This window comes from Drosophila persimilis, unplaced genomic scaffold, assembly GCF_003286085.1.
Source record: "Drosophila persimilis strain 14011-0111.01,24,50 unplaced genomic scaffold, DperRS2 tig00000191-arrow-pilon, whole genome shotgun sequence".
Lineage (NCBI taxonomy): Eukaryota > Metazoa > Arthropoda > Insecta > Diptera > Drosophilidae > Drosophila > Drosophila persimilis.
Window position 1 is genome coordinate 3,032,220 of NW_020825298.1, and position 52,531 is coordinate 3,084,750.

Consider the following 52,531-nt stretch of genomic DNA (forward strand, 5'->3'; position numbering starts at 1 on the left):
ACAAGGACGACGACACGTTGGTCTGCTGCCGCGTTGGCAATTTTTATTTAGCTTTTGTAAGTTAATTTGTGCACTATTGTCCTGGGTCCCGGGACCCTGCAGGACCCAGGCTGGACACGACTCCCCGGGCTCGTTGAATGAAACGTTTGCTTTTTGCACTTTTTCTCTCTCTCTCTCTCTCTCTTTCTTTGTATACCCTTTCAAAGGGGGACACCGATTCTCTATAGAGAACTCCATAGAGAGTAGAAATCTATAGAGCAACGAGTCCTTCGTTACGGCTGGACCTAGGCATCCCTTCTTGTTTTTAATGTAATTCAATTTCAATGAAATTTAATCGTCCGTACGAGGCAGTGGCTTCTCCCCTCTACCCTCCCCCCCCCCCATTCGCCGCCATTCGCCTTTTAACATTATTTGCGTCATTTTGTGGTGGTTAATTTCAGTGCAACGCCACGCTTTTACTATTCAATTATGTTGCCGCTTGTCGCCTCATTCAGGGCACTTTTTTATGCACTCTTGTTTATGATTACAGCAGTTCCGATCCCCCCCGCCCCCCTCCTCAGAGCCCCTCTCTATTGTCCTGCTAATGCCGGCCTGTGTCTTGTTTGTCATCCCGTGTGTCCTGCGTCCTGCGTCCTGTGGCCGTTGCCTTTGTTATGAAAAATTAAATGGGCATAAATCATGCTAATGGCGCATTGCAAAATTTATGATGCTTTAAAGCCTGGACAATCCACCATCAATTTATTTATGTATTTGCAATTATTCCGTGGATCTGCCCGTCTGAGGGTGGAAACTACGGGCTTTCAATGGGTTTCTAGCTGATTTTCCTTTGGCATGGGTTCCATTTGGTTTCGATTTCAATTAGATGATTGTTTAAATGGGTATTTTCTAGCTGATGATGTCAGAGATCCAAGGAAAGAGCCTTGTAAATCAATTGGGGAGAGCATTGAGTGAGGCAGGAGTGGGTGGAAAAGTAGTTACAGAGGCATGGACTCTTTTCCGAGTTCTTTTGCCTCCATTCCAGGACATCCCGCTGACCCCCCTTAACCCACCAGGAGACCCCAATAGATCCCCCGCTTAAACACCATTATTATCTCGGAAACCTAACATTTCATTCGCCACGCATTCGCCCAGAAACTAATCCCAGAACTCGGGTAGGGATAATGCCGCGGAGGCACCACCCACATAATGCAAATTGCTCTTATAATTTGCACAGCAGCGACGTCATTCATCAGCCTTAGAGGGAGGGATTCGGTGGCTTCGGGGGGGGCGCCCAGGCTAGACAAATTTCCCAGGGATTATCAGGCAAGGAAGGATGCCCTGGTTGCACTCTGTTGCTGTTGCAACATTCTCTTGCAGCTCAACGCTTTGGCGCTTCATTCCATTTATTATAACAACTTTTTGTATCCTTTTTTTGCGGGGGGGGGGGGGGAGGGTGGGAGGTTATTTTCATTGCCAAAAATATATTTCAAGCGGGTTCAACTGCGGAGCGCATTTTATTTGGTTTTAGGATCTCACGGAGAGCCAGTTTGTTGCAAACTGTTCTCCACACACACACACACACACACACACACGCACGCCGACACATGGCCACTGCAGATACACTTTTGGGCCAATGCAGTTTTGCAGCTCGCAGATACAGATACAGATACAAGCACTGGCCGACCTCCCGCAGAGAAATTTTCATTTGGTTTTTGGCTCAGTGAGGGGGAAAAACTCGCCAGTTACAGGGTATATAAGACTGAATGAAGAGGGCTCCGAGGAACTGAAGAATATAGTCCCAAAATATTTGAAAATCTGTGGGATAAGGCGGCCTTGTGATAGACCTGGGTTTGAAGGGGAATTAGACAGGGTTCTTCATTCAAGTTTGGGGGATTACAGGTCTTAAAATATGGATAAATGTAGTAGTGTTATATTCTTTCATTCCTCCTATCCAATATTCGACCTCCAAATACTTCCATTAACCCTTTCCAGGTCATCCTTTCGGCCACTCTATCCCTGTTTCAACCACAATCATTCTTAGTCGATTTTTCTTTGCATTTGGGAGTTTTCCTTTTGTTTTTCCTGTCTGTCTGTCCCCCCCCCCCCCCGCCCCCTTTGCCGGCTCCACCTATCCACTGTGTTGTTTACATGTTCATTCGCGGGATTTTTCACTTGAAATTGGAAAGTCGACGTAGCGTCGCGTCGGCACAAAGAGTTAAGTCCTCGCATCCACAGAAATGGCTAGAACACGGTGGAGCGGTAGGAGTATACTGGGCTGAATCGCTTATTGTTCTGACCCACACATTGTTGCATTAAATGAAGTTTGGCTCCTGGCTGGCCCCCCCTTCTGCGGTTAAGCTTGTTAGGGCTTTAATTCGGAGGCATCCTTGGCCGAATCGCATCAACGCAGCTGGAGATCGTTAAATAATTCATGTCAGGCCGCAACGAAATCGAAAAAAGATACGAGAACCAAAGGAAAGAACAAAAAAAAAAAAAGCGAAAGAACAGCAGCAATGAAAGCCAAATTAAGCAGTTGGAAACGTTTAGACGGGATGGGGGATGGGTGATGGGGGATGGGGGAAAAGCCAGGAGAGCCGCCTCTGGGTTGCTGGGTGGATGGGGGCGTCCCAGCTGGGCGCCTGATTTACGTTGCAATAATTTTCATCTCATTTTCATTAGGTTTTCGGGGGCTTATCCAGGGCAGCCTTTGCCTGCGAGTTTTATCCAAAAGGTGAGAAGCTTTTTGCCCTGCAACGGTGGGCCACTTGAGCTCTTGGCTATTTATCATTCCCCAAGAGCTTACACCCTGCCCCTTTGGTGTCCATAGGCCTGCGTCCTCTGTGTCTGGAGCAGCCCTTGGCTACAATCTTCTCCTTCTCGCCAGCTGTGGAGGTGTTTTCCCCTGCCCCCTGCACCATACACTCCGTGCAAGGACCCTCGGAAGTTGTGAACAAGTTGCAGGTTGAAACAACAACACGGCTACCGGAATAAAAAGGATCAACAAGGCACTCAGCACCAGAGAAAACAGGAAAAGGAACTGGAAACAGCAACGACAACGAGTGTGACACTTCACAGTGCCGACAGATTTACATCAATTATTGAGCAGCAGCAGGTGCGTGGTAACAGGTGGATCCATAAAGGGGTGGCCCACTCCCCCGCCCCCCCCTAAGGGGCCACAACAGACAACTATTTCGCAACGGAAAAAACTCGGCTAGTATTTGATGTCGATTGGGTATTGACAGGCTTCGAGGCTCAGGCGAATGGGTTCGAGTGGGTTGATGCGAAAGTTTGCCAAAAGGGAATAAATATTCCGACTAGAATTTGCCAAATGTACAACCACTTTCTATATTCCTAGATCCCAGATTCTTAGAGCTTTCGAATCCTCCATTGGACCTTTTCGGCTCGCTGTTGATACAGGCCTTGATGTCCTCTTCTTCCAGGCCAAAGTCTGTGAGTCTGCTACCAGGAATCACATCTTTGCTTGGTGTAGAGCCCAAGTAGAGATCAAAAAGCCTCCTCGCCGTCGGAAGAATCCACCGCCCTTTAGGTGGCTTAATCGCCCAAGTCTGTAAAGAGCTCCCTTGAATCCCTGAAAAATGAATCCCTCCCTGAAAATGAAATCAGGGACTGGAACAAGAATACAGCTACTATCTTTCCTGTATGTTCGGTTCTGCTACGCGCCACGCGTCATGCGGCAGCGTCCCTCGTTCGGTTGGGCGGGAGCAGGGCTGCATTTTGCCTAGGATCCGCGCGTGACAGCCTTCTGTTGGTGCAGAACGTCAAAAAATATATAATATCTCCCCGATGATCCATTTCATGATTTTTCAACATTTTTTCGGTCTACGCGCACCTTCCAAAATAGAGAATTCTTTGCAAGTTTTCAGCTCCACGTAACAGCGGCCATTTTTCTTCCAGTACAGGGTTGCATTGGCCAAGAGTAGGGCTGCCAACTCATGCAATCGATATGTGGATTTGCTGGAGTGTTTATCAAAGATAAATCTCACCAGCAAAGCGTATTTTCTTTGCCTTATCAGTATTATCAGTATATATCGTAGAGAGACTATAACTATCGATAAGTTCCAATCGTGACATCAGTTATCGAAAGTTTCTGAGCAGCCCTGCAGCTGTCAAACGCTTTTTGCTTGTGAAAAAAATAATACTTTGGATTTTACAATGGGCGACTTCAACCCCGTTCTTCGAGGCCTAAGTGCCTACTTCCGGCTGACCAACTACGGCGACCGGATGGTAGCCGGCTGCAAGGTGCCCGAATCAGTGGTTTCGGAAATGCTCGACAGCCCTGCCGACAACGCCTACACGTGGGGCGGCGAGCGGTGGCCGGAAACGCGGCTGGAGGAGATGCTGCGCGAAATGAACATCACCACGAGCGGTCTGCTGGCCGGAGTGCAGCACCACCTGACCGTCGAGTGCCACTACCCGGTCATCGACGATCCCTACGAGGTGGGGAAGATCATCTGCGCGGACGCGATCGCCGACCTCTACGCCATGGGCATCACCGAGTGCGACAAAATGCTGATGCTGGCCTGCAGGCCTCGCCGGATGAGCATGAGCGAGTTCAACGTGGTGTACTCCATGATGGAGGAGGGCTTCAAGCAGTGCTTCCAGGCCACCGGCGGGAGGGAGACCTGGGCCCAGTGCATGCACAGCGACTGGTTCATCGCCGGCGGCCTGGCCTCCTCCCACTGGGAGAAGAGCCAGCTGCTGGCACGCGACAACGCCGTGGACGGCGATGTCCTGGTGCTGACCAAGCCCCTGGGCACCCAGATGGCCATCGATGCCTACGGGTGCATCGGTCAGCCGCAGGCCTGGGAGTGCTACAATCCGTTCGTCACCGAAGAGGACCTCCGTGTGGCCTATCGGCTGGCTGTCAACTCGATGACTCGCCTCAACCGCAAGGCCGCCAGTCTCATGCACTTGCACAACGCCCACGGGGCCTTGGCCGTGTCCGGGCGGGGCATCCTGGCCCATGCCAGGACCCTGGCTCTCCTCCAAAAGCAGCCGCTGTCCTTTAACATCAACATCCTGCCGGTGATCGGCAAGCTGGCGACTGTACCTTGCTGCCAGAGCCGCCTGCGTCGCGGTGTTAGCCACGAGATCTCCGGTGGCCTGCTCATCTGCATGCCCCGCGAGGATGCCGCTTCCTTTTGCCGCCTCCTCGAGGCCCAGGATGGCCACCCGGCCTGGATCATCGGCACTGTCCAGAGCGGCCAGCGGGATGCCATCGTCTGCAAGAATGCTCGAATCATCGAGGTCTCCGAGTGAAGAATCGACTTACATTTGCTCTTACTTGTAGTGCCTCCAATAAATTGCATTCGTAATTGAGCTTCAACAAAATCGTCTGCTTCCCAAAGGGGCTGGGGACTAGGGGCAGGGCCAGCCAAAAGAAGGCTGGAAAACTGTACACCTTTCAACCATCTAGTTTTCTCCGAGTTATCCACACAGTTCCTGCTGTCCCCCACAAATCCAAAACACTTTCAACATCTATTGCTTTTACGGAGTAAAGCTAAAATTCCAAATTATGTTTTTACCTTTCAGTGGAAATCCGTGCCTTCGGCGTTTCCTGAAGCACTGCCTGATCCTGATGGCCTTCTGCCTGGCCTGTTTTCTCTCTGGAGATCGTGCAGCTCGTGAGTGGAACTGCAGCTTCGTTTATCCCCGTACTTATTCTCTCCCTTCCCCCAGCTTTCATGGGCCGCCCTGATGTGCCACCCAATCAGAACCTGACCGAGGAGCTGGTCCAGCAGGCATCCAACGTAAGTACTCCACAGCAAACCATCTGAGCGTACTCTAACCGCATCATTCCAGTGCACCATTGAGCGACAGAGCGGCGATCTGCGGTACCTGAATATCTGCTGCCGCATGAGGCAGCAAGGCCTTGTGCCCCCTGCCCACAAATTCAATATGATCTTCATGCTGCCGACCCTCCCGAAGCATTTGCGCCGCCAATGGAACCTCCAAGTGCCCATGGACTCGATAGTGGGGCTCGAGGAGCTAACAGCAAAAGAAGAAAAATAGCCCAAGAATTGACATTTTATAGCAAATAAATAGCAGAGAATCGGTAGTACAGTCTACCCTCAGACCTCAGACAGTTTCCAACTTCCACGGAGACCCCATAGGCATCGATGGGAGGCACAGAAACCGAACCTCACCTTATCGTTTGAGTTCTCTGTGGAAGCATGTTCCCTGCTCTTGCGGAAGCCTCCCAAGGATTGGCACCTCAGGGATCTGGAAGGTACGACTACGTTCAGCCCTTTGTGGGCGTCCTCCACCGAATATTCGACACCCTCTCTGAATAGCAAGGGAAAAAACAATGTATCTCAGTGGCTGAAGCCTCATAGAGTCAGCGAAAGGTCTCCAACCAAGAGGAACCAATCTCTCAGACGAAGCTCGAGAGACCAAGGAGTCGGGCACGTGATAGATGTAGGCCTTAAGCTCGCGAAACAACCCGAAAACCAAAGGCGATCTCCATCTTTTAGATCTCTTTTCGTTCCTTTCAATCAATCCGACTATTCCTCGGCCGACCCTCGCTGAAAAGTTTTCTGTTTGCAGGCTTAACTTTTGGATTTGCGTGAAATTTGTTTGTTTCTGCCACAAAATCCTCTCGCATTCCCTTCATTAAGTACTGAGCCTGGTCGAAAGGGGCTCCGAACAAAAACCATTTATCCTTTAAAAAAGGATTTGCAAATTCAAGAAGCACCACGAAATCCCTTTGCAACCAGCAACTCAATTAGTTGCACGCATCCATTAGATATTCCGGGCACAGACCGAGCGACGGGAACGATTGCAAAGCCATCAAATAGCCAGGGGCCGCCTTCCAATCGGGCAGACGGAGATGGGGATGCAGGAGGGTCCTAAGAAGGGTAGGGGATTATTTTTTGGGTACAGCAGGTCCGACCACAAACAAAGATGTCACGCAGTGCGTTGCCCAAAGGGATTTGGACATCGGAACACCCAAAAATATTATATATGACATTTTGTTATGAATACTAATGCGGCCAGAGGACGGGGGCGGGGGCTGGGGCTGGGGGGGGGGGGGGCGTCTTAAACTTTCTCGCAAAGACCACTTTGCATAGTCCAGGAATAAGTACATTGTTATGTATATTTATTGAGAGTTTAAGGAACATTTCTGTGAGTGAACCGATTAACGTCGATCCAGTGGTGGCTCCTCCTCAAGTTATTCACGTTTGAAATGTTTCGATTTTGGTGTTCCACACTCAGGGCATTCCCGCGAGTCACCCTCTAGAGCCGCGGTCTTCGGCTTGGCGGCGGGGCCATCCTCGACATCCGGCGACGGGTCGGGTCCATCGGGCTGCACCATCTTCCAGTACACACGTGGAGTGAACTTTGAGGGAAGTGGCTCAAACAGGAATAAATTGACGAGCTTCTCCAAATCGGGGGCATCGTTGAAGACCTCGTTGAAGGACTCATTGGAGGCATTTTGCTGCGAAGAGTCTTGATCCATTCTGGATTGATCTGGCAAAAAGAATACTTTATTTAGGCGTGCGCTTCACAGTTTTTTACCTCGAACCTACCACAAGCGGAGAAGAGAACGAAAAGTCAACAATTACTTGCCAATTGGTAGGAAAAATTCGGAAGAAGAAGCCACGCGTTTGGGGAAAATTAGCGCCATGGAGGGGGGAAAATGGTCACATCGAAAAATAGTATTTATCGGGTACTACTTGAGGGTACGCTGGATCATCCCCCCAATGAATATTCCCGCTTCAAATAAACCCCAAAGACACCATAGACATTAAACTATCCCAAAACATTCTTATTTTCATTTCATTAATAGATATCTACTCGAGTATCGAGAGCTATCGATACCACAAAGCTTGGAAACTGCGAATAATTTTGTGATCTCCGAGAAATGATCTGTGGCACTGCTCAAAAAAGCGTTCCCGCCATGATTGCCCTTTGACATTGGACTCTGGCAACATTCCTGCGAAGAGAGAGAGAGAGAGAGAGAGATGCATGAGAGACAAAGACACAGAATTAGTGTTGGACAGTGTTGGGAAGCGAGCCAGGAAGCTGTCTCTTTCACTTCGGGGAAAATATAATTAGGAAAACCACAAAAGTGCTTCAAGTGTTTCATTACCTTTGGAAAAAACCACAATGGATTCCGGGGATTCCGAGGATTACGAGCATGCCTCTCCGCTGTGCTCTCCGGCAGTGACACCAACAAACTCCTATGAAAGGAGTGCTAGAATTCAGTGGATTCAAAATGTATTCTAGAGCTTCTCAGTACAGGCATCGTCTGCCGATCAGCCCGTTGCCAGTCGCCGCCGCGAGCCCCAAACTCACTGCCAGCCAACATCCAGGATGTCTCCCTCGGCTTTGGTGGGGGCTGGACGTGGACCATCGAAGAGGCCCCTGGAGGGCCACTCACCGCTTTCCTCTTGTGTCCGTTGACTGTATTTTCTAGGAACTTTCATCCCTACTTCCGCTACACATTTTGAATGGCCAGAAGCATAACCCCACTCCCTTTTCTTTCTTCTTTGAGAGATCTGAAGGAAGCATCGTCTGCTGTGGTGGATTCTCCTGCAGGAGGCACTCTGCAGGTCTCTTCAGAAGGGGGGCAGTCCAAAGTACTGCGGCCTGAAGGCCTCCAGCGAGCGGAGCCTCAGTGTGGCCGGAGCACTGAGTCGAATGGAGAGCAGGGGATCCGGCACGAGCACAACCTGCATGCCGGCGGCCAAGGCAGCCTCCATGCCCAGTAGCGAGGACTCCAGCACCAGGCAGTTCTCCGGCTCCGGGGGATCCTTGAAGCGAGCGGCGGCTGTGAGGAATATATCCGGAGAGGGCTTGCACCGCTTCACCTCCGAGTCGGAGCCGCCGACGACCGCGTGCTGGAAGACCTCGAAGAGCTGGGCGTGGGGACGCACCTTGAGGTCGTACGACTCTCGACTGCCGCTCGTCTCGAGGGCCAGGGGCACGTGGGAGGCGTGCAGGTGGCGCAGGAGGCGCTCCGCGCCGGGCATCAGGCCCACGGACCCCAAGTGGTCCCGACTGTGGAGCCTGTGGAGGCGCTGGAACTGCGTGCGGCTGAGGGGCAGGCCGTAGCTGTCGATGATCATGTCCGCCGACTCCGGGGAGGGCTTGCCCATGCACCGCAGCTTCAGGTCGAAGCCGTAGATGTGGCCGAAGGGGTCGAGGATCTGCTGCACCGCCCGCGTGTTCAGGCGCTCGCTGTCGAGCAGGAGGCCGTCCAGCTCGAAGATGCAGTGGGTCACGGGTCGGAAGCAGCAGTGCCGCGACGAGGAAACCAATTCCGACATTTTCCTGCGATTCTAAGAGATTCTGAGATTCTATTTTTTTGTTTTTTCTTCTAGCAAACTTGGAATTTTGATGGATGGAATCGGATCGGATAGATTGTGCTCTCTACCCGAACTCGAACTTTGAACAGGTGTCGTAGTGGGGCAGGCCGAAAAGCTGCGGCTCGAAGTCCGCCATCGAGTCGAGCACCTGCGTGGCGCCTGTCCTCTGCTCCGCCGGCACCCGGGGATCGGGGATCATCACCACCTGCATGCCGGCGGCGATGCCCGCCTGCAGGCCGTTGGGGGAGTCCTCGAAGACCAGACACTGGCCGGGGTCCGGCGCCGGGTGGAAGCGGGAGGCGGCCAGCAGGAAGATGTCCGGGTGGGGCTTGCCCCGGCCCGGCCTTAGCTCCGGGTCATCGCCACAGACCACGTGGTGCAGGGCGGGGAACAGGTCCCTGTGCGGCTGCGACTTGGTGTGGAAGGCGGCCTGCACCGAGCTCGTGGCTATGGCCATGGGAATGCGGTGATCGTGGAGGTGCAGCATCAGGTCCTTGACCCCCGGCAGCAGCCGGACATTGTTGATGCGTCCGAAGACCACGGAGTCGAATATCTTCAGGTACTCGACCGGCGTCAGCGGCAGCTGCAGCTCCTCGACCAGCTGCCGGGCGGACTGGAGGGCCGGCATGCCCATGTACCGCAGCTTCATCTCGTACGTGTAGCTCTTGCCGAACGGCGCCACGATCTCGTTGATCACATCCGAGTACATGTTTTCGGTGTCTGAGGAGTGATGGAATCGATGGAGATTGATGGAGTAATCGAATGGGAATGGGAATGGGAATGTGCAGGGGCCTACCCAAGACGGTCCCATCGCTGTCGAAGATGATGTGCGTGACGGGCTTGTAGCAGGCCCTGGAAGCCATGATTACCCCTTCTACGACTCTGCCACTACGACATGCCGCCAAAGCTGGGATTTAATTTGATTTAATATAAAACTGACATAAAGGCCTAAGCTGTAGGTTTGGGGCATACGTAGGACCTTAGCCTTTCCTCGAGGGGGAGATAGTGTTTGGTGCCATGTCCAGACACTTTTCCCGGCCATCAGTCCAAGAACTGAGGCACTATTTTGTGACTTAATGAGGTTTTTCCTAGCCGCTGGCTCTCACTGCAGGCTGTCTCTTTAAAGGGACTTGCAAGCCTCTTTCCAGGCCTTTCGGGGAGGCTCAACATCCCTGAAAGTGCAAGCCAGACAGTAGAAAGGACAGTCGATCCTTCTAGATTCCAATTACACTGGAATCGTGGCAACGCGTTTCCCATTTCCGCCCGGGCATAAGAATTAGCCTGGCGAAAATCAATAGCCAGACAGCGCTGGCTGGCCCGTTCGACTGCGACTAATGTGTCGCCATCAGATATCAATAAAAGCGGCAGACGAATGATTGGGTGTTCTTTCACTTTATAGACCGTTCGGTGTACAGTATGCTGTGGAGTATTGTGGAATCTAGATGGGCCCATCGTCGGGGTCGCGGCACACGCTGTTGAGGACCGGCGGCAGGGGGCGGCCCGAGAGGCTCTTCACGCAGCGGGGCTGCAGGTTGCTCAGCAGATTGCAGATACGCTGGTGCTGGTAGGTGACGCTCGGCATGCCGTTCTTGTAGATCCTGTCGTCCACGTAGACCACGTCGATGCCCTCGCGCATGATGCGCACGTGGTAGGGATGGTTGTGGGGGAAGAAGCACAGCTCGGTGCCGATCTCCTTGGTGATCAGGGTGTTGGTGTTCGTGTCGACCTCCTCGCTTCCGTCCGCGTTGGTCACGTACTTGGTCAGCTTCACCACAAACACGGCGATCTCCGCGTCGCTGAACAGGCTCTGGCCCGCCGGCAGCACTGTCAGCTCGACGACGACCTTCTTGCAGCAGACCAGCTCCGGCTCGTAGGGCTGCAGGGCGTGGAAGTTCAGCAGCGATGGATTCGGCTGTGAAAATGGTTGGTTAGAAGCGCACTCTAGGCGGGTGGGGAGGGGGGTGGCCCCATCTCACATTAAAGTTCTGGCGGTAGCTGTTGAGCATCTCCTCGGTGCCGTACATCGTTCCGTGCCACTTTGGCGGCATATAAACCTCCGTGTCCGCGGATGTCAGCAGCATCGTGCCGTGCTGGAAGCACACAAAAGTGAGGAAAGGGAAAGCGGAAAGCTCCTCCGGATCTGCGGCTCCTGCTTACCAGATCAAACGAATAGTCGTACAGGTTGTCGGAGGTCAGGTCTCTGGGTATTCCATCGTCATCGAGGAACATGCTGAAGGACTTTATTTTGCTATCTTCGGCCTAAAATAAAACACAAGTCAATTTTGGACACGAATACGACGGGGTGCCAGTGTGTTCTGTGACGCGTGTGTCAATGCCTGTTCCGATAGCGATCTATCGATACGATAGACACTCTACATGCGATATTTTCTTTGAAGAAAAGCTGGACTGCTGCTCCCCTCCCCTTGGGGTGCTCATAAATTTGTCCACGCCCCTTACGCCAATGACAACTTAAGTGCGGTCATGTTTTCGGTGTCTCTCTGCGTTGCGTAGCACTGGTCCATTAGGAAAACAATTACAGACGACTCTGACAGGCACAAACTAAGCCCATGACCGTCTCCACACAGGAAGAGATAGGAGCGTCTGGGTCTGGCTCTGGCTCTGACTCTGGCCGGGATATGTGGCCATAAATTATGAGTTTGTCGTCACATGCTGGCGGTCTTAGCCGGTGGTCATGTCTATTAAGCAGCCTTGGGGGCTCTGTCTCCCATCCTTGGGTGCCTTCCAGCGGCCGTTTATCAAGTGCAGTGTTTGGGGGCCCGCCTGCACTTGTTTACTTTCTTCCTGGGAAAGGTTGCGTTTCTCCACCGAAATTCAAATCCCAAAAACATAAATTATAACCCAGAAACTCCTCTATCCTCTCCATCAGCCTCTGGGTTCTCATTTGCTCACGAACCGAGAGCGTCACATGTGTGTCTAAGTGATTTTCAATAAGTTGTCGGGTCAAAGTTTTTGGGGCACGATTTTTCACAGCTCCAGATGTCTATATATACATATATGTAGGTCTAACATAATTTATGGCGCCTTTGTCGGGGTGGATGGGGTGGGGGGGGGATTTTCGCAGGCGTCGATAATGACGAGCGATTTCTCATAGCCAAAGCACCAGCCATTGGCAGCAGCTGCGACCGACCTTTGACATCCCCCCAGGCCCAAGTCGGCCACGTTCCAGAGCCAGTGGCACGTAAAAACAAACTTGATTCTCTTGGCCATCAAAAAATGCCATCCGTCTTGCAATCCAACAAGAAATGTGTTCGCTTCTGACTCTGGAACGCGACGTGATTCAATATTTTCTGCGAAATTATTTTTTAATCATATTGTACTCCGACAGAAGTCAAAACAAACATTAGCCAGAGCAAGTGGAGGCTGGATTTCCCAGAAATATGAAAGATGTGCATATTGGAGAGGTCTTAAAGCGAAATCTGGCTACCCAAAAGACAGTGACTCAATTTGTAGATTGAACTGAAAGATTCCCCTCTTCCCGCCCAATCTATAGCCACCCCACAAACACATGTTTTACACACAAAACCCCCCCGAAAAAGAAATAAAAGAATAAAGGGGATATAAGGGAAAATAGTAAAGCAAAGAATGTAGCAAATGTGCTAGAGAAAACTTTTGTAATTTGAAAGACTTGCAGCTGGTATTCGTCGGTATTGGTCGGCCATTAACGCTCGAATCGAATGACGTTTTTGGCTCGGATTCTGGCTCTTATGGTAAATGCCCGCAAAATGTTGAAATGGCAACCAAATCAGCGAATCTCAAACCATGTCAAGCCCGTTCCAACCGTTCCGTTCCGTCCGTCCCGTCCGTTCCGCCCGTTCCAAATTGCAATTGTGACAATGCTGACAATCTGCAGGCGACAGCCAACACCAGAGTTTCGGGCGTCACAGGGCGGGGGCGGGGACGGGGGGCAATGGCATTTCCGTCTACATCTCTTTCGCCATCGCCATTGCCATCTCCATTTCTAGTTCCGTCCAGCTTTCTGGCTTCGTGGCAGCGTCAAGAAAACGGCGAGCGACACTTACAATCAGTATGAAATTTACGCGATTTTCATTGCGGCAAATGGTTCGCTTTTTTCCGTATTAACATTTCTTGGCAGCAAAAGGAGGCAGGAGACTGACTGACTGACTCCAAGGTGTGTGGGTGGGGGCGTTGGGTGGGGTGTTCGGGGTGTGGGGGGTGCCCCAGCTGAAGTCGTGCCAATTTTCATATTTTCCTGCACTTTGTTGAATGGGCATATGGGATCAGTGAGGATTCGGAAAGCAGTTAACAGACAGCAGTTTTATAGAGGAAAACGATGAACAATTACTGATGGGGAGCCTGATGCCGGGAGAGTTGTACTTTAAGGAGCAATGGTTTGCCTAATCTATCCATTAAACTTCTTTAGACAGGCCCCTACGCCTTCGCTTCTCTCCAGAGCCTACCCCTGGCTCACTCGCTCGCTTCCATACAACGACGACCCAAGTCTTTCTCTATAAAAGAGAGACATAATGGCATCCCCAAATGATTACCCTTTAGTCTGAGAGAAAGCATCTCCCCGAAGAGTGTACAAAGACTTCGTTGTGTCCCCCGAGGAATATGATTTTCCTCACAGTTTGGTGGCCCTCCCCACCGCTCCTCAGACCCCAACCCGCATAACAACAAACAGGCAAACAGCTCGCGGCTGCCACGAGCCAAAAGTGGCATCAGCTGCGGCAGTTGGCGCGGATATATCTTCCCGGTGCCCTGCCCTATCCAATCCCCCCACCATCCACGAGTCTCTGGGCACGCACACGACTCTGGCTGGCTCCCAGTCTGTCTCTAGCCGAGGATAATGCAATAAGCGTTGCCAACAAGGCCCCAACGTCTTCTTGTCCTGTAACTTTGAGCCGTACAGGAAACCCGCTTGTGGGTGGGGAGGGGCATGATGCACAGGGAGTGGGGGGGTTGCACATGTGTGCCAGACAGGTTATGCGCTATAAAAAATTTAAGAAATTGCTACCAGCGTCAGGGCCAGAACCGAAAAACGACAATACTTACGAGCATTTCACAAATCAAAATACTTTTCGAGCTTCAAGTCTCCGTCTCCCTTTGTTGTCTGCCCCAAGTGGTTATTGTTCTTTCCCCAACTGATGCCAAGAGGGGGGCAGGGACGGGTACGGGGACGGGTACGGGTACGGGTGCGGAGAGAAAGCGAAAAACAATGTGCTAAATAAATAAATTTGTCGAAGATTGCAAATATCAAAAAGAATATAGAAGAAAACTTTGGCTATGACTTTTATCATGTGGCAGGTGATGGTAAGAGTTTTTATGGTGGATTTAAGATCCAAAATGTGGATAAGTTTTTGAAGATGAAAGAACTATTTCCGATGCATACTAATTGGTGTTTTTGGCAGTCAATAGTTGGGCTTAAAGATACTCCCTTTGGAGATGCGAAAACTATAACTTCCCGTAGAGTTTATCTGGTTTGAAATACTTACAATTCCGATTGATTGAATGTAGAAATAAGTACGAAATCTCTGAGCAAATGATTTCTATCACTCCTTCAAGCTTTGCTTACAATTCAAGACTGTCTTATAATCTCGATCTTCTTGGAATTCGGAACCCAAAGCTCAATGAAAGCTCTCCCTTTCTCTCTATCCCTCTCCATTGAGTGTCTTCTGGAACAGCTTTGAAAACTGAGAAATTTCATGAGAAATGAAATATCAGCATAAGAGAATGTTTATGTTTATTTGAAGGCAATGGCGATAATCATACTTAAAAGTCCATTCATTGAATGTTTTGTTTAGTGATCTGATATCTATGCAAAAAAGTTGTTTAAAGATTCTTGAATGATTTATTTATTTATTTATAAGTTTAGAAGAAATATACAACTATTAATTCTAAGAGGTTTGCGGGGTGCCTAGAGTTTTTAGTACCTAGACCTAGACCTTCGAGGAATGATTTATAATGGAATGTTTTGTGCCGAGCCTTTTCGGAGACTCGGACTTTAGATTTACCAAAGACATCTCTTCGTTGTTAGATTGCAATTTAGAGTTCTATTATATGATGTTTTAAGCTACAGAGTTAGAGGGCAAGGATAGGGATATTACGGATCAAACGCATAGAAAAACAGTTAGGTAAATCTCTTACATGATGTTTTATACTACAGAGTTAGAAGGCTTGGCCGATAACTACCGATATATTAAGGAATAGACCGACAGTTCCAACTGCCAATGCGGCTCTATGTAGGTATCGCTATGTTTTATATAATAACGGTAGAGTACCCTTTATTTCCTTTAGTTCTTCGTTTTGTATACGTATTTTTCGAAGAAGAAGTCGATGAATGTTGAACCGTTCTACGATTATTTGGGAGTCAGAAATCAAGTGTCCATTGGAGGTCCAGCACTCGAGTCTCCAGCCCTCTCTTTCGCCTGCTGCTGATAGCCGATCAGCATTCTCTTGTCTCCTTTAGGTCCTCTCATCCTTTCCTATATCTTCTTTTTGTCTCTCTATTGCCGAGAAAGCCATCTACTCTACAGTGAGGCCTTCTTATAGGCCTTCTACCGCTACATTTGACACTGGTTCAGGTGCTATTGGTTGGGGACATCTCGGGAGGAGTATAGATGGTACATTGTTCGACGACGATTGGTACTGAGGGTAAGCAAAGGCCCAAGATCGAATGCTTGAATATAGACACAATATTTGAGCAAATATGCCCGAAAAAAATCAAGGAAAATCCAGGGATTATCTAGGGATTATGGCAAGTCGCACTCCTATCAAAAAATACATATATTTTAAAGAACAATGTACATGAGCAGTAGGAGAGTTACACATACATATATGTGTGAGAGGAGAGGGACAACAAATAATTTAAGAAGATTCGATTAAAAGAGATTCCAGGAAATATCTTCAGAGCTATTAGAAACTGCTGCTTCCAGCAGTTAAATTTAAATTGGGTTCATCTACAGAACTTGTGGACTTTTATTCGCCAGACAATAACTCCCTTGGTCCCAAATTATCTCAGATATTCGGTCTACCAAGGGATCCCATGATGAACATTCCTTTAGCTATATCTCTCGAGCTGCTGCCGCCTCCTCCTTCCCTCTCCCCCTGATGCATGGCTGTTTTTCCATGTAAAAGAAGAGAAACGAAACAGTTCTTAATATCCTGGGAGAATGGCATGCAAAAAGGGGCACAGGCACAGGCAGCGGCGACTGGAACAAAGGCAAAGACGAGCAGAAACTGCGTCATGTTTTGTGATTCCCACGCATTCTCTGGACCCCCTGCCCTGCTGCCAGCCAACCATCCTATATCCCTACTCCCACGAGCTCGCTTGGGGTTAAAGGTCGTCGGAGTGTGTCGCCACCCGCACTTGATGTTGCAAGTGGCGCTGTGGCTCTCGGATGTTATTTAACCGACAGTTTAGTGTTATCACCCCCTCCGGCTCTGTAGTCCTTTTTTATGTCATCTGTTGATTGCAGGCAGATCCCCCAACAGACCCCCGGCTGTGCCCAATGGAACTGCAACAAAAATCGGAATTAATTCAATTTTGGTGGCAGGTTTTAAAGGTAGCCACTTAATTAAATAGCCACACACGCACACACACACACACACACGTGCTGTCCTGTGTCCTGTGGCCAGGATGCAGTGCACTCTGATATTTTGTGATTTTTATATAGAACCGAATTCTGTTGAAATCAAATTACATTCAACAAAATGCCCATAAAGCGAAGCGAATGGATAACCGCAAAATATTCGAGCACTTAAAATCGCAAAATGATTGAATTGTGTGCAGGGATTTTTATGGATATGCGGCCGTGACACAAGCCCCTCGTGAGGGGCGCCCCAGATGCTGGAGGGTCCCCAAACAAGTGGAATGTTGCCCTTTCCCCGAATCTCTAGCCTTCGATCTCACACACCAAATAAATCCAGGAAATTCCTCCAAGGATTATGGGCTCTTCCATCCAAAAATAGATACATTTTGAGTCACGCTCCCATCTCCCACGACAATCTTTTGGGATGCGGTTACGCACAACAGTGGCAGGGCCACAGGGGGGACATAGGCCCGTCCATACTTGTCACATTTAAGTGAATGTAGGATCATCTGGCTGTATCCTTTAAGGCCTCCTCTGGGGCGACGCCTCTGTCTGGGGGGGGCTGCACTCATGGCCTGTAATAACCGACGAGGCTCAGGGTATCAGGGTATCAGGCTACCAGCTGCCGGCTTATGGTTGCCTTTGATCAAATTATCCCTTGCACTCCTCCCACCCACAGACATTGCACCTGTTTTTAAGCTCAGATGTCCGGTAAATGTGTACATATTTTAAATTTAATTACTACACGCGCAGCATGCCGCCCGTCCAACCCCAATCCTTTCATTCCACGACCCCAAAAGGCAGGGGAATGCGCTATGAATTCGCTTTTGCGAATAGTTGGCTGGCCATTCAAAATCTGCACTAGTCATCCACGAAAGGGGATCCAAGAGTTTCCTGGGACCCACAAACCATGCGATTCAGAACTCTTCGAACCCACCATCCAAGAGGCAAAAACATACATCATCTGGGACTACCTGTCTGTCCACTTCAGAGCTCTCCACTTCAGCGTTTGTCCTGCGGCCATTTTTGCACATTTAACTCAATTTGTGGTTTACATTTAATTAATTTAATAATATATGGGGGAATGGCATTTCTCGTCTTCTCTGCAGCTCCCAAAGAGAAAAACCGCAGAAATCTCGCCACTGTCAACGGGTTTTGCTGACCAGATTCATCTCTTTGGCTCGAAAGAACCCAAGCAACCCCAAAAAAAAACACACACAGAGACAAAGCACTCAACAGATGGCGCCAGCATGTATGCGGGTGGATTCTGTCCAGGGAGGGCGCCACGAATGCAATCCACAGGCGAGCAGAAGCTTTCGCTGGTGTGGGAGAAATATTTTGTAGGGGAAAATCAGGCAGAAATAATCCAAATATTATGGTAATTAATAGATTTCTAGACTTACTTGTAGTTTGGCTTCGGATTTCGTTAGACGTGGTTAAAGAATGAATCTGAAAAGAAGAATTATAGTATTAGTTTTCCTCATACTTCTTTGGGAGAGTGCGAAAGGCCTGGAACTGTACCCAGGAGAGTGTCCTCCATTGAACCCCGTCAAAAACTTCGATATCCAAAAGGTAAGAGCGTCCTTTGGTTCTCCTTAAGGATGATAGAGACTCCTCTTTGCTCCACAAGTTCCTGGGCGTTTGGTATGTGCAATCCTTCTATCCCTTCGACGATGAACCCATGCTGGAGTGCCAGCACTTTCTCTACCAAAGCCACAAGGGTCGTCTCTATGAATTCGAGCTACTGCTGGATAACGAGTAAGCCAACACACGATCCATAAATGGTTTCTTATATAAACATTACATTTCCAAGTCACGATAAACAAGTAATGACCCGTTCGAGTGTTATAAGATACCATGAAAACACCGGCGGCATCGAAGTCAAGCGACGCAATAGCTGTGAGTGTTTAAAAAACATCAACAAGGGGAATAATAAACAATAACAAATCCTCCACAATTTCCCTGTACAGCCTATGACAATCCGCCGCACAAAAAAACCATTCGTAAGTCCACAAATCCGATTTCTATATATATAATAGATTACAGATTACCCATTCTGTTGGCAGCTACTCGACCACATCGCTTTACAATGTACCCCCTGGCCCTGGACTATGACTCCTATGTGGTCATGGTCACCTGCAACCGCCACAGAAGGAACCAGCATTACCGTGAGTACATTCTGTGAGACCTATAGCAGTCCTATATAATATTTTGCCAATCTTTTAGTGGGCGCCTGGATAATGACCAGACATTGTAGGCCACCAGGAAAGTTCGTTTTGGCCGCTCAGAATGCCCTGATCAAGCAGGATATCGAAGTCGTGAACATGATACATGCCAATCACTTCAACTGTGAACTTTTCAAATGATGATTTACGAATGTCCAGGTCTTTATTTGAGATGTTTATGGATAAAAGATAAAGAAAAGAAAGATTACAATCGTCCATACAAAAAAGTTTTCTTTATAGCGCATTTATTTCCAGAACACTGCAATGCTATATTCTGCAAAACTTAATTCCATATTACGAATTTTCCATATAACGAATTCCCCTTGAGAGTCGCTATATGGAAGGAAGTTCGTCTGTATTTTAGTTCTGTTTAGCTTAGATAAAACGCTGAAATGAGCAATGGAGCTGGTAAATATTGGGAGTAATTCGAAATTAGTAGGATTTTGGCACTCGTAAATCACATATCAGCGAGTTATATTAAAAAAAACACATCCATTTCATGAAGATCTTCTGAAAGCCCTTGAATCTTCAATAATATTTAATATTCTAAAGCTTAAACAATAAATAGAGTAAATAAAGTAGTGGCTAATCCATCCGCCTATTCGAAGCAGCGATCCCTACCGTAAGTGTACCATTATAGGCTTAAATGCTCTCCACCTTCTGCACAGATCACGAGGGAATATCTATGGTCATCTATTTATCTATTTCAACGACTGACCTTGTTGAAATATACCCTGAGGTTTCGATGTAGTATAAGAATGCACTATTTATGGTTATACGATTGCGAAAGTATATAAGAGGACGATCTGCTGAAGCCGAATTGCAAGGCTGACGGCCCTATGCTGCAAATCGTAGAAGAGAGCGCGAGATAGCGATAGAAGGAGAACGCAAGAGCAGCTCGGAGCTGCTGCTAAGCCGAGCCCGAACAATAAATTGAGCGCCAGAGAACTGCAGCAGAAACGAAGAGGGCGCGATAGAGAGGCGAAAGAACGGCCGCTGCCGCTGCTGCTGCCGCTGCCGTGCGAAAACATACGAGCATATGGGTTGACTGGTGTATATGTATGTTTGTATGTACAGTGGGCAGTGCAGAGAGTGAAAAAGAGAGATGATTTACATTGGGCTGCGCCGGCTGCACCACTGGCTATGATTTTGGGAATTTGATGACTCATATGGGGTGGGGGAGGAGGCTGGGAAACACGACAGTGGGCATATTTTACAAAAAGTCTTCTAAAAAAGCACAAAAACTGGCTTTTTATATGCACCGAATGATATATATGTGAGTACATATGTGTATATAGAGTATATATCATGCATAGCTGACATACCTATATGTATGTGCATATATGTGCATATGCATCACCCATCTACCATTTTCAGGACATTGAACTACTTCAGTTGATCGCCCACAATTGATATGCAAGCCGCTGCGCGGTGGCTACACGGAAGCCCTTATCTATAGAGAACAATCGCACAAAAAGTACCATATAGTTTGCCATTAAATGATGTAAATATTGCAATCACAATTCCGCCTACGGCGCCCAGAGAGTGTAACGAGACACATGGAGACATGTAGACATGTAGAAAGACACCGCTCTCTATTCAGATCGTCTGCATTTCACTTTTGTTTACATTGTCAGGCAGCGTCGGCGCAAACGGAAAAGCTCTCCGTTCCTCTCCGCGCTCCGTCCGGCCAGAGCGAAAAGCTCGCCCCGCACGCATGTAAAGGCATATAAAGGTGTATTGCAGCTGCAGTCGAGCCCCAGTTCTAAGCCAGAAGTAGAACAGAAATCGCTTGGCGCTCAGCTTACAGTCCAGCAGCACTACAATAATCTCTAAAATGATTCATCATCGGTCGGGGTAAGTCTCTTGATTGTTTGCCCACCTCTTACGGCTCTTTACACTCCGCTTAATCACGCTCGCAGCTGGAATTTCTTGCTGCTTGTGGGGCTGCTGGCCGGCAATGGAGTTTGGCTGGTGCACTCGCAGGTGCCCTTTCCCGGACAGTGTCCGGAGGTCAAAATAATGGACACCTTCGATGTGGATTCGGTGAGTGTTTATTTTTGCTTTTATGTTTGATTAGTAGGTCATCAAAGGTGCTATACAATTTAAAGCAAGAGATGCGAAAATGTGTCATTTGTAATATGATTAGCCTTGCAGATCGCTCTGGGGATAGGCGGGGGTCTACAAGCTTTCTTAGGGGAACAGCTGATCTGAGAGGCGGTAAAAGATTGGATAGGATTCGTAGATGGTGGATTTTGGGGGGAAGACTATGGAAAAGAGCAAAGAAATGGACAACTTTGATGAATGAATCTTATAGATTATGTTTTTTAGGGAATCGGATAACAAAAGTACGTAAACATTGCACTTTTATTGCATTTTATATGACCACAGAAAAGATAGTAAAACTTTCCGCCCAAGGGCAAAGAAAGGGCCCAGGAAAATACTAAATAAAATACAGTATAGTATATAGTATATTCCGCCAGAGAGCATGCAATATTCTTCCACTGATGTAATGGGTTTGGAATGTTAAAGAAAAACACAAACAGAAATTAATTAAAATTTCATTACACAGTAGTTTCGAGGGCCCCTTAGGAACCCCTTAGCAAAAAGATAAGATAAACAAATATATTGATTAGTTTATACCTAAAACCACTTGACAAACACAAACACAAACACCCGCAAGCCGCCAGCTGTTGTGACAAAAACAATTCCTATAGAGATTAATATATAATACAGTTTCAGTCGAAAAGCTCTTAATACTCTTCCCACTATACGCAGTACTTGGGGATCTGGTACGAGCACAGCAAGTATCCGTTTGCATTCGAAATCGGCAAGAAGTGCATCTACGCCGACTACGAGATCATCGACAATGCCACGCTGTCCGTGGTGAATGGGGGAATCAATCGAATGTGAGTGGGGGGGGAATATCTACACCTAAACATGTCTAATTATGTGTAAACTATGCAGAACTGGCAACCCCTCGAACATAAGCGGAACCGCCAAGGTCATAGGCCCCGCCCGGCTGGCTGTGGCCTTTTTCCCCGGCCGTAAGTGATGTCTCTTCCTCATTGATCTATTGAATATCTATTGCTTGTGTCCAAATTTGTAGAGCAAACGTCGAAACCCAACTACCTGGTTCTGGGCACCGACTACGAGTCGTACTCCGTTGTCTACAGCTGCACTAGCGTGACATCTCTGGCTAATATCAGTGAGTACACGAGGAAGTCTACTGGAAAATTATTACCTGCTACCTTTTACAAATATCTATCTATCTATCGCACTTTCAGAGCTCGTTTGGATCTTAACCCGCGAACGTGAGCCCTCGGCGGAGACCATTGCGTCGGCCAAAAAGATCTTGGAGGAGAATAAAATCAACCAATCCTTCCTCATCGACACCATTCAGAGCAATTGCCCCAAACTGGCGGCAAACGGCACGGACTTCGGCGTCGAGGATCTCACAGAGGACCCCGTCGATGAGTTTGTCGGCACTGTGCTGCCCAATGCCATCGACAAGGCATGAGAATGGCTGCGACGCTTCTACTTGCGTCTCTACAACATCTTTATGAACTTTCTGAGCTCCTAAATTTACTGTTTCGAACCCTGTACATACGTAGATGGATAGAGAAATGTTATCAAATGTAGTATGATATATTATTCGTTAAAGCATGGAATAAAAAACATAGTTTCGGTTATGGAAAAGACTCTGTAGAAGGCTTTCGATGGGTGTTGAAGCGGATAGCCCCTGTACCACGTTTGTGACCATGAAATAGCCTTTATTCCCGGCCAATCCATGGCCAATCCATTCAGTCAAGACCCTCCATTTCATATAAGTCCAATTCATTCCGATAGCAACCTCTGCATCATGATCATGCCACAGCTCTTCGTGTGAGTATCCACCATAGAGCTCCCTATAAATAGCCTTAAAAGTATCTTTGAACAGCTTTCCCATCATTGTACTCATTTACATACCCCCCACCCTGGCCATGATCGCCCTTGAGGGTCCTTGCCCCTCGAATATGACGGCTGTGGGGGACCTGGACATGGATCGCTTTCTGGGCAAATGGTATACGTATTCCGTGTATCCGACTTTCTCGAAACGAGTGCCCAAATGCCAGACGGTGGAGTTCAAGAAGGAAGAGGACAAATTCTGGATTAAACGTACAGAGCTGAGCACCAAGTAAGCCAATGAAAAACAAACCAAAAACTACTCTAAAATCTCTTCCACAGGACCGACACACTGAAGATCAAAGTCGAGGAGATTAGAAATGTGGACCCATCTCACGGGAAATACGATCTAATAACCACAAATTCTGGTAAGGAAAAGCCCCAACCCTAAGCAATCCCCAATAATGCCAGAATTCTTCCGTCTAGCCTTTCCCGAGGGCATTCAGATCAACGTACTGGACACGGACTATGACAACTTTGCCATACGCTACATGTGCTTCGATTCCAACAACCTTTTCAGCTTTCGTAAGTCCCAGAGTAGCCAGAGTAGCCTATGGCCATAGTTATGGCAAATCTTAACATTCTACCTTTCAGATTGGGCCGTCATCCAGACCCGCATTCGTCTGCCCACCTCGGATATAATATACACGGCCCAGGTCCTGGCCAGAAAATCTGGCATTGTTCTGAGCAAAATGATCAAGATACCACAGCACTCGTGTCCACCAGATGCCTAGGAGAAACGGTACGAAAACATCTGCGATTCTGATTTAAGATTTGTTCAGGAAATGCTTTAATAGCCACGACTAAGTGGCGAGAAGTTCTATTCTATTGAAAAGTCTTTAATACACGGAATAAGGTTTTCACATTCAACATTCGAGTATTGTATTTTGGTCTTAATGGGGGGTTCGTTGAGCTATACTATATATGTATATTGTGTAGATATATGTATGGTAGTAAAATTCGACGATTGTTTAGTTTAGTCGATGCGATGGTTCGGAGAAGAGATAACGAAAGAGAGCACGACGCGGCAGTGGTGTCGGATTGAAGACGAACGTCGGATGACGGTGTCGGATTCCCACGACGATGCAATACTCAAGCGCCAGCCGAGGGCTGGCGGACCGAAGCCAAAGCCGAAGCAATCGAACCAAAGCGCGACAGATCGAGCGAGCGATAACGAAAGCGAAAGAGCTAACGTTAGGCGCGAGCTGAAGACGAGCGAGAGAGAGAGAGATAGCGGCTGCATAGGCTGCTGCCGTGCGTGGGAGTATATGTATATGTATGTCTCTATAGTATAAGTACCCAGTGGACCAAAAAGCGATAGTAAAACGGAACTATCATAAAATGTCCGGAAACGGACTTAGAAATGATAAAAATCCGGGAGCGATGAGTGAAGTCTCGCAAAATGCTCGCAGACGGACTTAGAAAAGAGCATTTACCGGACAAAAACCGAGTGACGACAAAGTCTCGCAAAACTATCACAAACGGACTTAAAAACGGGTGAAAAATGGACAGAAAAGTGAAACATAACGGAAAAAATAGCTAGGTACGGGTGAAGTCTCACAAAATGCTCGCAGACGGACTCAGAAAAGAGCATTTACCGGACGAAAACCGTGCGACGACCAAAGTCTCGCAAAACTATCACAAACGGACTTAAAAACAGGCACAATACAAAGTAATTACTTAAGCACTGGCTTTAATCCAAGGGCGTAACCAGTAAGGGGGGGTATGCTTATTAGTAGAAACATAATATGCCCTTAATATTTGTTGAATATTTAAAAAATAATTAGTTTTTGCTCAATTTATTTGATATGAATTTCGCAATCAGTCCTTCTAAATACATAAATAATTATCATCTTACGCATGGAAAAAAATCGGTCCTCCATCGCGAAATCCTGGGTATGCCTTTTCCATAGGGAATATCGGGCTGGGAGACTCAGAAACCAAGTAACCTCTTTAAAGAACCCATAGATAGACGATAGATATAGTGGTGAATAAAGCAAAGCACTTGTACTCTGTGTAAAAGCCTCACGAAACAAGTGACTTGATTAAAGTACGATAGAGCGATAGATTCGATAGATAGATGGATAGATAAAGACACTGATAGATAGTCTTTAGTCTTATCCGAAACCGGTTCTAATCAAATCTTAAAACATTGAATAGTAGACTCTGGAGAAGACTCCCACAAACCATGTGGAAATTCCATCCTTAAAGCCACACCTATCCCGCACTTCCGATCTAATTCGTATGACAGTTCCATTAACCAAATAAGGAAGGAAACCCAGTTGGACTGCTTCTACCCCCAAAAGCGGTTTTCCACGCAGCTTTTTCCCTGTGTTTACCGAAAACAAAACAAATGCTGGCCCACAGAAAGAAGGAAGCATAAATCAGAAGACCGCATACGGAACGGATGCGCATAGATAAACCCCGAACATTCCCCGAACAACCATTCCCAGGCACACTCTCAGATCTCTCTCTCTCCTCCTCGACGATTCCCTGGTCAGGAATAGAAAAGAAAAAGGACAATTGTAAAATTAAACAGCGAAAAGGCAGCACCGGAGAAGACTCGACTCCTCTCCCGGCCACGTCCATTGGGGAAATTTTATGGTACAACGATTTTAGAAATATACACATGCATATATTTTATTTGCCATTTTTCTAGTAGTATTTTGTGTAGTGTGCCACCCGCGGCAGTGGCGAGTGGGGTTCTTGCATCGTTTGTTGCACGGCACCCAGGACCCCCAGAAGCCCCAAGAACGAGGATACGACGCGGACAAGGACTCGCTATGCATACAAAATTTGTTTCGCAAACAAAGTAATGCCATTACAAACAAATTGGACTTTGTGCCCATGTTTTCCAGCCCCCTTTCCGGGGGGGGGGACCGTGTTGCAGTCGGTAGAGGAGACCCTTGGGGAAATGGCCCCAGAGGGAGGTGGAGGAGGAGGAGGAGGAGGAGGAGTCCTTCTGATGATTGAGGGAATATGTGACTGACATTTGAGCCTTTGGATAACATTTATTGAGTGCCAAAAGGAGTCGGCCGCAGGATATTGGGTTACTCTCTGGGAGATTATACTATTTATTCAATTTGGTATTCCTTTGCGGTGGATCCTTTAAGGATTCACTTGATTTGGCTCCCATTGCCAGCGCCTTTAATTTCCTATTGACGGAATTGAATGGAAAATGCCAAATCAGCTAAATCAATTTGCTGGCAACCCACACGTCGTCTTTCAGTCAATAAAATGCCTTTTAATTAAACGGACGGACACCCCCCCACCCCCCAACCAGGAGTGGAGCCAGGAGTGGAGCCAGGAGTGGAGCCAAGAGTAGAGCCAGGAGTAGAGCCAGGAGTGGAGCCAGGAGTGGAGCCAGGAGTGGAGCCAGGAGTGGAGCCAGGAGTGGAGCATCATTCGAATGCAGCGACGAATTGTGCGCATAAATTATGCAGGCAACCATTTTGGGCGGCCCAGCATTTATGGCCAAGAGACGGTGCTTTTTTCCAGCCATTTCCCCAACGGGGACAACGGCCGGCTGGGCAACAACAATATGTTGTAAACGTTTAATTTGAACGCGTCCTCTAATCGCTGTCCTGGCAACGTGCCCCTCAGGGCGTCCCGTGCGCCCCGTGCGCCGTAATTGCGTTCATTGAATTGTTAACTGGTTTCTGCTCGTTGTCTACGACAGCCGTTGGCTACCCCCTCGCCCCCTGCCCCCTCTGTGAGACCGCAAACTTGCAGCCAAAAGCCGTTGTTAGCCTTGCGGTCGCTGGGGCTCCTCCGAATCCGAATCCGAATCCGAATCCCGGTCAATGCACATCAAACTTTTTGGCCCTCTGCATTTGGCATTTATTGGTATTGTTCCAATTAAACTTGGACTTTGGGCCATAAAATATGCAAGCTCAGCCAAGCAGTTAGCCAGTTGGAGCCAGTCGAGCGGGCAGGCCACAAACCGATTGCCGGAACGTAAAACTTCTGGAGCAGGGTTCGATTTTGGCGGCCACAGGACATTAATGCGTTACGGTCAATGGTTTCGACTGCAGAGACAGCGACAGCGACAGCGACACCGAAGAGTGCCAATAAAAGGTAATAAAAGTGGGCTCCACTTCAGTACTTGAGCACTCGAACGACTGGACAATGGGGTCCTCGACTGCAGTGGGGTTTATTGGCCACAGTTGCACTTTCCTGTGGACATTGAGGGCATCGTAACACTTCACTTCGTAGTACCCAAAAAATATTGCAGCTTTCAACGCCCCTCTAAACGGTCCGCCCCCCCTCCCGAGATCAAGCATCGCAATGCATTCACCTTTGACCCCCACCCCACCCCATCGTTTGAAGCCAACAAACTTTGGTTGCCCCCCCTGCCCCATTCGGTGGCACGTATTGGCTAAGCCAAAGTTTCGGCGACGCGTTGCCGCAACTTGCGTCTTGTGGCCTGGCTGGCAGCTGCTTAATCAATTACGCAACTTTGTAACAACATGCGGCAGGCAGGCAGGCAGGGAGGCAGGGAGGCAAGGAGGAGGCATCCCGCTGCAAGCGTGCGCCGCATGCATTCGACTTAGGCAAATATACAAAAATGCAGCTTGCCCCAAGAGGCGCCAGCAAAATGACAGCTGAACCCGAACTCTGCCACATCTGCGGCAGCCCCTGCAGTGCCCCCCGCAGTGGGCGGAGATTCCCGAAAAGTTGCCAAGAATCCGACGAGAAGGCGACGTCTAAATTGTTTAATTAAAACCCTCGAGACATGAGCAGAGGCTTTGATCAGCGGGGTAGTCCTTGCTCCGGCATTCAAAATTGAATTTTCAAATTAAATCCCAGCTTTGGCGGCATGTCGTAGTGGCAGAGTCGTAGAAGGGGTAATCATGGCTTCCAGGGCCTGCTACAAGCCCGTCACGCACATCATCTTCGACAGCGATGGGACCGTCTTGGGTAGGCCCCTGCACATTCCCTCGATTACTCCATCAATCACCAATCACTCCTTAGACACCGAAAACATGTACTCGGATGTGATCAACGAGATCGTGGCGCCGTTCGGCAAGAGCTACACGTACGAGATGAAGCTGCGGTACATGGGCATGCCGGCCCTCCAGTCCGCCCGGCAGCTGGTCGAGGAGCTGCAGCTGCCGCTGACGCCGGTCGAGTACCTGAAGATATTCGACTCCGTGGTCTTCGGACGCATCAACAATGTCCAGCTGCTGCCGGGGGTCAAGGACCTGATGCTGCACCTCCACGATCACCGCATTCCCATGGCCATAGCCACGAGCTCGGTGCAGGCCGCCTTCCACACCAAGTCGCAGCCGCACAGGGACCTGTTCCCCGCCCTGCACCACGTGGTCTGTGGCGATGACCCGGAGCTAAGGCCGGGCCGGGGCAAGCCCCACCCGGACATCTTCCTGCTGGCCGCCTCCCGCTTCCACCCGGCGCCGGACCCCGGCCAGTGTCTGGTCTTCGAGGACTCCCCCAACGGCCTGCAGGCGGGCATCGCCGCCGGCATGCAGGTGGTGATGATCCCCGATCCCCGGGTGCCGGCGGAGCAGAGGACAGGCGCCACGCAGGTGCTCGACTCGATGGCGGACTTCGAGCCGCAGCTTTTCGGCCTGCCCCACTACGACACCTGTTCAAAGTTCGAGTTCGGGTAGAGAGCACAATCTATCCGATCCGATTCCATCCATCAAAATTCAAAGTTTGCTAGAAGAAAAAACAAAAAAATAGAATCTCAGAATCTCTTAGAATCGCAGGAAAATGTCGGAATTGGTTTCCTCGTCGCGGCACTGCTGCTTCCGACCCGTGACCCACTGCATCTTCGAGCTGGACGGCCTCCTGCTCGACAGCGAGCGCCTGAACACGCGGGCGGTGCAGCAGATCCTCGACCCCTTCGGCCACATCTACGGCTTCGACCTGAAGCTGCGGTGCATGGGCAAGCCCTCCCCGGAGTCGGCGGACATGATCATCGACAGCTACGGCCTGCCCCTCAGCCGCACGCAGTTCCAGCGCCTCCACAGGCTCCACAGTCGGGACCACTTGGGGTCCGTGGGCCTGATGCCCGGCGCGGAGCGCCTCCTGCGCCACCTGCACGCCTCCCACGTGCCCCTGGCCCTGGAGACGAGCGGCAGTCGAGAGTCGTACGACCTCAAGGTGCGTCCCCACGCCCAGCTCTTCGAGGTCTTCCAGCACGCGGTCGTCGGCGGCTCCGACTCGGAGGTGAAGCGGTGCAAGCCCTCTCCGGATATATTCCTCACAGCCGCCGCTCGCTTCAAGGATCCCCCGGAGCCGGAGAACTGCCTGGTGCTGGAGTCCTCGCTACTGGGCATGGAGGCTGCCTTGGCCGCCGGCATGCAGGTTGTGCTCGTGCCGGATCCCCTGCTCTCCATTCGACTCAGTGCTCCGGCCACACTGAGGCTCCGCTCGCTGGAGGCCTTCAGGCCGCAGTACTTTGGACTGCCCCCCTTCTGAAGAGACCTGCAGAGTGCCTCCTGCAGGAGAATCCACCACAGCAAACGATGCTTCCTTCAGATCTCTCAAAGAAGAATGAAAAGGGAGTGGGGTTATGTTTCTGGCCATTCAAAATGTGTAGCGTAAGTGGGGATCAAAGTTCATAGAAAAAACTCTTCGATGGTCCACGTCCAGGCCCCACCAAAGCCGAGGGAGACATCCTGGATGTTGGCTGGCAGTGAGTTTGGGGCTCGCGGCGGCGACTGGCAACGGGCTGATCGGCAGACGATGCCTGTACTGACAAGCTCTAGAATACATTTTGAATCCACTGAATTCTAGCACTCCTTTCATAGGAGTTTGTTGGTGTCACTGCCGGAGAGCGCAGCGGAGAGGCATGCTCGGAATCCTCGTAATCCCCGGAATCCATTGTTGTTTTTTCCAAAGGTAATGAAACACTTGAAGCACTTTTGTGGTTTTCCTAATTATATTTTCCCCGAAGTGAAAGAGACAGCTTCCTGGCTCGCTTCCCAACACTGTCCAACACTAATTATGTGTCTTTGTCTCTCATGTATCTCTCTCTCTCTCTCTCTCTCTTCGCAGGAATGTTGCCAGACTCCAATGTCAAAGGGCAATCATGGCGGGAACGCTTTATTGAGCCACAGATAATTTCTCGGAGATCACAAAATTATTCGCAATTTCCAAGCTTTGTGGTATCGATAGCTCTCGATACTCGAGTAGATATCTATTAATGAAATGAAAATAAGAATGTTTTGGGATAGTTTAATGTCTATGGTGTCTTTGGAGTTTATTTGAAGGCGGAATATTCATTGGGGGGGATGATCCAGAGTACCTCAAGATCCTCAAGTAGTACCCGATAAATACTATTTTTCGATGTGACCATTTTCCCACCTTCCATGGCGTTAATTTTCCCCAAACGCGTGGCTTCTTCTTCTGGATTTTTCCTGCCAATTGGCAAGTAATTGGGACTGCGTTTTCTTCTTCTCCGCTTGTGGTAGGTTCGAGGTAAAAAACTGTGAAACGGACGCCTAAATAAAGTATTCTTTTTGCCAGATCGATCCAGAATGAATCAAGACTCTGCGCAGCAAAATGCCTCCAACGAAGCCTCCGATTCGAAGATGTTCATGTGTGACCAACCTTCCACGAAGTACACGCCGCATCTCTGCTGGGAGATGGAGCAGCGCGGACCCGACCAGGAGTGTCCGTCCGCCAAGCCAAAGACCGAGCCTCTGGAGGGCGACTCGGTGCCGCTCGGTGCTGCCGAGGCCGAGCATGGCGAAGGTGACAATCTGGTGGCGGTTCAGCCGCTGGATCTGAAACTCTCCTGGTGTGATGGAAAATTGTGTGGCTTAGTCGTTGTGCGGCACGGCGTCGAGGACCAAGCTCCGACTTAGGCGCTGAGATCCACAATAAAATGCAAAAAATACAAGAACAATGGGAGATGTGTGCTTTATTCGTTTCTAGAACATTCAATTTGTATAGGTTATTGTGAGGTTATGGGGAATATGCTCAGTTGTAGGTTTCTCCGATTGAAAGCTCGTCGTCCGAATTCTGGTTCTCGGCCTCGGTTTTGATCTCGATTTTAACCTCGTCATTCTCTTCCTGTTCGTCGTCTGATCCGCCAGCAGTGCTGCCAGAGGGGTTGTCCTTCTTTTCGAAGACCACGCGCTCCTCGTAGAAGGCAATGACCAGCTGTGGACATTTTATGTGGGCCACTTTGGCACTCACCATATCGGGACTGTCGATGCCCTTCCATTTCATCAGGAATGTGATTTGACCCGACGAGTTGACGTTGGCGCCCAGTATCTTAGCCGGCTCCAAGCCGCGCTCGAACGGCTCGGCCCCCTCCATGATGGTCTTGCGCTTGCTGCGTGTGTTTTTGGCTGGTGACCCTACTTCTCGCCGCTTCATTGGCTGCTTTTTGGCTTTTAGCGACTCTTCGAAGGCAATTCAGACTCTCTGCAGGCTCCCAAGTGCAGGCTTTCCACGCGTTCTACAGAGTATTCGGAAATTTTGCCAGATGCTTTTCGATGCGTCGCTTGGGCGGCTAGGGATGGGAGAATTTGAGAATGCATTGCGATACATGATGTATCGATAGCTAACGACAAGGCAAAAAACCATAAAATTCAAGGAAAATCCAGCCATTTAATTCGTAACAAATTGAATAAAATATATATTTAATTTCTTGGATTCTGAATTTCTATATAGGATATTTCTATATATATATCGCAGCAGTGCTGTAGAAACATCGATGCTTTCGGTCCAGATCTAAATTTTGCCGGCTGGCAGTGTTGGAAACACACAAATTTGTCAGCTGTTGGACTGCTCTGACTGTTCCAACCATTTTGTACATTATATAGGTGGGGGGGAGGGGGCCAAATGTTGTCATATCCAGCTTTGATCGACTTGGAAATTCTTTGTCAGTTTTATGTGTACAAAATTCGGTAAATGCTGTTTGAAAATTGTTAAAAATTGTACGAAAACTTCCTTCGTCACGTAAGAGAATGTGCAACAGATGCTGCCAACCCGTGGGCTGTGCCCCCAGCTGCTGTGAGCCGAACATTTGCTACTGCATCTTCGATCTGGAGAGTTCGGTGTTCGGTGAGAGGTTTTTCCACTGCCCTAGAATCCTAATTGGCAACTCCCCAAATGATAGATACCCGCAACGTCTATCGACGAGCCCTCATCGAACTGGCGGCCAGCTACAATCGCGAGGTGCCGGAGGTGCTGCTGCTGCAGGTGGGGGTCATGGCCACGGGCGAGATGGCGGAGCTGATTGTCCGCAAGTGCAGGATACCCGTGTCCTGGGAGCACTTCCTGCTGCAGGTCAACGAGCGGGCCTCGGAGCTGATCGGCAATCCGCCCCTGATGGAGGGCGTGGAGCGCCTCGTCCGCCACCTGAAGAAGTGCTGCATCGGCATGGCTCTGATCAGCTCCAGCTGCGAGGCCCTCTACTGCCAGAAGATCCGCGGCCGGGAGGCCTTCTTCCAGCACTTCGAGACGCTGGTCTGCGCCGACGATCCGCAGCTGAAGCAGCCCAAGCCGGAGCCGGATGTCTACCTGATCGCCATGTCCCGGCTGGGGGAGGCCGACGCCAGCAGCACGCTGGTCTTCGACGGGACCATCAAGGGCGTGCAGGCGGCATCGGATGCCCGCCTGAAGGTGGTCATGGTGCCCGAGAAGGGCCTGCCCCAGTGCTGGTCCGAGCGGGCGGCCGTGCGCCTCGAGACACTCGCGCAGTTCAGGCCCGAATGGTTCGGCATTGCCCCGCTCAGCAGGGAAGCGCCTCCTCCCAGGCCCAAGCCGAAGCCCAGGGCAAGGTCGAGCTTGTCTCAGGCCCAGCAAGAGTCCAGCGAAGAGAGGGAGACCGAAGGAGAGGGCTCAGAAGAGGGCAAAGAAGGGGAGCCTGGGAAAAAAGACGAGGGGCCTGAGAAACAGGAAGAGCAGCCGCAGAAAAAACAACCGGAGCCCGAGACAAAAGAAGCCGAGCCTGAGAGAAAAGACGAGGCTAAACCGGAGCCCAGGGACGATAATGATAACGGGCCCGGGGCGGACGACGCTGGCGATCCGAATAAAGCTGGAGGTGGCGGCAGGAACTGGTAAGAAAGTGCAGGAATACACGGTAATATACGCCTGATTAAAACGTTAACCTCTACAGAGCATTCCATGCCCAAAACTGGGAGTGTCCTAAGCGGATTCGTCGTCTTTGGAGTCCAATCCCTTGATGGCACATTCCCTGGGCAGCTCCCCGATTATTATACATTTAAAACGGAACTCTCTGTACATATAACGATTAATATTCATAAATAGATGGATATTCATCTCTCAAACTAATCCTTGAACGTCCAGGGACCTGCCCACACACACATCGAATCGTCTGTTCATTACTCAACAGATTTGCGGTGGAATCTTTAGGAAATCCTGCCAATCTGGCTAAAAGCTTTTGCCACTTGAATAGAGAGCTCCCCCTCCCGCTATCCCCCCTCCTGCCAGGCAAATAAATGTTGAAAAGAAATCATAAACACGATATTGGTAGTTCTTTGGCGGCCATCAAATGAACAAAATCAAATTCAATTAAAATTTGTTTGCTCACAAAATTCGCTGCCAAAAAAAGAGAGATGCAAGACCAGAGTTGATTGTTGTTTTATCTGCTGCTGAATAATAAATACAGTTTAATTGAAAGCATTTTGATGATTGCAAACCCATCAGCGAGCACATAAATATTCCCACAAAAACTAAATGCAAATTCGGATGGAGATTAAAACAGGATTAGAAACAATGCCCCACCAACCCCAATTGGCATTTCCATCGAGTGGCATCAAGTGCTCTTCAATTAAAGATGATTAAGCAGCATTTTCCAGAGCAGAGCAGAGCCAGTCGGACAATGGATTCCAATTCCAAGCCCAATCCCAGTCAAGAGTCAACATTTTCCCGTCTCTTCTCCTTCGAAGGCAATTGTTTGACAATTTAATTATTCAACACATTACGCATACGCAGTGTCTGTCGGCATGCAATATGTTTGGCCAGATGCAGAATGCCAACTTGCAACTTTTGAGCCAACTCCTGGCTCCCGACTGCCGTCTCCCGGCTCCAACTTATAATTACTTAATGTTCAGCTCGGAAAATGTGTCTCCATTACCATGGCCGCCCTTCCAGGCACCAGACGGCAAAGTGAATAAACCTTTCAACTCTTTAGACACACTCTCGCTCCTCCTCCTTCTCCCCCTCGTTTTTGTTCACTTTTTCACTTTTCATTTTAGGTTTAGCTTTCCATATACCCCACAGTCGAATGGGGGGTACTAGGGGTATATTGTGTTGGGAGCTCCCTGAATATCATGTGATTTTACAGGCAATGCTTCCTGTCTCTCTCTGAAGTCTTCCAGGAATTTCCTGATCGAGCAGGCCTTCTCTTCCCCCCAAAGTCCTCCCATGATTACCAGGTACTTCCTGGTCGAGCAGGCCTTCTCTGGCGGTTTTTTTTCCACTTTTTCTTGCCGCTTCGCTGCCTTTCTTCCGCTTTTGCCTAATGAACGAACGCCACAGGAAGCACTCAAGGGCAAAAAATCTCAGCAGAAATAGAATTTTTACATTTAAAAAAATATCAAAAAAAAAACGTGCAGAAAAGTGCAGCGTGAGGGAGTGAAAATAATAATAATCGGGCCTGTCGCAGAGTTTGTAATTTCTTAATTAAATTAAACAAAAAAAAATAGAAAAAACGCCGCAGGAGAAGCGGGAAAATCGTTTTCATTTTCACTCGTTTGGCAAGGATTTCCTATGAGCCAGTGGAAAGAGAGGGACAATAATTTGTATTAATTTTCTTAATATTTATATCCATTGTTTGTAATTCCAGGGATAGAGTGAGGAACTCGGTGCGGAGATCGTTGAAGCCCTTGAAACGGAAATCGTCCCTGAGGACCGAAACAACAGAGGAGAAACCGCCTGCCAAGCGATAAAGGGCGGCCTGTGATTTTATTTTTGGTTACAAATAAATTGAAAATAGTTCAAAGTTTTAGAAGAAACAGTGCCCATGCCATTGCCTTCCCCTCAATCCCTATCGATGCTTAATCGAAGCTTACAAGGGTTCCTCATTACCGTTTTCGTGGCTTTTCGGGGGGCAGGATTGGGGATTAACATGTGTCGAGGCTGTGGCTGAAAGGCTTCCATCGTTTTCTGCACTAAATTCCACTAAATTAATGTTAAAATGCAGGCACGATGCCTGCGACACAAATGCCAATGAGTGTGGTGTTTGGGGGTCCTTTGTGCATTCAGAGCGGGCGGGGCAGGGCAGGGGGAGGGGCAGGGGGACTGGGGTGGGCTTTGTGTGTGCGCTCCTTGTTATAAAGCATTAATCAAGCATACCTGCTGGGCACTGGAGCTCAGCCACGTCGCTGCTCGGCTGCTCGGCTGCGGCTTTTGCCTTTGCTTGTTTGCGGTGGCGACAAAGACTCCCCACCTCCCCGCCGGCCAACCAAAGCCCATTCATCCACCCACTCAGTCGACTACCTTCCAGCCACCACCCCACAAGGCCCCCCCGCCCCACCAACCCCTTCAAAAGGGCACTAAATTGGCGCTCATTATGATGGGCCGTGCAAAACACATGTGCGGCAGTGGTGGCAGCGTGATTGAGGGTCTAGCGATGGCCATTGGGCTACAGATTTCAGCCTCCAAAAAGGGCATTCAATTCGTACTTTTTGCACTACAAAAGTTGCCCCATTTCCTGGGTCTATCACAGTGCCATCTCTGGCTTCGCAGGACTCTCCTTTCGTAATCCTCGTGCCTCTCGTCCGACTGCCATCTCTAGATTCGTGTACGTGTCTGTGAGAGTGTTTCCCTTTTGCAATTTTCCAGCTAAATGGCATACATTAATTAACGGTTTTGTGCGACAGACGACGTCTGCCACTGCCACTGCCGCAGGTTCAGATTCAGGTTCAGGTTCAGGCCGAGGTCCAGACCCCGGAACTGGCGTCCATTCCGACCCGGTCCGAAAAAGATTAATGGTGCGCTATTAATGTGTAATGACAAATGTTAGTGCCCTGTCCCCCCCGGCCACCCCCTCTCCGCTGTGCATGTGTGTGTGTGTGTGTGAGATCTCACTCTGACATTGAATGGATTTCGTAGGTCTCCTTCCATTTGGCCGAAAATGATTGAAATAAATATTTAATTAAAGTTCCAAAGTGCAACAGCAGCACAAAAACGGAGTCCGGAGTCCGTCCGACTCCAACAACAAGCAAAGAAACGAGCAACTTTTGCTCTAAATTCTCATAAAAAATTCAATGGCACGCTCTGTTCCGCCTCTGCTCCTCCGTCCGGCAGTATTCAGCGACAGGGACACAGCGACAGCGACAGCGACAACTACAACGATATGCAATAAAGTGCGGGCAGCAAAATGTGTCACCGTGCTACAAATAAAACCAAATGAGGGACCCGCCTTCTCATATATGTAGGAGCAGGCAATACGAATAGGGGAATGCCCTGAAAGAAGACCTCGAGAGAGAAGAATATAGAAACCACACAAAAGAATCACTATAGCCGGGTATTTCAAGCCTAATCCGAGGATATGTAACCCCAAAGGGGATTTAAATGCCCAAGAAAGCCTTGAAACTTGAAGAATTTTGGCGCCGAACTGGCTAAATATATCGCCACGATTCTTTCTGTTTAATGAAGAGGAAAGATTGAACTATGGGTAGAATTTTACATTCGCATATTTCGAAGAAAGCTAGTTAGATATATAGAAGCCATACAAAAGGGCCTCTATAACTAGATATTTCAAGGCTGCTTCGAGGATACGTAACTTCAAGATTTTTAGCGCCCAACTGGCCAAAGATATTGCCTTGATTCTTTTTGTTTAATAAGGAGAAAAAATGGATCTATGGGTAGAATTTTTAAGTCCGCATATTGCGGGGCTTACCTACAAAATATCATCTGTGAAAATATAGGTTTTTCGTGTTCCGAAAAATGAAAAAAGGAGCAATCATTTAATCGCAAATTAGCTTCAATAAAAACAGTTAGTTAAATATCTATAAAATATCAATAAAATCAAGAAATCTAAAATGGAAAAAAGATAGTTAAATATATAGAAATCAGACAAAAGAGGGACTATTAACAGATACTTGAAGGCTATTCCGAGGACATCCCAGTGGCGATTTTAATACCAATAAAAGCATTGAAACTTCAACATTTTTAGCGCCCAACTGGCTAAAGATATTGCCATGATTCTTTCTGTTTTGCAAAGAGAAAAGATGGATCTACAAGTATAATTTTCAAAGGGCATATCTTTTCGGGGTTTACCTAACAAATTTCACCTGTGAAAATATAGGTTTTTTAGTGAAAATCACCGCAAATTAAGTCCCATAAAAACTGTTATTTAAACACCAAAAAGGGACCAAAAATACATGCCATAAAATCTAGTATAATTAGAGAGTAAGTACACTTTCCTCCCCCAAACAAATAGATCATAGAATAACAGATACCCTGCTCCCAAAAGCAAAAAAAAAAGCAAAGTCAGGAAACAGTTGCAACAACATCAACGTCAGCGTCAAAGTGCCAGCAACAGACATTAGCAACGCACACGACGAGCCCAGTAGCCAGAACCCGGAGATCTGTGCGGCAACTGGAGATACACGTGTACGGGATAGTGGTGGAGGAGCGGAGGACACTTTGGCCAACTGTTGTTGTGGCAAACAAGTAAATAAATGACAAACTAAAGCCAAATTAAGTAAATAAAATTGTTGCCGCTGTCAGGCGCATAAAGTGACGTCTGACACGGACACGGACTCCGACACGGACACAAAACATGGGCCCGCTGGCCGGACAGGACACACACTCTGACAGGACATGTTGGGCCCGGGCCCGGGCCTCGAGCTGAGGTGCCCTGACAGACAGGCCTGAAAATGTCACCAAGAAAAACATCAACCACAAAACTAGATGCGAGTTTGACCAAAACTAAAGTTCAGGCAAAGATCTGCTTGGGGTTAAAGGTCGGTACGGAGGCAGAGGCAGAGACAGAGCCAGAGCCAGAGATATGATTGAGGTTAAAGGTGCAGACAGAGACTTTAATGGAGGGAAAATGGAGGGAGTGCACACGAAATTAAAAAAAAAAAAAAAAGTGCGATAACCTTTGGGGGTATTTTTTAGTACAGCCTAGACTTGCCTCTCCTCTCTCCCTCTCTCTCTTCTGTGCCGCTCCCTGCCGCTTTTGGGGGCAGACAAACGCTGACATGTGTCAAAACGAAAAGCGCACAATTTATCAAAGGCAACAATAACCGAAACGAAAGCCGCAAACAAATGGGAATGATATGGGAGATCTATATAGACTATATAATACCCGGTGTGTCGAGCAAATGTTGGTGAAACGATGGGGAAGTCTCTAAATCTGAAAGAGATACAAATTTTGTAGGAATTTTAATCATTTTCAGAGCTTTGTACAGCGTTTTCTTGGGTTAGAAATATCCATCCAGGAACAGTTCCAGATGGTATTTCTATTAAAGAATATTCTCGATGTTGTGGTTGATCCGATCTGGAATACCCCACGAATACTGTGTACGAAAAAAATTGAAGAAATAAGATGTGATGAGTAGACAATAAGGAAACGAAAAATCCAAAAACTATAGAGCCGCCAACAACAATGAGAGAAACAACAACTGAGGCGCAAAGCTTTAAAGCGACAAATGGAAACAAAAGATGGGGGACAAATGGAGAGAGAGACGAGGGGGGAGGGGGGGAACAGAGAGGAAGTGTGACAGTGCTATGGAGGGGCATAGAGAGGAAGTGCTATGGAGAGGCACTGCAGAGTAGAGATGGTCACACAAATCCGAGTCCAAGCCAAGACAAGAGCTTAGAAGCAGAAGAGGGCAGAGGGGAGGGCAGAGGGGAGGAAGAAGAAGCAGTGGAGGGCAGAGCAGAGGCAGGAGGCAGGAGGTGGGAGAACAAGAAGAACGACGTTGACGACAATGGAATTGGTCAGGCAGAGATACGAGCACCAAAAGGAGCAGAGAACAGAAAGCAGGGAGAAAGAGAGACAAGTTCTGGTTGATGATACGTAAGCCAAATGAAAAATCGACTCCCAAGTGGGGGGGGGGGGGGGGGGCAGCGCCTCCGTAGGAGTATATCGCATCCTGCAAATCCCCCTCACAGGCTCATTCATCACACACCCACACACACATAGACAAAAAAGAAGAAAGTAACTTCCGTCATGGCTCAGAGGAAAGCTCTTGTGTTCCTCGCTCTCTCTCTCTCTCTCTCTCTCCTTTCTGTCCTTTGCCGTCCTTCTGGCTGCGATTACTTTTTTGTTTATGTCTGCGATTATCCAGTGCAATGGCTGTATGAAATTTTCGCTGACCACGCCTACGTAATGTACCATATTGGACAGGCAGGCAGGCAGTAGGCTGATTTCAGGGGGTATACTCCCTCGGAGGGTGGGATGAGGAGCAGCATTTGTTGGTAACAAAATGTGGATTTGAAGTGTATTTGAATTCGGAATAGAATAAAATAGAATTAAATCAATTAATATAATGGAATATAAAGCATTTTGGTCGTGGAAACATTGGCTCAGTGTTTTAGAAATATAAGGAATATTATTTAAAGTAGTTTTATATTGAACATATGTTTGTACATTTCAGATTATAATCTATCATCTTTATTTTATTTATTTATTTTATCTACAATCTTTATTTATCTTTCAACTTTATCATCTTTATTTTTCACTATTTATACTATTTTTTTTTTTTTTTGCTTTCAGTTGAATGCTTATTGAAACATTTTTGAATTCTTTAATCTTTGCTCAGAGTTTAAGGAATATAAAGAATATTATTTAAACAATTTTTATATTGAACAAAGATTTTAGATTCAAATCTACTTCCAGCAACAAACTGTATCATCTTTTTCCACTATTTATACTATTATTTCTTTATTTTTATTTTTAATATTAATATTATTATCTTTTTATTTTTATTATAATTATTAATTATTAATAATTATTATTATTTTATTATTATTATTATTATTCGTATTATTCTTATTATTATTATTTGCTTATTTTCTTTCATTTCAAAGGGTACAAAACTCTTCGTTTCACAGTCCTCAAAAGTTCCCTTTTTTATGATTTTAATTTTCGGTACAAATTTGGTGACATTTTTGTTTTGTTTAATGAGAGAATATCTGCTCTGCCATGAGGTTTCCACTGCTGTTTGTTCTCCCACACACCCCCTCCCCCCCTAAGGCCCCTCTAGTTTGTGCTTCCTCCTCCCTTTTTTATGCCACTGTCGAGTCTCCAAACCCTGTGCTCTGCCCTGTGCTCTGCCCTGTGCTGTAATAAAACTAATGTTGACTTTGGACTGACCCGTTTTCTGGCCCTGGAAAATCTAGTGGCATTATGGCAGATATGTACAGCAAAAAATGGCAATAATTATAGCAGCTGAGGTCAGAGCAAAAAACTTTACATACTCGAATCCGTGTGCGTATGTTTCTGCGGTTGGTCCGGTTTTCGTTTGGTTTTTGTGAGGTTTTTTCCCCGCTTTGTATCCAAGTAAAATGCAATTACACTTGTACTCGTACTCGTACTCGTACACGTACTCGTATCTATTGCAATTGTCTCTGTGTGTGCTCGAGTTATGTTTTGTAATTTCATATTGAGGTCAGTGCTACTGACAGTAATTTATAAAATTTATATTTGTTCATTTTTTGCGCGCTGCTGCTTCATGGACAAAAAAGGTCAAGAGTCTTGCTCATTTGTTGCTGAACTAGAAGTTGGGGGGCCCCTGAAGGTTGTGTTGAGAGATCAAACAATGCCGGAGAGGGTGTGGAAATGAAGGGAAATCTGAAAACCACAAAGCGGTGTAGAGTTTTAATGGGAATTCAAACAATAAATATATCTAAGGAAGGTTTTTCTGAATTTTTCAGATTTTTGAGGCCTTTGAAAATTTAAACCTGGGCAGTTTTCCGATATAAAAACACTTACGGCTAAGAAAAGCCCATCCCAAAGACCCAAAAGGTTTCTTCTGCCTACCTTTTCCTCGTATCCCATAGATTTTCGTTACTTTTCCTTTAGAAAACTCCTCGAAAACCCACCCAAAACCAACGATTACTTCAATCCGCCTACTCGCTAGCGCCATCTACTCGTACTCACTCGCCAGAGCGGCACTCGCTCACGTCCAGCCACTGCGCAGACTCAACTCGGCCTCGAACTGCACTCCTCTGGCCATTCAGCCCGGCCCACAGCAGAGGCAGACACGAAACATCGCTTGAAGGGTAAACAGCTCCCATAAAACCCTGGATTTCTGGGAAGGGCAGGCACCGGTTCAGAGGTGGAAGCCATTTGACGTGAATCCAAACATTTGCCAACCTTTGTTGGGGCTGTTTTTTAATGCTCTCTGGCATGAAGGCCTGTTGAAATATTATCCATAAATTGACAAACGTAAACGTAAAAAAATATTAATAAAGATTTTGCAGCGTAAAACTGATTGCGTGGCACTTAAATTTTTACGGCACGCTTTAGCCTCCAAAGTGGGGAATTACTGTGTGCTTTTTTGTATACTTTTTTGCGGGCCGAATCCTTTGCCATGAAATATGCATGAGAATCAGTCTGACTGACCCTCTCTGTCCTGCCGTCCTGCCGTCCGTCCGACGGATGCACGGACTCTGACAGAGGAGGCGCGTCAGCTGTCGGACAAGGCCAGAAGTCGTCGAACTGTGAAAGCGGCTCAAACCAACTCTATCCCCCTCCTGCTGTCCGAAATCCCCTGGAAACCAGGGAAAATATTTCCATATGCCTCTCTGGCTGCTGCCAAGTGTAAAAGTATTTCGCAAAAATGTACACATATATTCCGCTCTTTGAGAACTTTATTAATATTATTTTTATGATTATTATTGCGGCTGCTGGACTCAGGCCTCGACCTCGATCCGACTGCCGACTGCCGACTGGAACGTGATCTGGCATAATTACCGCCAGCGATGTCCCGTCCGAAATTGGCCAATCGCTATGATAATAAAAATACATAAATGCCAGGGCCAGGGCCAGGGCACTGCGGACGGTACACGGAACGAGCACAGCCCAGCCCGGGCGACACACTGGACAGCGACAATATTTTAATTAACTTAATTAAGCAATTTTTATTTGCCCATAACCAGGTGAGGCGGATGCTGCTGCCACTGCCACTGCCAGTGCCACTGCCACACCACTCGTCTCGCCATTGTTTGCCCTGCGATTGTGATGGACTCAAAAGGACATTATCGCAGAGTGCGGGTCCTGTTTGAATGCAAAAAGCATTATCGGATGCGCTCGTTCGTTGGGTTTGGACTCATTGAAGTGTTGATTGAAAGCTTGAACCCAGGGGAAACTTTACAAATATGATTGTCTTTAATATGGCAGGCATTCCCTGATATTACAGTCTTTTTGGTTGACAATTGGGGGATTATTAGGGGCTAAAGCACCTGGGATATCACCTCAAGTACAGTACTAGTACTGTAGTACATTCTGTGAATCCCCTGCACTGTATAGAAGGAGATCTAAGCCTTTTGGTGGAGCAACAGTGCCATCCACAAAGAGACCCCTCATTAAGACTCGCATATGGACTCAATATGGCCTTGTAATAACAATATTTACAGCCCTTCTAACATTGCCCGCTATAGTATACCTATTAGATAAACAGTTACTATAATTATAAATCATTACAAAGACCCAATACTGAAAAAGAGTATAGAGGGGTATTCTTAACAGATTTGTGGGGAAAGGGCATGTGTGCAACTTCCAGACGGAAGCCTTTCTTTATCAGCATCAATAGCCGAGTCGATGGAGCCATGTCTGTCTGTCCGTCTATCGCCTTCATCTCAGAGACTAGAAACGCAAGTCATAGGGAATAGCCATACCTACCAGATTGTCAAATCTGGATCAGATTGGCCTATTATTATGTCTAGAATGTATAAGCCATTTCATTCTCTCACGCGCTCTCGCTCTCGCTCTCCCTTTCTCTCTCTCTAGCACCTGTTTTCTGGTCTGCTTTGCCTGTCGCTGCAGATAAGCGCCTAAAACTCAGAGACTATAAGAGCTAGAGCCACCAAATTTGGTATCCAGACTGCAGTGATATGGCACTGTTGCAAGTTAATTTCAAAATTTGGAACCGGCCCCTGCCGCCCCCACAAAAGACGAAAATCTGTGGCATTCACATCCCCCATGAAGATACGAAAAATTTAAAAACGCAATATCACAGAGAATGTCCATGTCTACTAGTGTGCCAAATCTGGTTCAGATCGGTTCAATATTAGAGCCAGAACGGACAAATCAATTATCAGTGGCTAGGCAGCGCCCGACGACACGTTCAGACACGTTTGCTGTCTCGCTCTCTCGCACACACTCTTTTTCAAGCAAAGCAGAGGCGCCAGCCGACTGAGGCAGAGCAGCGGTCGGCAGCAGTGGACAGCAAGAAAAAGAAAAAAAGGTGTTATGGTATTGGTGACGTTTACTACGCAGCGCCTTTTCTTATGCGGCCGCAGCAGCACCCCCCTCCCCTCGTTATAATTTGTATTTTGTTTTTGAGCAATTTAATTTTTTTTTTATTAGGGAAAGTGTTGCTTTGGATTACAATTTATTGAGTTTTGTTGGCGGTGGGTTAACTTTTTTTCGCTGCAGACGGCCATTTTAGATGTTTAGGTTATGTTGAGATGGTTCCCTGGGAGTTTGGCTGTTGCTCAATTGTTGAAAACTCCCGTTAGCCGCTCTTGAAGAGCAGCACGGCCACCTGGCCGAGGTAGAAGTAGATAAAGTGACGCGTCTCGTGGGTGACGTACGAGCCGAAGTTGCGGCCGACGATCACGTGCCAGGTGGGGTTGTACTTCTTGTCGAACTCCTTCTTGATGTAGGCCGCAATGTCCTTCTCGATGTTGTACTTCTCCAGGGCCATGGTGGACACGTCCACGGCATCCTGCTGCATCTCCTCGCTCATGTCTGCGTTCTTGATCACTGCCTTGCGGTCCGACATTTTTCTTCTTTTTTTTTTACCAAATTTCTTTGTACCAAATTTCTAAGCGGAATAACCTCTAATTAGTTTTGCATTACACACACACACACACACACAGGCCTGTATGCATGTGGTTGTTCTTCTAGAATGTTCTTCTTACCAGTTTTCGCCGGCTTTTGCTGCTTTTCGCCCTTAGACTTGCTCTTTTTCCGTTTTTTATTCCTAAATATAAAAATTTTGTTATTTACCCGAACTAGACTGCAATTTGATTGACAAATCTTACAACCGCACACTTTTCCTGAATTTTTGATTGAATTTCTCAAACTTTCCTCCAATGACTCGCACTTTCCAAAACGCTGTGGCTGGGTTGCAGAAACGAAACGAGGGCTGGCCAAATGCACTTACACGATATGTTAAAGAGTATATATCGCAGTAAATATCGATGGGCTGATCCAAAATACTAATTAGTATTGATTTATGGGTATTTGCAGGTATGACCATATTATCCACCAAGCCCTTGAGCCACACTATCACACCTTGGTGGTGTTGTTGCCATTTTCAGTTTGAAAAAAATTCAAATTTATTAAAACTCATATAATTATGTTCTTGTTTCCAGATTTATCGAGTTCTTTTCTCTTCAAAAGATCAAAAGATTAAACGTGCAATATGTCGATTTACATGTAGATGTAGGTGTAGATGTAGCAAGCTTGTAGAGCTACTCGCTTCAGGTAAATCCGTTCTTGAAGGTTCCGCCATTTTAAAATATTTGAAACTGACTTGAAATTCGTAATTTTTGACCCCAAAAACCCCCCTGTGACGAGTTTCAAGCAAATCCGTTGAATTTTTTATATAAATTTCCACCATATTTCGACCATATGGTTTTTTGAGGTTAGAAAGAAAACATCGGAGGTGATGGAGCAAATCAGACCTTGGTCAGATATTAGAAACCCTGCTCAACCGCCCACGTCAGACGAAGGCTGTGTAATCTATCCTGAAAGATGCGTAGCCCATGAAAAGGTCAAAGAAAAAGTCCTGCAATCACGAGGTTGGGTCTAAGGGAATCTTTAATCTTTGCTACAGCCTTACTTTTCCATTGCTCACCGACTTTCCACCATCCACAGGCTTGATTCCATTCCAGCATATGGGAGATCTACCAAAGTGAGGCCAAGATTGAGATGACGGAGAATGAGGTGGACTATGCCGCCGACTGTGGAATATTTCTCCAGCGCGACTTCCATGGTAGCCCAAAGGCAGCCCAACGAGAGACCCAACCGACACGGACAAGAGCTTCGATCAGGAGACTGTCCTCCGTCTCCAAGTCCAACCATAAAACTCATGATTCAGTTTCAAGAATCGCCCTAGTATTCCATTCCGAAAAACCCCCGGACAAACACCTGTAGCTTAGACGTCCACACATTCACGCGATCAAAATGCAAATTATATTTTTTACGAGATGGAAGGGGGAGGGGGGGGGGGGCTATGGAGTCCCCATAGAGCCAGCTCCATCAAATCACAATCGCATGACACGAATTGGAAGCCGGAATTTGCACTTAATATGAAATTCGTTAATTTCCTTGCTGCTCCCCGGCATGGGTCCGGATCGGGGTCCGGGTCCGGGTCTTTGCCCCCGTCACTACTTGCCTCACATTTATCACACATCCGCGCTGCAAAAAGGCTGTTAAATTCGATTAGACATGCAATCACGAGACTTGAGCTGAACGGCAAATTTTAGATTGAATTTTAATAACAGCATTGTGCGCTCTCGCTAATCAAGTAATGCAACCAATTTTGAGCGGCAACAACGACAACATTGTGAACAAATTTCGCTTGTTTTTCCTAATGAAAAACCTAATTTAGCGGACACACGCTATGGTCAAGGATTTATTATGCCAGCGACAGGGACAGGGCCTGGGCTTGGGGTCTAATCTGACTAAAGGCATGTCTGTCTGTGCGGGTTTTGAATGGAAATTGATGCGACTTCCGTGGGTGGCTCATAATTCTCACTTAGATCATTCATTCGTAATGAATCAGGTGAATATTGAGGGGGGAATCTAGGGACTGCCTACAAGACTTTAAAGTGGGATTGTTGGGTTTTTAGTAGGAATTAAGTGACTCCCATATCCATTCCTTCGATTACTCCAAGACACCAACTCACTTCCACGTTCATTTACATAAAATACCTTCAATAAAGTTGCTTTTTTCCACCAACACAAGTTCGGAAAAGCGTTTTCCATGGGCTGTACGTTCTGACAGGACTCAATTGTGAAAATGAAAAATAACTTCATAACCGCATGTTAAATCTTTGCTGCCTGAGACCTGCCTGAGTGCCTCCTTGGGCTTTGTCGAGGAGAGAAACAACAAGAGGCAACAAGCAACACAATCGCACAATATTTCCGGGCAAAGGTAATAAATAAATTGCATACGTAATTAAAATCGACGACTCTGCACAGGACTCCGCCTCCTGCTTGGAGGCCAGGCCATTACAGCAGCAGCAACAACGACAATGCCAAGAACAAAAGTTTTCCGACTTGACTTGTGTGTGTGTGTGTGTGTGTGTGTGCTTCCCCTTTAACGTCAACCGGTCCTCACTTCACTCCACTTTCCCCCTCGGTTTTCCATGATTTTCCATGGTCTTTGCTGTTGCCTTGTTGGCAGCTCTTTTGTTTTTTATCCAGGAGTTGCATGCGAACAACATGGAAATGGTTAATGGGGGTAATGGGGCTGGTAGGGCCCGCCTCTCCTGCGGCTATACCCTTGAGAGGGGCTACATTGACTGTGGGTATCAGAATGGAGTCCCAGTCCGAGCTAAAACACCTTTCTTTGGCGCGATCTTTCAGTCTGAGTGATTTTACAGGGCATTTTCCACTTCATCATGTCCTGCCTGGGCCTTGTTTGCTTTTAATTTGACTTCATGAGCAATCAACGTCACGACGGCCACGACTCTCTGGGTCCTCGCCCTGCTTGTTCAGCAATTTGCATGACAAAAGCTCGGCTCGGGCTCCCTAGGAGCCTAAGCCCAAATGCTGAGTAGTATCTTTCACGAATCCCACGTAGATGAATTGTTTAGCCATTGTTTAGCCATTATTTGACAAAAGTCACGCAACACGAGAGGAAACTGGGCGAAAAACTTGTGGGAAAACCGCGTTAAAGGTGGCGCCGGCTTTAAGTTTTGGGGGGCGCTGTGAAGGCATAAATGTGCTTGTTGTCAGGCGAGCCATTAAAAAATCAAAACAAGTTAACAGTAACCAACTAGCGAGGCGATGGGCGATGGCGACGGGCGATGGTGAAAGGCGAATCGGAAGCCGGATGTGAGAGCAGGGCTCCTTTGCCGCAAGTTTGCGGTGGCGGCATGCGGCGTGTACAGGAAGCAGGCACACACACGCACACACACACACACGGGTGATATGGGAAGCCATTGTTGGTGTTGTTGTTGCCAAAGCCATGTGTCCTGTGGCTTCAAGCGCGAGCGCCAGAATCGCGATAAAAAACGAGGCGCAAGGCAGACCAGAAGATGCGATTTGGTTGCAAGGAATACCCCTTAAGGGAATGTATTACAACTATCCAAACAGGAAGCAAAACTTCTGCCAAGAGGACTCCTTATACACCCTTCGTTGTGGCGCGTCTACGGGGTATGCAAAAACCAGATTATAGGAAAAGGCTCAGGGTCTGACACTGATGTGTATGTGTGCTGACATCGGTGACCCATGTATGCCCCCCCCCCCCCCCCCCCTCCCCACCCCCCTGCCAGTCACAGGAAGAAGAGCCAGATATGGGGGTCATTTGCTTTGGCCAACAGGTTAGCCCACAGCCAGCAAAGTTGCTTAGTTTTTTGGCTTTAAGGAAGCCAGGAATACGCATAGTTCTGGTGGCTTTCGCAGATGTCAGCGTTTTGGCATTCTAATGCCATTAACTTTGTCATAATTCAGTGCAGTCTCGCAGCCCACAATTTATGCATAATGAGCACCAAGGCGGACCAACTCCGAGCTCCATGCATATGCAACTGGCAACCCAGTGAGCAAAAGCCAGTGGCACGAAGTGGCAGGAGAGTCCCTGATCTTCAGCTCCGAAATCCCTACGATGTATGAGAGCTTCTAAAGGTGTACGAGGCGGAGGCTATCAAGGACCTTTGCGCCTCTTACCTGCTACCAAATTGTTCATTGGGTTGTGGCAGGTGGCTGCAACCGTTTGAAAATGAGCTTCTTGTTGGCAAATATCGCCCGCTGGGTAACTCAGTTGCTGCCCCTGCCCCAGCCCCGGCCCCAGCCCCTGCCCCTCCTATAGCCTCGACAAGAACTAAGCTAGCCGGCCATATTAGCCAGGCATATGGGATGCTGGGTGGCCTGGCCTGGCCTGCTGCCCTGGGGGTGGCCATGGCAGGTGCAATTTCTTGGAAACTCCCAAACACAGAGAGCCAGCCAGCCGCCTCATGATATTTGAGAGCTGGCAAGCATCCATGACTTGCATTAAAATTGTGCGTGTGTGTGTGTGTGTGTGTGTGCGTGTGTGTGTGCTTGAATTTCTGCTCTCGACTCGTAAGCGTCAGCGAATATTTTTCAGTTATTTGCTTTTCATGGTTTTTCGGGAAGTACTCTCGGTTTTCTGCCAAAAATGTATGACACCGCATTTACGAGTATGCAGAAAAGAGAGAGAATAGTGGTGAAAGCACACACAGAGTGGGGAGTGGGGCAGGAGGGAGTGGCAGGGGGCAAAAGCCTGGGAACATTTTCCACATTTTGCATATTTGCATTGGGCAAATTAATTTCGCCTGTCATATTTACATTTCCCGCTCGCTCTGTGCTCCAACTCCTTTTCACAGCTGTCTCCCTCTCTCTCTCTCTCCCTCTCTCTGAAGCTGCAAGGGCACGTTGCGTGTGTTGCCGATGCGATTTCAATGTCGGTAATAGACCGAAGGCACTAGAACGATGAGCAGCACAGTATGGAGGCCCTAAACCAGTCGCGTTTGGGCTTTTACACTGGAAAATATCGAGGGAGGAGTACTGCAGGTAAAAATCTCATCGTTTAGCCTCCACCTTCTATACGCGTTTCCTCATGCAAGTGTAATTGTGTGCGTGCTTTACATACACAAACACATATTTGGTTAATTAAAAATAGCTGCAAATTATTTGACTTTTATGATATGGAATGCCTGTTGCTGCCACTGCCACTGCCACTGCCGCTGCTGCTACTGCGGGGACCCCATTGTGGCTCTAGTTTCATATTCGAGTTGATTAAATTACGCCGACATTTCTAAGCTCGGGAATAAATCATTTTGTGGCAATATTATATGGCTCTGTGTCATAATTCATTTAAAAGTTGTTTAAATTAAGGCTGTTTAGCTCTTACCGGGTTCATCTGGCACATCTGAAGGATAATAGTACGGAAAACCCATCGAAAAAAACCCTGATTACATCCATAATGTTTGCCCTAAATTGACTAAAAAAAGTTACCAACTTTCGCCTCCTATGAAGAGAATTTGTCCCCAAAAAAATACAGATAGAGGGTGGAGGAGGGAGGTTGCATTGTTTGCATGCCCTTTGCATATTTTTAGGCAAGAACAAACTACTTTTGCCACTTCTCCATCGAGTGCATCGAGAGAGAGGGAGAGAGAGAGAGAGCGAAGGACCAGATGCTGCATGGGGAAAAAGTTTCCCATTTGTCTTTGTCACTGCCGCAGCGATCAAAGTTTTCGGCTTAAATTTCTGCATGCACTTCAAACACGCAATTGGCATGTGACGACGACACAACATACGAGTACGAATCGAATTCCCCCTCCCCCCTCCCCCATACCGTTCCACCCCCCGTGTCACTCCTGTTGGATATTTCAATTTGAAAAGTTTGACTTAGTTTTTGTTGTCGGCGCTCTTTTCGATTAAAGTTTTGCATGCGGCAGATTAAAAACTTTCACATCCCAAAGTTACAGGCACTCTTTTTTTTATATTTTTTTTGTTGTGTACTTTCCATCCGACATTCTTGGCAACATTTGCAAGTCTTTGGTGGCATCCACATTCAATTGCCAAGTGGCACAACAACAAGCCACATAAAGTAAATACGGAATTCAATGGGTTACTCGAGGAGAGGGAATTTGAGCTGGAAGGGTGGGGGGGTGTCTTTAAAGCAATAAATATATTTATTTTATTTCCAATTAACGTTGGTGATTTATTGCATGCCTTGCGCTTGGCTTTAATTCCAATTTTCGACTCACTCAACGCCACGAAAATACGAGCACAAGAGAGCAAAAGGGAATCGGAAGATCACGCCATGCGACGCGATGCGACGCGTCGCTTCGATCCGAAAGCAACAGCCGAGCGCATGTGTGTGTATATGTCGTGTGCTGCTGCGGTTTCTGGCTTTGCAGGCGAGGGCGTTACAGTTAGTTTTTTTTGTGCTTCGGCAACAATAACACAACTGCGAGCAAGAAAATAGTTGCTCAAGCATTGAAGCACAATAATGGGCATATGAATAGGGTTCGTAAATCAATTCACGGCTGCGCATGAGTGGAAAAAAGTGGAAAAGTAAGAAAAAAAGGAAAAAAAACAAGAGGAATCGTCTGAAAAATAAATGAATCCTTCAGAAATATGCAAAAAAATGTATATTTACTTTTTTTGCGCTGGTTTCCTCCATCAGAATAATCCTAAAAAAAAAAAAAAATATTAACATTTCTAATCGCCTCCGATATTTATATTTCTACGACTATTCTACGACACGAAATTACCCCTAACTTCCATGCCCGAAGCGGGATTCGAACCCACAACACACATTGGATCGGTGATTTAGGTGGACCAACAACCTAAGCACCGATCCAAGCCTGTCGGCAAGTATCGGATATCCAAACAAATAGATGAATGCAAATTCCAATAGGAAATATAAGTTTCTGAGGCGGTTCGAGTCCCCACTACCCTTTTGAAGCTCATTCTTTTTTGTACACTATTTATTTCCATCCCGCTAATACCCTCCCTCCAATGGATACAGCCCATCGCATTTGTTCACACCGACCCAAATGATTTATTTAAAGAAAAGCCACAAACACTCTGGGCTCACACACACACACAAACACCCAATGATACCCACACAAAAGGACAGGGGGTGGGGAAAAAAAAAGAAAAAAGCATTTTCCTCTTAATGTTATTTAGGACTTGCTGGCGTTTTCGCTTTTGATGGGTCTCGAAAAAATTTAAATTTTTAATGCCATTTCGGCGTAATTTGGCAGTTCGTTAGGCCTGTTAAGGAGGCAATCGCAGAGCCATGCACAGCCACACCCACCCACCCACACTCACGTGGTAGTAGTAGACCCATAAATATGAATAACAACAAAAGCCTGGTCCTGGTCCTGGCCCTGGTCCTGCTCCTTCTCCTTCTCCCCTTCCCCGTGTGTGTGTCTCATATGACACATCGTTACGCTTTGTTAATGGACTCTGTGCCGCGCCTAAACAATGAGAAGGGGACTTAAGATCTAAGGACCTCCACAAGGAGAGGAGAGAGGAGAGCGGAGCGAACATCTCAGCTGGAAAAGCACATCAAATTACAATTAATTATTTAAATAATGTTAATTTGCATGCATTTCAAGGATGATGACAAAATTTACTCAATTACTCGAACACTGAGACTGCAAGGCAGTTTTGCTAAATTTCATTGTGAAATAATGTATTTTTAAACTGTATACAAATTTAATTTACATTCAAAATTGTTGTGCTTTTTTCAGACATTTTTTTATGCATTTAAGCTCATATTTTTTTGAGTTTATTTATCTTAAGGATGAAAAAGATAACAATAATTCAAAATATATTTGAATTCAATATTTATTGGTAATTTTTTAATCAAAATTTAAATATAATTATGATAAAAATACAAAAAAATTATTATATATCAAGTTTTATATACAAATTTAGGCAAAACATTTATTTTCAATTTTTTTAGTAATGGTATTTATAATAAAAATTAATATATAAACAAATTTTTTTTATTTGTATCTTAAAAATTGGTTCTAATAATTTAAAAAAATTCAGAAAATACCTAATTCATATTTCTTTAATTTTTTTGTTTAATTTATAATTGAGACGGTCCCTGTTTTTTGCCCAATAATTATTTTCCCACTGAGTTGTCCACTGTTTAATTTTTTATTTAGTTAAACCCAGAGCTAAAGCTTGATTCTCGCTCTGTCTGTCTGTGGGGCAGCACAAACACACTCACCTGATCAAATACGCCAAACATTTGGGAATGTCTGCCCCACAGACCCTGCCACAGTGCTCCCCGCCCGCCCGTTCCGCCCCCTCCTGATTGGTGGAATCTAAAATGTAACTTTAAACTGCCTGAAGCCTGAAGCCTGGTAGAGGAATGGCAACAACATCAAACACTTGGCTCCCAGCGTCAGTTCGAAAACTGCATGACATGCGTGTGTTTGCTTTGCGTTAATGAAGTTGTGCCCTGGCTGAGGGGGAGGGGGGGAGCAAGCGAGAGGGAGACACACTGAAATGGTGCTCCCCAAAAGCCAAACGGGCGACTGGTGTGGGTGTCTACGCATGCAGACAGCTTAGCGCGTCATCAGAGTCCTGGCTGGGCGCGGGACGGGGGGCGGTGGGGGGGGCGGGTAG

The 52,531-nt window shown here is 47.3% G+C and overlaps 13 protein-coding genes across 17 annotated transcripts; 8 read left to right on the forward strand and 5 right to left on the reverse strand.

Annotated features, from left to right (window-relative positions):
* Positions 1 to 4,152: 4,152 nt before the first annotated feature.
* Positions 4,153 to 5,259, forward strand: LOC113565635 (selenide, water dikinase-like). Its single transcript, XM_026988180.1, has one exon. It carries the CDS (start codon positions 4,153 to 4,155, stop codon positions 5,257 to 5,259), a length of 1,107 nt encoding a protein of 368 aa, XP_026843981.1.
* A 238-nt stretch (positions 5,260 to 5,497) lies between these two features.
* Positions 5,498 to 6,081, forward strand: LOC6595684. The gene is made up of 3 exons (XM_026988886.1): positions 5,498 to 5,624; positions 5,680 to 5,750; positions 5,803 to 6,081. The coding sequence occupies exons 1-3, from the start codon at positions 5,516 to 5,518 to the stop codon at positions 6,010 to 6,012; spliced, it is 390 nt and encodes a 129-aa protein (XP_026844687.1). The 5' UTR covers positions 5,498 to 5,515; the 3' UTR covers positions 6,013 to 6,081.
* A 1,666-nt stretch (positions 6,082 to 7,747) lies between these two features.
* LOC6595682 (probable pseudouridine-5'-phosphatase) lies at positions 7,748 to 9,340 on the reverse strand. 4 transcript variants are annotated; one of them, XM_026988635.1, is made up of 3 exons: positions 8,384 to 9,340; positions 8,093 to 8,183; positions 7,748 to 7,936 (listed from the first exon to the last, which is right to left on the reverse strand). In XM_026988635.1, exon 1 carries the CDS (start codon positions 9,270 to 9,272, stop codon positions 8,562 to 8,564), a length of 711 nt encoding a protein of 236 aa, XP_026844436.1. In that variant the 5' UTR covers positions 9,273 to 9,340; the 3' UTR covers positions 7,748 to 7,936; positions 8,093 to 8,183; positions 8,384 to 8,561. The 4 variants fall into 4 exon arrangements, with proteins under 4 accessions (XP_026844436.1, XP_002020708.1, XP_026844435.1 ...); XM_002020672.2 differs by having other exon boundaries at positions 8,093 to 8,197; XM_026988634.1 differs by having other exon boundaries at positions 8,093 to 9,340.
* Positions 9,301 to 10,217, reverse strand: LOC6595681 (pseudouridine-5'-phosphatase). The gene is made up of 2 exons (XM_002020671.2): positions 10,108 to 10,217; positions 9,301 to 10,031 (listed from the first exon to the last, which is right to left on the reverse strand). The coding sequence occupies exons 1-2, from the start codon at positions 10,172 to 10,174 to the stop codon at positions 9,376 to 9,378; spliced, it is 723 nt and encodes a 240-aa protein (XP_002020707.1). The 5' UTR covers positions 10,175 to 10,217; the 3' UTR covers positions 9,301 to 9,375.
* A 470-nt stretch (positions 10,218 to 10,687) lies between these two features.
* On the reverse strand, positions 10,688 to 11,615 carry LOC6595680. The gene is made up of 3 exons (XM_002020670.2): positions 11,469 to 11,615; positions 11,288 to 11,401; positions 10,688 to 11,223 (listed from the first exon to the last, which is right to left on the reverse strand). The coding sequence occupies exons 1-3, from the start codon at positions 11,538 to 11,540 to the stop codon at positions 10,750 to 10,752; spliced, it is 660 nt and encodes a 219-aa protein (XP_002020706.1). The 5' UTR covers positions 11,541 to 11,615; the 3' UTR covers positions 10,688 to 10,749.
* A 6,710-nt stretch (positions 11,616 to 18,325) lies between these two features.
* On the forward strand, positions 18,326 to 19,323 carry LOC6595631 (apolipoprotein D). The gene is made up of 6 exons (XM_026988181.1): positions 18,326 to 18,454; positions 18,513 to 18,640; positions 18,696 to 18,781; positions 18,853 to 18,885; positions 18,949 to 19,050; positions 19,109 to 19,323. The coding sequence occupies exons 1-6, from the start codon at positions 18,326 to 18,328 to the stop codon at positions 19,246 to 19,248; spliced, it is 618 nt and encodes a 205-aa protein (XP_026843982.1). The 3' UTR covers positions 19,249 to 19,323.
* A 1,557-nt stretch (positions 19,324 to 20,880) lies between these two features.
* On the forward strand, positions 20,881 to 22,808 carry LOC6595629 (apolipoprotein D). Its single transcript, XM_002020667.2, has 6 exons — positions 20,881 to 20,964; positions 21,030 to 21,153; positions 21,886 to 22,016; positions 22,075 to 22,154; positions 22,217 to 22,315; positions 22,395 to 22,808. Exons 1-6 carry the CDS (start codon positions 20,945 to 20,947, stop codon positions 22,625 to 22,627), a joined length of 687 nt encoding a protein of 228 aa, XP_002020703.1. The 5' UTR covers positions 20,881 to 20,944; the 3' UTR covers positions 22,628 to 22,808.
* A 156-nt stretch (positions 22,809 to 22,964) lies between these two features.
* On the forward strand, positions 22,965 to 23,922 carry LOC6595628 (lopap). Its single transcript, XM_002020666.2, has 5 exons — positions 22,965 to 22,992; positions 23,048 to 23,284; positions 23,335 to 23,420; positions 23,479 to 23,577; positions 23,647 to 23,922. The coding sequence occupies exons 1-5, from the start codon at positions 22,970 to 22,972 to the stop codon at positions 23,784 to 23,786; spliced, it is 585 nt and encodes a 194-aa protein (XP_002020702.2). The 5' UTR covers positions 22,965 to 22,969; the 3' UTR covers positions 23,787 to 23,922.
* Positions 23,923 to 27,845: 3,923 nt separating this feature from the next.
* LOC6595627 (pseudouridine-5'-phosphatase) lies at positions 27,846 to 28,780 on the forward strand. The gene is made up of 2 exons (XM_002020665.2): positions 27,846 to 27,972; positions 28,027 to 28,780. Exons 1-2 carry the CDS (start codon positions 27,906 to 27,908, stop codon positions 28,680 to 28,682), a joined length of 723 nt encoding a protein of 240 aa, XP_002020701.1. The 5' UTR covers positions 27,846 to 27,905; the 3' UTR covers positions 28,683 to 28,780.
* On the forward strand, positions 28,722 to 30,259 carry LOC6595626 (probable pseudouridine-5'-phosphatase). Its single transcript, XM_002020664.2, has 2 exons — positions 28,722 to 29,919; positions 30,076 to 30,259. The coding sequence occupies exon 1, from the start codon at positions 28,786 to 28,788 to the stop codon at positions 29,494 to 29,496; it is 711 nt and encodes a 236-aa protein (XP_002020700.1). The 5' UTR covers positions 28,722 to 28,785; the 3' UTR covers positions 29,497 to 29,919; positions 30,076 to 30,259.
* A 658-nt stretch (positions 30,260 to 30,917) lies between these two features.
* On the reverse strand, positions 30,918 to 31,494 carry LOC6595624 (chromobox protein homolog 5). The gene has a single exon (XM_002020662.2). The coding sequence runs from the start codon at positions 31,402 to 31,404 to the stop codon at positions 31,003 to 31,005; it is 402 nt and encodes a 133-aa protein (XP_002020698.1). The 5' UTR covers positions 31,405 to 31,494; the 3' UTR covers positions 30,918 to 31,002.
* Positions 31,495 to 31,922: 428 nt separating this feature from the next.
* LOC6595623 (pseudouridine-5'-phosphatase) lies at positions 31,923 to 35,012 on the forward strand. 2 transcript variants are annotated; one of them, XM_002020661.2, is made up of 3 exons: positions 31,923 to 32,094; positions 32,150 to 33,092; positions 34,844 to 35,012. In XM_002020661.2, the coding sequence occupies exons 1-3, from the start codon at positions 31,998 to 32,000 to the stop codon at positions 34,944 to 34,946; spliced, it is 1,143 nt and encodes a 380-aa protein (XP_002020697.2). In that variant the 5' UTR covers positions 31,923 to 31,997; the 3' UTR covers positions 34,947 to 35,012. The 2 variants fall into 2 exon arrangements, with proteins under 2 accessions (XP_002020697.2, XP_026844451.1); XM_026988650.1 differs by lacking the exon at positions 34,844 to 35,012 and adding an exon at positions 33,152 to 33,515.
* Positions 35,013 to 43,516: 8,504 nt separating this feature from the next.
* On the reverse strand, positions 43,517 to 44,171 carry LOC6595622 (dynein light chain 1, cytoplasmic). The gene is made up of 2 exons (XM_002020660.2): positions 44,104 to 44,171; positions 43,517 to 44,006 (listed from the first exon to the last, which is right to left on the reverse strand). Exon 2 carries the CDS (start codon positions 43,962 to 43,964, stop codon positions 43,695 to 43,697), a length of 270 nt encoding a protein of 89 aa, XP_002020696.1. The 5' UTR covers positions 43,965 to 44,006; positions 44,104 to 44,171; the 3' UTR covers positions 43,517 to 43,694.
* Positions 44,172 to 52,531: the final 8,360 nt, after the last annotated feature.

What these genes read in the sequence shown, in the direction of transcription:
- LOC113565635 (XM_026988180.1), top strand. Translation starts at nt 4,153, where the DNA reads ATGGGCGACTTCAACCCCGTTCTTCGAGGCCTAAGTGCCTACTTCCGG.
- LOC6595684 (XM_026988886.1), top strand. Translation starts at nt 5,516, where the DNA reads ATGTTTTTACCTTTCAGTGGAAATCCGTGCCTTCGGCGTTTCCTGAAG. An exon ending in CTCTGGAGATCGTGCAGCTC is followed by an intron (nt 5,625 to 5,679) that starts GTGAGTGGAACT and finishes CCCTTCCCCCAG; the next exon opens with CTTTCATGGGCCGCCCTGAT. An exon ending in TGGTCCAGCAGGCATCCAAC is followed by an intron (nt 5,751 to 5,802) that starts GTAAGTACTCCA and finishes GCATCATTCCAG; the next exon opens with TGCACCATTGAGCGACAGAG.
- LOC6595682 (XM_026988635.1), bottom strand. Translation starts at nt 9,272, where the DNA reads ATGTCGGAATTGGTTTCCTCGTCGCGGCACTGCTGCTTCCGACCCGTG.
- LOC6595681 (XM_002020671.2), bottom strand. Translation starts at nt 10,174, where the DNA reads ATGGCTTCCAGGGCCTGCTACAAGCCCGTCACGCACATCATCTTCGAC. An exon ending in CAGCGATGGGACCGTCTTGG is followed by an intron (nt 10,032 to 10,107) that starts GTAGGCCCCTGC and finishes ATCACTCCTCAG; the next exon opens with ACACCGAAAACATGTACTCG.
- LOC6595680 (XM_002020670.2), bottom strand. Translation starts at nt 11,540, where the DNA reads ATGTTCCTCGATGACGATGGAATACCCAGAGACCTGACCTCCGACAAC. An exon ending in ACGACTATTCGTTTGATCTG is followed by an intron (nt 11,402 to 11,468) that starts GTAAGCAGGAGC and finishes GTGTGCTTCCAG; the next exon opens with CACGGCACGATGCTGCTGAC. An exon ending in GCTACCGCCAGAACTTTAAT is followed by an intron (nt 11,224 to 11,287) that starts GTGAGATGGGGC and finishes CCATTTTCACAG; the next exon opens with CCGAATCCATCGCTGCTGAA.
- LOC6595631 (XM_026988181.1), top strand. Translation starts at nt 18,326, where the DNA reads ATGAATCTGAAAAGAAGAATTATAGTATTAGTTTTCCTCATACTTCTT. An exon ending in AAAACTTCGATATCCAAAAG is followed by an intron (nt 18,455 to 18,512) that starts GTAAGAGCGTCC and finishes TTGCTCCACAAG; the next exon opens with TTCCTGGGCGTTTGGTATGT. An exon ending in GCCGCACAAAAAAACCATTC is followed by an intron (nt 18,886 to 18,948) that starts GTAAGTCCACAA and finishes TTCTGTTGGCAG; the next exon opens with CTACTCGACCACATCGCTTT.
- LOC6595629 (XM_002020667.2), top strand. Translation starts at nt 20,945, where the DNA reads ATGATTCATCATCGGTCGGG. An exon ending in TGTGGCCTTTTTCCCCGGCC is followed by an intron (nt 22,155 to 22,216) that starts GTAAGTGATGTC and finishes CCAAATTTGTAG; the next exon opens with AGCAAACGTCGAAACCCAAC. An exon ending in GACATCTCTGGCTAATATCA is followed by an intron (nt 22,316 to 22,394) that starts GTGAGTACACGA and finishes TCGCACTTTCAG; the next exon opens with AGCTCGTTTGGATCTTAACC.
- LOC6595628 (XM_002020666.2), top strand. Translation starts at nt 22,970, where the DNA reads ATGATCATGCCACAGCTCTTCGT. An exon ending in CGTACAGAGCTGAGCACCAA is followed by an intron (nt 23,285 to 23,334) that starts GTAAGCCAATGA and finishes TCTCTTCCACAG; the next exon opens with GACCGACACACTGAAGATCA. An exon ending in TCTAATAACCACAAATTCTG is followed by an intron (nt 23,421 to 23,478) that starts GTAAGGAAAAGC and finishes TCTTCCGTCTAG; the next exon opens with CCTTTCCCGAGGGCATTCAG.
- LOC6595627 (XM_002020665.2), top strand. Translation starts at nt 27,906, where the DNA reads ATGGCTTCCAGGGCCTGCTACAAGCCCGTCACGCACATCATCTTCGAC. An exon ending in CAGCGATGGGACCGTCTTGG is followed by an intron (nt 27,973 to 28,026) that starts GTAGGCCCCTGC and finishes ATCACTCCTTAG; the next exon opens with ACACCGAAAACATGTACTCG.
- LOC6595626 (XM_002020664.2), top strand. Translation starts at nt 28,786, where the DNA reads ATGTCGGAATTGGTTTCCTCGTCGCGGCACTGCTGCTTCCGACCCGTG.
- LOC6595624 (XM_002020662.2), bottom strand. Translation starts at nt 31,404, where the DNA reads ATGAAGCGGCGAGAAGTAGGGTCACCAGCCAAAAACACACGCAGCAAG.
- LOC6595623 (XM_002020661.2), top strand. Translation starts at nt 31,998, where the DNA reads ATGTGCAACAGATGCTGCCAACCCGTGGGCTGTGCCCCCAGCTGCTGT. An exon ending in TCTGGAGAGTTCGGTGTTCG is followed by an intron (nt 32,095 to 32,149) that starts GTGAGAGGTTTT and finishes CCCAAATGATAG; the next exon opens with ATACCCGCAACGTCTATCGA. An exon ending in GGAGGTGGCGGCAGGAACTG is followed by an intron (nt 33,093 to 34,843) that starts GTAAGAAAGTGC and finishes TTGTAATTCCAG; the next exon opens with GGATAGAGTGAGGAACTCGG.
- LOC6595622 (XM_002020660.2), bottom strand. Translation starts at nt 43,964, where the DNA reads ATGTCGGACCGCAAGGCAGTGATCAAGAACGCAGACATGAGCGAGGAG.